At 35.1% G+C, this 72,089-nt stretch overlaps 4 protein-coding genes across 5 annotated transcripts; 2 read left to right on the forward strand and 2 right to left on the reverse strand.

Annotated features, from left to right (window-relative positions):
* Window positions 1–13,041: 13,041 nt before the first annotated feature.
* On the forward strand, window positions 13,042–17,465 carry LOC131609033 (protein PLASTID TRANSCRIPTIONALLY ACTIVE 14-like). Its single transcript, XM_058880663.1, has 13 exons — window positions 13,042–13,229; window positions 13,306–13,449; window positions 13,656–13,793; window positions 13,970–14,095; window positions 14,289–14,417; window positions 14,696–14,785; window positions 14,879–15,029; window positions 15,163–15,272; window positions 15,531–15,602; window positions 15,835–15,940; window positions 16,041–16,238; window positions 16,333–16,375; window positions 16,471–17,465. The coding sequence occupies exons 1-13, from the start codon at window positions 13,173–13,175 to the stop codon at window positions 16,547–16,549; spliced, it is 1,443 nt and encodes a 480-aa protein (XP_058736646.1). The 5' UTR covers window positions 13,042–13,172; the 3' UTR covers window positions 16,550–17,465.
* Window positions 17,466–19,509: 2,044 nt separating this feature from the next.
* On the forward strand, window positions 19,510–21,128 carry LOC131609036 (UPF0481 protein At3g47200-like). The gene is made up of 2 exons (XM_058880665.1): window positions 19,510–19,634; window positions 19,776–21,128. The coding sequence occupies exon 2, from the start codon at window positions 19,780–19,782 to the stop codon at window positions 21,067–21,069; it is 1,290 nt and encodes a 429-aa protein (XP_058736648.1). The 5' UTR covers window positions 19,510–19,634; window positions 19,776–19,779; the 3' UTR covers window positions 21,070–21,128.
* Window positions 21,129–21,281: 153 nt separating this feature from the next.
* On the reverse strand, window positions 21,282–24,263 carry LOC131609034 (pentatricopeptide repeat-containing protein At3g57430, chloroplastic-like). The gene has a single exon (XM_058880664.1). The coding sequence runs from the start codon at window positions 24,204–24,206 to the stop codon at window positions 21,564–21,566; it is 2,643 nt and encodes an 880-aa protein (XP_058736647.1). The 5' UTR covers window positions 24,207–24,263; the 3' UTR covers window positions 21,282–21,563.
* Window positions 24,264–53,712: 29,449 nt separating this feature from the next.
* LOC131609037 (vacuolar-sorting receptor 7-like) lies at window positions 53,713–57,902 on the reverse strand. 2 transcript variants are annotated; one of them, XM_058880667.1, is made up of 13 exons: window positions 57,389–57,902; window positions 56,303–56,995; window positions 56,131–56,219; window positions 55,966–56,035; window positions 55,757–55,840; window positions 55,572–55,651; window positions 55,371–55,452; window positions 55,107–55,189; window positions 54,687–54,750; window positions 54,455–54,583; window positions 54,264–54,367; window positions 54,058–54,172; window positions 53,713–53,959 (listed from the first exon to the last, which is right to left on the reverse strand). In XM_058880667.1, exons 1-12 carry the CDS (start codon window positions 57,672–57,674, stop codon window positions 54,062–54,064), a joined length of 1,875 nt encoding a protein of 624 aa, XP_058736650.1. In that variant the 5' UTR covers window positions 57,675–57,902; the 3' UTR covers window positions 53,713–53,959; window positions 54,058–54,061. The 2 variants fall into 2 exon arrangements, with proteins under 2 accessions (XP_058736650.1, XP_058736649.1); XM_058880666.1 differs by having other exon boundaries at window positions 54,264–54,370.
* Window positions 57,903–72,089: the final 14,187 nt, after the last annotated feature.

The raw sequence follows: 72,089 nt of genomic DNA on the forward strand, positions 1-72,089 counted from the left end.
GTATCTATAGTACTCTATAGGTTTCTTTATTTTGTTTTATTCCATTCTTGTTGTGGTGGAGGTTCTTGTGAAATAGGTGGGACCTAACGTGTTTGTTTGATTATGCTCGCAAAGATCATCGCGATCCTCTGCATACATATCCCTTAGAGGGAATCAGAGCATCTGTAGCTCGGGGTCTACGGGTGCTAAGGTTTGAATGGTTTTTTTTGTTTTGTTTTGCTCGCCAAGGATCGACCTTGTGCCTACGTATTCTCAAAGGGATGTTGAGAAAGTCAGAGCAATCGTAGTTCCCACTTATGCTAGTGGAAGCAAAGGAAAATAGACAAATGTCGTCTAAATGCTAGATGTATCTAATCTATATCATCACATACATCTGTTTGATTTTTTGTTTGTTTAACCAGCCTTGTGGCAAAAAAACTTTCAATGAAGTCAGCCTTGTGACAAAAAGTTTTGATTAATCAGCCAGCCTTGTGGCAAAAGTTTCAATGAAGTCAGCCTTGTGACAAAAACTTTGATTAATCAGCCAGTACGGTGGCAAAACGGTTTGATTGATTAGCCAGCCTTGTGGCAAAAGAAGATTGATTGATTAGCCAGACTTGTGGCAAAAAAGTTTGATTGATTGATTGTGATGATATATAAGAGATACTCCTAGCATAGAGATGAAAAATGTCTAATCTCCTAGGGTATTTGTTTTGGATATTGGGGATGCTTATAAGAAGCCCGTGGGTCCTTGTACGAAGCCCAAGAGGAGGCTATCCGAGGGTCCTTGCATTGTAAGCCCAAGAGGAGGCTATGGGAGGGACAATCGAGGGTCCTTGCATTGTAAGCCCAAGAGGAGGCTATGGGAGGGTCACTCGTTTGTACAAAGCCCAAGGGGAGGCATGGTGTAGTTGGTTTGAGCTCTTAGAGCGATTTCACCGGGAAACCATACTCTATTTCCTAACCTAAACTAGTGGAGATTCTTTGCACGAAGCCCAATAGGAGGCTATGGGGAACCTAGTGTTGTACTAAGTTGAATAAGCACACATATCACACATATGAACAAACATGAACAAGTATGAACAAACATGAACAGGTATGAACAATTATATGTATATGACAAAGTGTGTGTATATAATGGAGTTTATGAAGGAAATATACCTGTAAGCATGATCCATTTGTATACACAGGGTTCGGGACTTATACTCGAGGAGAGGTCCACTTGAATTTATTCAAAAGCTATGTAAACAGGTATTTACAAAGGGGCTTGGGACTTATACCTACATGGAGGCCCATGATATTTTTTTGGGAAGATTTTAAGAAACCTTCATTTTTGGTTTGTTATTCAAAGTTAAAAAACAGATTGAGATATGTACAAAAAGCGTACAATGAAATACCTAATTTCATGTACTTGAGTGGGTATGTACAAAAGGGCTTGGGACTTATACCTACATGGAGGCCCGTGGTATATTTTATGAAACATGGTTGATTATTTTTAACAGACGCGAGGTTTGAAAAACTGTTTGAAAGTTATTGTTTTGAAAAAGTTTTCTGTACAAAGAAAAACTGTAGAAAAAAAAGAAAAAAAGGAGTGGGTCTTATACTCTCTAATATTCGAGAGGCCCCACATCATTTTGAAAACCAATTGATCAATTAAAAGATTTAATCAAAAGTTTCAAAAAGAAATGGTTTATTGTTTTTGAAAAGAATCGCGATCGCTCGTTTTAAAACGATTTGAATTTTGAAAGAAGTCAATTTAATCAAAAGATCATCCTCAATTAACACTTAGATAATTAGGATTTGCTTCAAAAAATATTTACAAGTTACTAAGTTTGAAAATCAAATGAAAAATAGTATTTAAAAGTATTAAAATTACTTAAAAACAAGTCATTTTAAAACTATTTAAAAATGTATCAAATAAATATTTTTTGATGATTTTTTTTTGATATTTTTAAAATATATATATTAAATGAGAGGTGTGTAAAAAATGAATGAAAAATGAATTGATTTGGTTAGTTAAATAATTAATTGAAGTTTGTTAAAAAATGAAAGAAAAATAGTTGTAAAAAAAAAATGGTTTTGGTCCCTAGAGGTGTTGAACCCACGCCCTTGTGTTTACCAGCCAAAACACTTGCCAACCCAGCTGCGCGCGCAGCTTGTTATTATAACAACTTCGTTTAATTATATTTGAAAACTGATATTTGAAATTTATGAACAGAAAATGGCGCCAAGAACACCATCCCCATTTGATTTTGAAAATTCTTGAAACTGAACCAAATTGATCAAGTGAAGGGTCTATCTTGCTCGGTTTTGGACGAGGAACATGATGATAGCATTTAATTTCATTTATTTTCACTCTAAGACTATCAATTTTCTGATGAACACGAAGAACCCTAGAACTGAAATTCAATGTGAAATCGTGTATGATCATGTTATGATGCAATTGATTGAGGGTTAATGATCCTCATAGGTGCAGAAACAAGATGGTATGCTCATATTTCATTTATGATGCGTGCAAGTATGAGTTTGAAGTTCAAGTGCACTTACCTCAAAAACGGCCAAACTGAGAATTGGATTTTGATCTGGAGATGTTACAGATGCTTTGTATCAATCTGAATAGCTTCAATGATGATTATGGAAAGTGTCTGGATGCTTGGAACCATATGAATTCATCTGTGCTAAGCTGTGGTACCCGATCTGCATAACCTTGGAGTGTGAATCGAATCTGAAGATTATGAGGTTACAGATCATATGTGAGTGTTTGGATAGTTCATATGTGATATATGTGAGGTGTTAGAAGTGTTATTTTGGACAGAAATGATCTTGAATGGATTTTGGCATGATAAGGCTTAGATTATGCATATTTGAGAAGTGAGGTAGTGATTTTGAGTTTGAGATGTTTTTGGAGTGTGTGAGTGGATCAAACACATCCCATATGATGTTTGTGGTTTGTGGGAAGCATCACTTTGGTCAGAAATTCAAAGGTTTAGAGGTTGAGCATTTTACCTCTTTGAAACTTAAGAAACTTGCATTCTAAGAAAGAAAGAGAAAGCCTATAATTTGTGTGACTTTGGTGTGAATTGAAGAGTGGAAATGACCTCTATTTATAGGCCATGAGTTCTGAATGCAGATCTTTGCAACTTGCTCAAGAATTGGTGATTTGGCATTTGGAGATAAAGTGGAATCTTTACATTTAATGCAAATGGTTAAAGTAACTAAACCATGGTTATTTTGGCCAAGCTTCTTATCCTCTTCCATTCTGATCTCAAATCAGAAAATATCTCCCAATTATTGCTTCTATGCATCATTGCTTGGATTATAGGTCATGTAGTATAGAAACTTAGTGAAAAATGGTGCAAATCCAAGTGAAAATGATCACTAATGTCAAAATTCAAAACCATGGCTACACTCCATATTTTTTCATGCTCTTGGACATTTTGGAAAGATCATATTACACACTTCAAAACCCTAGTTGAAAGTTTCTTCAAGACCTTTAAGGAAATGGGTGAAAAAGATCCATGAACTTTGAAGAAAATGAAGTTTTAAGTGAAATTTTCAAAAGATACCAACTTTGAAGCTTCATATATCTTGAATGGTTGATCTTATGGAAAAAAATTATATGTGTCAAAGTTGTTTATTGGATCAAAATCTACAACTTTCATGTTGGAAGTTTTTTTCAGTTTGTAGGTGAAATTTTGAGTTATTCCCTTTCAAAGTTTGGAAAAAACCATGAAAAACACTTAGAAAAATTTTCTAAGTATGAAAGTCAAACTTTTGACTTTTTGATTCTTGATTGATTTTCTTGATTTTTCTTGATCAAATGACTTCTCATATCATATATTGATGATTTAAAACTTTAAAAGTCATGGTTGACCAAAATTCCCCAAAAGTCAATGGCAATCTTGTACAGTTGACTTTTTTCAGACGAATCGCGTTTCTGGAGATTTCAAATGAAACAGGCTATCCTCACCATATGAATGGTATGAATGGATCATATTGAAGCATTAGAGGATATTGAGCCATGGTTTAAGTTGTGGCACCATGTCCTGATTAAAAAGTCAATGGTTTAGTGAATTAGGTCAAAAACCCTAATTGTCGACCTGATGAAATTGATGACTGTGGATCTTGAATTGAGATGTAATTTCCATTGGATGTTGTCATAGGGATTATTTGAAGATGATTGAAACCTTTAATTGACTCCCTGGGGATTTTTAGGGTTTCCCAAATGTGATCCCTGATTTCAGTCCCTGATAGTTCAAAACCCTGATCTGAGGATTTGTCTGATCAATCTTTGTGTAGGAGATGTTATGAGCCAATGGATTAGGTCAAAATGATGCACTTGAGGTCTTGATATCATGTCCCAAGCCATTAGGTCAAATTCTGAGCAAAAGTCAGGAGTATGCTATCTTTAGTCAAAACCCTGATCTGGTTGATTCAAAGCTGTTGAGCTTGTTGAAATGAATCTCTGAGGACCAAATGTTGATTATTGATGAAGATGATTCATTTGAGATGAAGGGAGAACAAAACCCTAATTGAGTGTTATTTGCACTGATGAGTGATTTCCTGATTAAATCCTGCTGAGTCACAAGTAGCAAACACAAGCTATGCAATTTGTTAGAGATGCAAATGATGCATATGCAAATGATATGAGGTGGTATCTTAGGTCAAAAATTGGGGTATGACACCCGTGTACATAAACGGATCATCCTTGCAGGTATATTTCCTTCATAAACTCCATTGTACACACACACCTTGTCATATATAACTGTTCATACTTGTTCATATTTGTTCATGTACTTGTTCATATTTGTTCGTACTTGTTCATATTTGTGATCATGTTATATATACTTGTTCAACTCAGTACAACACTAAGTTCCCCATAGCCTCCTATTGGGCTTCGTGCAAAGAATCTCCCTAGTTTAGGTTAGGACATAGAGTATGGTTTCCCGTTGAAATCGCTCTAAGAGCTCAAACCAACTATACCATGCCTCCTCTTGGGCTTCGTACAAACGACTTGTCCCTCCCATAGCCTCCTCTTGGGCTTACAATGCAAGGACCCTCGATTGTCCCTCCCATAGCCTCTTCCTGGGCTTACAATGCAAGAACCCTCGGATAGCCTCCTCTTGGGCTTCGTACAAGGACCCACGGGCTTCTTAAAAGCGTCCCCATAATCCAAATAAAATACCCTAGGAGATTAGACACATATCATCTCTATGATAGGAGTATCTCTTCTATATCATCACAATCAATCAATCAAACTTCTTTTTTTGCCACAAGGCTGGCTAATCAATCAAACCTTTTGCCACAAGGCTGGCTGATTGATCAAAGTTTTTGCCACAAGGCTGGCTTATCAAAACTTTTGCCACAAGGCTGGCTGATTAATCAAAACTTTTTGTCATTAGGCTGACTTATCAAAAGTTTTTGCCACAAGGCTGGCTAATCAAACTTGTTTTTGCCACAAGGCTGGCTAAACAAAAATCATCTTTATCATTCTAAGCACCATAAGTGGCACAGCCCAGGGCTTATAATGAAAAGATTTCAAACAAACAGATGTATGTGATGATATAGATTAGATACATCGAGCATTAAGATGACATTTGTCTCTTATCCTTTGCTTCCACTAGCATAAGTGGGAACTACGATTGCTCTGACTTTCTCAACATCCCTTTGAGAATACGTAGGCACAAGGTCTTATTCCTTGGCGAGCAAAACTTTTATCTCCCTCAAACCACTCAAACCTTAGCACCCGTAGACCCCGAGCTACAGATGCTCTGATTCCCTCTAAGGGATATGTATGCAGAAGATTGCGATGATCTTTGCGAGCATAATCAAACAAACACCTTAGGTCCCACCTATCTCACAACAGAACCTCCTCAATAGCATAGAATGAAATACACAGACAAACATAACAAAGAAACCTATAGAGTACTATAGATACGTTGGGTGCTAATACCTTCCCTTCGTATAACCAACCCTCTTACCCAAGATCTCTCCCCCACTTTTGCATTGCTTTTAATTTTGTGTTATTTGCTTTGCATATCTTTTAAGGTTATTGCAACCTTTTTTCTTTTCCTACTTTGGAAATAATAAAAAGTTTGGTCGTGACAAAAAAACAAAAAATCATTTTCTTGAGCCCTCGAGCCCAAAGAAGGCATCAGGTGTCTCATCCCGATTTTTTTCACGCGACAGCCTAAATTAGAATTGCTATTGATTGAATCTGACTCATCAATTAACAACAATGCAGAATATTACTAACCAATATTATGCAATCATAGGTGGCGCATGAAAGATCTGGAAGAATCAAATCAGAATATGTTTGAATGAAGACTTTCTAATTTTGGAGATTTATTAGGAAGATTTGATTGAAGACCTATTTGGTAGGAGAATCTTTTGGAGATTTGTTACAGCATATTTGCTGTAATTAGAGGCCCAAGTTTAGTTGGGAATAGGTTATAAATAAAATCTTTTGTAACTTAGGTTTTTAAGTCAACCAATATGTAAAATTATAAGGATTGTGTTGGTAGGTGAAACCACCCGGTTTGTGGGATGGTCACCTTGTTCTCACTCAAATGCCTTTAGGTAATGAGTTGAGTATTGTTCTTGGAGGAAGCTTTTAAGCAACTCCTAGATGGTGTTCTTAGTCTATAGTCAAGGCTGAGTATGGAGGGAAGTGCGGCTTCCTTCCCGACATAGGAGTGTGTCTCCTCATCATGGAAGTGTGTCTCCTATTTTGTGAATACAGAATGTTGGTGATTAGGTCGTTGTTACAGATCCTGGGACTGGAAAACTGTACAACATCACAACGGTGATTGGAAGTGGGATGGAGATATTACATATCTAGGGAGGACCTAGGTGGAGATTGCATTGGGTAGGGATTAAGTGCGTAGGTGTAACCGGGTGTGGTTGCTGTGTAATCTACAAATTGATACTACTGATAGTGGATCTCATTCCTGGCTTGGTATGCCCCCAGAATAGGAGAGTTGCTCCGAACTAGGTGAACACTTATGTGTGTTTGTTTATATTTTCAGTACCTGTTTTGAATGTTAAACACCTTATACATGTTGTAGTTAGATCAAATGTCTCAACATCCTATTGGACATCTGAGTTCTGTCATACCAAAATTTTAGCGTGCTACACCAGAAAAACAGAACCAGTCCAGCATACTAAATTTTTCAGTGCAGCTTTCACTTAACACCTACACATCTCATTTACTGAAAAATAAAACAGAAAAATTTACAACCGTTGGGGTGCCTCCCAACAAGTGCTTATTTTATGTCGTTAGCTCGACGCCTTTATTGCGCACGGGTAGTAACTTCCTCCACGACACGCCAACACTTTCGCCTCAACGCAACCTAAAGAAAAGGTCCTAACAATACACTTGAATAAACGTTACGAAACACAAATATTTACAACAATACGTAAACAACAATATGTGCACATACTTGAACAATAAGAAAAAAAATACTTACAAAATCCTTAATTGGCTAAGCAAATTGAAAAGTGAAGATTTAGTATTTACGAACTATCCGAGTTCAATTTGTTTAGCCAACTTCACCTTGCTAAATAGCAAAAGTGGAGAGGAACAAAAACAAACACACAAATATGTACAAGTATGAAAAAATAAACATGTATCAATATACAAATGAAACTGTACAACATATACGATATAAACATATTTACGAAACTTAGAAAGCAAAACTATCGCGATGTAGTTAATATTAAACCAATCCCCCGTAACGGCTCCATTTTGTTGGAGCGGTAAAACGACAAGAAAAAATTAATAGGTATATTATTACCGGGTATTATAGGTTATATCGTATCGTCTCCACATGGATTAGTGAGAGGGAAAAACTACCGTTCAACAGTTTCAATCTTTTTAAGTTTATTTTTTGGTACGGAAAATAAAATATGGGAAAAGTAAATAAAGCAAATAAACAATTTATTGCAGCTCAAAAGAATTTATTCTGGAATCGTATTTCATTCAACCCGTCAAATACTTAAATCTGAAGATCTATCGCAACACACTCACAATACGCATCAAAATCACCAGGCATCGCTCGAGACATACCACATGAGTGCCCATTTCTACAACACCGACGAGAGTTCAACTATATTTCTCTTTCGACGATGTCTCAATGAATCAAACGACACAGAGGCATTAAACTCCGATACCCATAAATATTGTCATCCTTAAATCTATGTCTAGAGTTTAAAAACTAACAGATATCATCCCTAATCAAGATTCATGGTGTCTATTTCTACAACAACACAAATCCAAAGTATTTAAGTAAAAAGATCAAGAGCAACAATGATTTGTAAAGCAAATCTATATACGATCCCAATATCAACAAATGTACATACAAGAGAGGAAAAATATACATACAAACCCCACCATTAGAATGGGTCACAGGGAAGAAGAAGAACAAATGGAAACTTCTCGTGTTGTCGGCACAATCGGAGACCACTCGAGTTCAATCAACATGATGAGCCATCCAATAGTGTTGCTTGAACCTCGAAACTACAAAGAATAGATCAGAGCTCAACTTTGTCCAAGAAGAGATGATAAAACCTAACAAAATGTGATTTTATCTATTTATACAAAATCTGAAAAACGCAGAGCGCGCGATGCGCCCTTTCACTCATGTACCAAACCGCCACAGCGCGCGATGTGCCCTCAAGACTGCGCGACGCGCCCTCGAGACTGCCAGAATTTATTCTTTTGCTCCGAGCCCGCGCGATGCGCCCTCTATGCGCGCGATGCGCCCACACTAAAACATTATTTCTTCCAAAAATGCGCGTTTGAAGTCGTGTCATCGACACCTTATTGCTCATGCTCCAACTGCACAACAATACCTACAAAAGTACATTAAAACTATAAAACGATACATATTTACACGAAAATGTAACAAAACACAAAGTGTACAAATTTACATAAAAACGGGGAATTATTCAAACGATATTAACAAAAAGTATCGATAAGTGCCATAAATTACATACATAAAATAACTACTTTTTTGCACTTATCACTTGTAAACATGTCATGATTATGTATACCACAAATCACATTAAATGTCCATGTATTATTTTCATAAGATACTCACGCAACTTAAAAAAGACACTTACATATCCTTGAACCGGTGTCATCTCGTTTCAACTACCGAATAAGTTTTGTGTTCTTTCCATTTCTTTCGCATCTCAGTTTTACAAATGCATGTCCTTTATCATAACCATTATATGAGCTCTAGATTACAATGTCGCACCCGGATTTAGCAACTTATGTGCAGATCAATTGGAGCATATATTCACGAACAATGAATTTCAGTTGATTTGTAAATTCTTTACCAACATCAATAACCAGTTTAACATCCATATCTAAGGCCAATCATAACAGTTTTTTCATTCACCGAATTCAACATACAATAATACGAAAATACAATTACGTATTACATTCAACAATAATCCAAAAATATACTTTCGGACACAACATTTATTTTTTCATAGTGTAACGTCTCGGATTTCCATCCGAGATATGACTTAGAAATTATTAAAATACTTGTTTAAATCAAATAAAAGGTTATGAAATTAATCAAACTTTATGACCATCCAAATTCATAAGCGGAAAAATCATCGCATTTCTAGTTCTTTCAAAGGAAAGTAAATAAATAACTAATTTGAAATATAAAACAATCAAACTATAAAATACTACAATGTTTTTATTTTGAAAACCTATCCTTCCCCGCAATCACGCATCAAGCAAGCATCAATAACTTTGGAACTCCACATTCGTACCTAAAATGTTGTTGTAAGGGTCAGTCACTCATGTCAAACTAAACCAAACAAGAATTAAAAATCAGACAAATATAAATACATATGTCATGTTCAAGAAAATCATAACTATCAACCATCCACGTTATGTCGGTCATATGCAAAATATGAATGCTCTTAAACTATATGATCCGGATATTTCAGCCCGCCACTAAGGCACCACAAAGAATTCATCTCATATCAATGAGGAAAATAACCCGCCACTAAGGCACCACACAGAAATGCATATGTCATGCCATGTATAATGAAAAATATAATTACCCGCCACTAAGGCATCCACACAGAAATCTCTACCCGCCACTAAGGCAATCACATAAAACTCCGTCACTAAGACAACAGCAAAGATCAAAATAATTATTATTGTTCCTCACCTAAGTTTAGGAGACACAACCTCTTTAATTAATTTTAAATTTTAAAATTTAAATTATATTAATATACACAATAACCAAAATTCAACATGACCAAACAAGACTTACCAATAACCATTTAATTCCTTTCCTGTAATGTGGCTACATATTCCAACCAGAAACAAGACTACATATCCACAAAAGACTTAATAATACCCCTTTAATTTCTTTCCTATAACATGAGCTAGATAGGTTTAGATAGCTATCAGAATAAATATAAATGATTATAATTTTAAGGCTTGGCTTTTCCCTTTTCAACTTTGATATATTTTATGTGGCCTACACGTTGGGTACACATACCAGCATATATACATCAATAATCGATCATGACTTATTTTCACATCAACACCCATGTATCTTAAACAACATATATAATTAAAACAAAAAGAACTATGATTACCCAGAATTATAAATAAGTCTAACTATATTTTAATTTGAATTCTAAATTATTTACGTTAAAATATATTATCAAAGAGATCAATTTTTTCTTATTCCTCGAACACATTAAAATATGTATACAAATATTTACCCAATTTATAAATCAAGTCTAGGTTAGAATTACATGAATAAGAGCCCTTACCTCTAAGTGCTTTCCTTAATGATAATTCATATGAACACTCTCCCAAAAGACACTAGAATCAGATAGTCAGGTAGTTGATGATGGAGATTGAACAAGCAGGGATATTCTACCATAAAATATAAATTTATTTTTGTTCTGTAAAAACTTTGTGAGTGGAGTATGTGAGAGTTTAAAAGGTGAAGATTGAGTCAAAAGTGGAGGAAGTTATGGAATAAAAACTGATTTTGTTGACCCAATATCCCAATTGGCCACGTAAAGATTTCTTCCCCTATATTTTCTACCACCACTGCTTCTTCTTACTTTTACTGCTACTATTATTAAATCACTCTTATTAATAACAAATTGGTCAATCCACCTATATTATTATTATTATTATTATTATTATTATTATTATTATTATTATTATTATTATTATTATTATTAAATATAATAAATTCATTTATAAATTTAACAAAATATAAATAATGGAGAGTAAACTAAACACGTTAGTATTACTAATTTAGTAAAATAATTAGTCATAGGACATATAATTGAAATGTTAAAATATAATAATAGAAATAAATAATTAAAAGTTAACTATATACTTAACATAAATTAATTATCAAATAATATATAAAATAAATTTCATATAAGGGAGTATATTTAATGTATGTAAAAATACTGGGATGTTACACATAGTAAAGATCAAATTCTGGCAAATAATGAGGAAGAAAATACATGTACATAACCTTAAACTTCAGCTTCCTTTGATGTGAGAAAACATATCAATGTTGTTTTGAAGTAGAAAACTTGATTGAGTATGGAAGAAGGTTATGGTAGGGTTCGAAGAAGAAATGGTGGTATGATCATGAGCGAAGCATACATGCAAGTTGGTGTTTTATTCAATTTTCTGATTGATAAATTTGGAACTACACTTTCAAATTATCCACTAAGTTGTGAAGTGCATGCAAAGTGCTGTCTTTTTTAATTTTCCGCTTGACAAATTTAAAATTGCACTTCAGAATTATTCACCGAGTTGTGAAAGGGGTGTTCGCGGTGCGGTTTGGGCGATTTTGACTTAAAAAATCATCCGAACCGCAAGAGGAAAAAGTGTGCGATTCGGTTTGGTTCGGTTGGCTTTTAGAAATAAAACCAAACCAAACCAAACCAATGCGGTTTGGATTGGTTCAATTTTTTTTACAAAAATTTATTAAGTCATACATACACATATTGATGACAACATAACTTTGTATTTAGTCATTTATGCGTTATCAAATAACAACAAAATTCTTCATATTTGGATAACAACTTTCCATTTAATATACAAAAATAATATTAGATAAAAGTGGAATAAAAAACATAAAATAGTAGCATAAAATAATATCAAAAACATTATAATGAAATAGAAAAAAAAGAGGAGATGAAATATTAAAGATAAAAAAGAAATAGCAGAAGTGATGCGATTAGATAAGAAGATGAATATTAAAAACGTAATTGGAAGAGAGAACAGTAGAATAAAAATAATAAGATGAAAATAAAGAACTTAAGAGATGAAATACTAGAAAAGAATATGTGATATGTATTTGGAAAAGAAGATGAGAAGAAGGTGCAATACCGTTGGGAGAGATTTGAGAAGAGTTAAATTGAAACCTTAAGTATGAGGAAAAAAATCATTCGTAATCGTAAGGTTAAGACATAAGGCTAAGACATAATATGTTTGAGTTTGGGTTGGATATAAGTTAATTGAAGTTTGGGGGTTGTAACATAATGCGGTTTGGTTCAGTTTGTAAAGTACAAACGACAAACCGAACCAAACCGCACGGTTTGTTATAAAATGGCCCAAACACATCCGAATCAAATGCGGGTTTTTTCGCTTTCGGTTTGGTTTGGTTCGTTTTGCAGTTTTCTATTGGACCGATTTGGTTTTGAATACCCCCAGTGAAATACATGCAAGGCAGTGTCCTTTTTCTTAATTTTCCGCTTGATAAATTCGAAACTACACTTCTGAATTATTCACTGAATTGTAAAATACATATAAGGTGGTGTCTTTTTCAATTTTCCGCTTCACAAGTTATTCGAAATTACACAAGTGAGTTATTCACTGAAATCTTAAATAAACAAAATCATTAGATTGATTCTTCCCCAATGATGGTGGGAATAGCAACCTCAATTATTTCACAGAGAATTCAAAAGTAAATTTTAAAAATAGAAAAAAGTTAATATTTTATATCGATCAAAATAGAGGCTTAAAAGTGTGTTTAATTGCTATTTCCACCCCAAACATACAAAACACGCGAGTTCGCTCAGAGGAACATAAAATGGATAACGTTGTTGTCTATTCCATTCTCCACTCTCCACTCTCTTTCTGTTTCTAGTTTCACCAGACAACAACATATGCTTCAATGGCTTCTTCTTTACCTCTCTATCAACTAACGCCTTGTTTCTTCTCAAAAACCCAGGTTCATTTCATTTCTCTTTCCTTCTATTTTTAATCTCTACTTTTTTGTTACTAATGCTTGTTTAATTCCTAAACAGTTCCAAGGTTTGCACCATAGCTATTTGTGGCGACCTACGTTTGGCTCTTGTGTTCAAAACAAACTGCGACCTGTTAAAGCTTCGGTTAATGCTCCCCCATTTCCATTGTTTCAGCCTCCCACAGTTGAAGATCCATCTTCTCAGGTAACAATTAGGACTAAAGCCTTAAGAACTGTGTGTGTGCGCGCGTGCCCGCGTTTGTGTTTTTAACAAATGGAGTATTGTACTTAATTTTGAGATAAAGTGTCTTCTTTCCTAAATGTACTGCCTTTGGATGAATTGTTTAGAGGGTCTTCTGTTTTGATGAGAATGAGATATCTGGTTGTAATTTTATTTATTTGTTCCTCTAGTTGGAGCCTGTGGATCCGGATTTCTACAGGATAGGATATGTCCGAAGCATGCGAGCTTATGGAGTTGATTTTAAGGAAGGGCCAAATGGTTTTGGTGTGTATGCTTCTAAAGATGTTGAACCTCTTCGCCGACCAAGGGTGAGTAGCCTCGTTTAAGTGATGGTATGGTACTCCACTTACATTCTAAAAGTTATAAAGCTGATGTGTGGTTGGTGGCAGTGACACATGCGACATAATTGAACATATAATGTTTTTCTTGATTATATTGTTAGTATTTGTCCGTGGCTGTTTTGCGTAATGGTGTACTTGGACAGGTTATAATGGAAATTCCTCTTGAATTGATGCTAACAATAAGCAAGAAGCTTCCGTGGATGTTTTTCCCTGATATAATTCCGATTGGTCATCCAATATTTGATATTATCAACTCGACAGATCCAGAGGTAATTGCGGTTCTCCTCTAAAGTTATTAGTTCAAAATATGATATAAATGATTTCTTGATTGTTTTCATGATAAATATATGTATAGTCAAGTTGTCGCCCTTTATTTAACTGTTGTATATACTAAAAAAGTCGAAACCTTTGTTAGTTTTTTTAGTTATCTGCTTAATGTAATTGTGTAAATCTTTGTGGCAGACAGATTGGGATTTACGATTAGCCTGCCTTCTCTTGTTTTCATTCGACTGCAAGGACAACTTTTGGCAGTATTACGGTGATTTCTTACCAAGTGCAGATGAAAGTACTAGCTTACTTCTAGCTTCAGAGGTGCGTAATTTTATTTTATCATTACACCATTGGTTGATATTTAGCTTACATTAGATGTATCACTTTTACGAGATTATGATTATTGATAAAATCTCGTTAACAAAGGGACATCAAATACATAATAGATGCTTCAACGTCCACTTTACGAAATCTCATTTTTTTTATAGGACAAATGTTAGTAAGTTTATGGTTATATTAAGTCTTTGAGGATTGGACCCTGGATCTACTGCTTAGAACTCTTTCAATGTCCCTTATTTCATGTTGATTTGTGTATCTAGGAGGAACTTTTGGAGCTGCAGGATCCCGATCTTGCTTCTACAATTAGAATTGAGCAACGACGAGTTTTAGATTTCTGGGAGAAGCACTGGGTAAAGACCAATTTGTCCATGTTGAAATTGCTGGTATCCATTATGCACATCACCTAGTTTTTATTCTTAACAAATTGCGTTAATCATGTTTAGCATACTGGTGCGCCCCTAAAAGTGAAACGTCTTGCGCGTGATCCTAAAAGGTTCACTTGGGCAGTGGGAATTGCACAGTCAAGATGTATCAACATGCAAATGAGAATGTGTGCATTAACTCAGGATGCAAATATGCTGATTCCTTATGCCGGTAAGCTTTATTCACCTCAAATGGTCTAACTAACTCCGCCGTCATTTTCGTACTCGTGCATTGTAGCAGTTCTTTTTTTCTTTTTCTTCCCAATAGAACTGAGCTAACTGGTTAAGCTGGTCTTGCTTTTCAGATATGCTGAACCATTCATTTGAGCCAAACTGTTTTTTCCATTGGCGGTTTAAGGACAGGATGCTTGAGGTTCTTATAAATGCTGGACAAAAGATTAAAAAAGGAGACGAGGTAAATCATTTTTTATTTCCGTGAAGTATATTTTTCTTGATTCCTTCCTTGTATTACACATTGCTTAGAGCATATTTTATTTTTATTCTTATCAAAGTGACTTGGGAGTGTTATTGTTCATAAGCTTGAAAAGTATTAATTGGTTAATTTGTGCATGCTTTTTAGAGCACGGATACTTTTAGTGAAACCAAGTTTTTTCTTTGCATGCTTATTTACCCTTCATGGATATCCTGATTATGCTGTAAAATGTTGTAACAGATGACAGTTGATTACATGAGTGCACAGAAGAATGACATGTTAATGCAAAGATACGGATTTTCCTCGCCAGTGGTAATTTTCTCCTAAATCTTGATCAATGAAAGGTTCTGTATTTTTTTCATGTTGTTCGTGCTGAAAATTTGTCAGCTATTGTTTTTTGAATGCTAATTGTCACTATATTTGCATGTCCTTTTTAGAAGTATTATTATTATTCTTCAATGAATAACACATAAACTTATGCATGCTTTCTATTTTTTCCATTGAATTTTGAAAATATATTTCTCAAAGTCACTTATATTTGTAGAATCCTTGGGATGTAATCGAATTCTCGGGAAAGGCACAAATCCATTTGGATTCCTTCTTGTCAGTTTTCAACATATCAGGCCTTCCGGAAGAGTATTATCGTAACGGTACGAACAATATTATTTTTCGATTCTTGAATCTACTTCGTTGCATTTTTATCTATTCAGATTAGCATTATTTAGCACATCAATATGTAATTCTTAGCAGAAGTTCTATCGAATGCTGGAGATACTTTTGTTGATGGAGCGGTCATAGCTGCAGCGCGAACATTGCCAACATGGTCAGTTGGAGACATGCCTCCAATCCCAAGCAAAGAAAGGAAGGCTGCAAAGGCAATACAACTCGAGTGCAAACAAATGCTTGCAAAATTTGCTACCACCTCTAAGCAAGACAAAAAATTGTTAGGTAAATTCATTGTTCATATCTTGATATTACAATCAGCGCCATTTTAAGATAGAAAAACTAAAGCTAATCGCTATCTTATGCGTAATGACCACAGATTCTTCACCGGAAGCCACGAGAACGCTTGAAGCTGCAATAAAGTATGTCGAATTCACATATCTAAGTAAATTTTAATTCATTAGCATTATCTTAACCTTCTAGTAATTTTTTTTCTTTCTGTGAATGTGTCATACAGGTATAGATTGCACAGGAAACTGTTAATCGAAAAAGTTTTCCTTGCATTGGAGATCTATGTAGAGCAATTACTGTTCTGATTTTGATTCTACTAACTGTACAATAGCCATGAAAATTTTGTAACATTGTTGTGTACCTGTATCACTAGTTTAGGCAATGATTCTATTCTGTTATATTCATTTTGTTTTATCCTAATAGAAGTGTAGTAGTTATTTGATTACTATAAACCGGATTTCTGTGTGCTTATAATCTAGAGTTATGTGTGCCTTGACCAAGATAGACACACATAACCAGATTATAAGCTAGCTTGAGCTGTGATACATGAAAAATCCAGTGAGTTCTTGCAGTAGAAGGTAACTCTAGCTTATAAACAATTGTACCTAACTCTGAGTTCTTCCTCAGCTGCAGAATGTTTTCTATATTGTTGTAGCTTAACCAGCACTTCATCTCCCACTTGCATAGATACTTCTTGCCTGTTTTTTATCAGCATGGGCCTTCATCACATGTTGTGCTCTTGCCTAGTTGATCTTTAACTTAGCTAACAAGGCATCTATGTTTTCTAGTTGCTAACTTAGCTAAGAAGGTTATCTGTTGAGAGTAGGGGATCTCGCCCATATAGTGCTTTGAATGATGTCACCCTAAGCTAGTGTGGAAATCAATGTTGTACCGAAATTTGACCCAAGGTAAAGTTTTTACCCAACCTTTAGGATTCTCATACGTGAAGCATCGGAGGTACATTTGCAGGCAGTTGTTTAGAATTTCAGATTTACCATCTGATTGTGGATGATATGCTGAAGACATGGTCAATGTAGTACCTTGTGACTTGAATAAATTCTGCCTGAATGAGCTAGTAAACACGTTATCCCAATCAGACACAATTGATTTAGGTATTCCATGCAGCTTGACTATATTATAAAGGGTAAAAAAATGAGCATACTTAGGGAGTCTATCCACTACAACCATGATCTTTATGAAGCCATGCTTGTTGTTCAAGGGTTTGGAGTGACTGGTCCATTAAACTTTTCAGACTTCTTTGGTCAGTTCGGATAATGAACTTGTTTCCTAACAAGTAATGTATGAACTTAGCCAAAGCTTCAGTGATTGCAAATGACTCTAGTATAAGCTGATTGTTTTAGCATTCTAGGTGCTATTTTTTTTTTTTTATAAAAAAAATAGGCTATATGTGCATTATGTCCCAGTACTGCTACTACACCAATGCTAGATGCATCGGTCTCCAAAATGAATGGCTGGGTAAAATCGGGTAATGTTAATACTGGTGCTTCAGTCATAACTTTTTTAAGCCTCATAAAAGCTGCTTATGTCTCAGAATTCCACCTAAAATTGTCCTTCAAGAGACCCGTTAAAGGGCTAGCAATGTGTGCATTAGCTTTGATAAACCTTCTACAGTATCTTATTAAGCCTAGAAACCCTCTTAATTGCTTGACACTATCAGGAGTAGGTCACTCCAACACTGCATGTACCTCAGTATTTTCCATTTACACCCCCTTTCCCAGATACCTTGTGGCCTAAGTAATTTACTTCTGAAGCTCTAAATCAACACTTTGAGAATCTGGCGTAAAATTCATGTTGTTGCAATGTCAGCAACACTGCTTCCAAGTGTTTGATATGATCCTTCCAAAAAGAGATATATACCAATATATCATCAAAAAATACTAGAACAAATTTCTTAAGTGCACTCTGGAATATTTTGTTCATTGTGAGCTGGAAGGTTGCTGGTGCATTTGTTAGCCCAAATGGCATTACTAACTATTCATAATGACCATGGTGGGTTCTAAATGCCGTTTTAACTCGATCTTCTGGTTTTACCGATATCAGATGGTACCCTGACCTGAGGTCCAGCTTTGAAAAATATTTAACTCCATACAATTCTTCTAGCTCATCCAATGTTGGCATAGGGAAACTATGCTTCACAGTGATTACATCGAAGGCTCGATAATCAGTGAAAAATCCCTGTCTCCCATCTTTCTTTTTGACAATTAGAATTGAAGAAGAGAAAGGATTGTTGCCTGGTTGTATTCTATCTTGATCCAACATTTCTTGCACCATTTTTTCTATTTTCTCTTTCTATGTATGTCAATACCTATAACGTAGGACCTGACCCCTGTTGCACTAGTATGGCATGATCATGCTCTCTCTCTCTTAAGTGGTAAGGCTGATGGTACTTTGAATACTTGAGCATAAGGATGCAGTAATATGGCAATTTCAGGATCAATGTTTGTTAGTACTTCAAATAATGTATCTTCAGGTACCTTCTTCTGAAACCATTGTATTGCAAAACACTCTTCTATTGCATCTGTGTGATGCAATCTTCTTAAATGATTGAATTGAGCTGGACTTAGGTCCATATTCCCTTCACCTTGCAAAGTAATGAATTGACCATTCTGGAAGAACTTCAGTGTCAGTGTTGCATAGTCAGTAACACGTGGACCAATTGTTGCTAGCCAAGTCGATCCTAAAATCACATTTGCACCAGAGAATTGTAACAGATGCACATCAATATTGACTTCTTGACCTTGGATCTGCAATGGTCATTGTTGAATCAGGCCTTCTGCACTTATAGTTGTAGGCTAAGGTAACAACTTTGCTTACCGTTATAGGTTCCATCGCTTTCACATCTCTACTATTATCATCTTGTTATTCACTGAGAAAACAATCTATAATAATCAAAGAACTGATATGCCTTAAATATCCAATCCATTAGGTTTTTCTCATCAAATCTATGAAAATAAAGTTTGACATGTCTCACTTGAAATGGAGTATTCGGTGGTTCACTCTACTCCATTTCAGTATATTTCATTCCGGTTCATTCCGATCTAGTGATTCAATCAAACTGATGTTACATATATGTGAATATAAATAAGAAAACTGTTTGACACTGACACGTTCCTAATATATTCTAAAGAAATAAAAAATTACTTCTGTATGGCATGCCAGCTATTGGAGACTGGATTGACTTATCTATCCCATTTATTGATTGGTTAGCTCATAGCCACATGTTATATCTAACCCATTTTATCATGAAAATATAATACCATTCTACAAAATAAGACAAAACCATAAGGCAATACTGAGTGGAATATAGATCTGCTCCATGTTAACCAAAACTACTCAAGATTATTAATACTTCACTATTTCAGCATTCAGGTTATTTGTTTCTTCTTATCATTTTTTCTCTCTCTTTCAATTCTATATAAGAGTTATTGATAATTTAGATTCAATTTTTGAGTTTATTTGATGACATAAGTATTTGTAAGACTATCTGAAAGAATTTATACATAATTTTAGGGAAATGGAGGCAAAACCAGATGGTTGTGTGAGTGAACTGAAGAATGAACTGATTGAAATGCTTAAAGGAGTGGTTGTTCCAGAAATGTCTGGAATCCATGAACAATACATATACAAAGTACCACCAAGAATTCGCCAAGCTAATCCACAAGCTTATACACCTCAAGTCATTTCCATTGGTCCTTTTCACAGTCCATATGGTTCAAGTAGTGACAACATTTTGCACCAAATGGAACAACTCAAACTCAAATATCTCAAAGGGTTTCTAAATAGAACAAACCTATCTCTGGATGATTTAGTTTCCAAATTTCAAGAGTGGGAAAATAGAATCAGAAATTGTTATGCAGGGCTTTTTACCTTTAACAGCAAAGATTTCTTAAAAATCATTATAGTTGACGCATGCTTCATAATTGAACACTTTCTTAGGTTTTTTAGATACAAAAATTGGATGCAAAATGACCCTATATTACTAAAACCTTGGTTACTTGGTGACATTAAACGCGACTTAGTACTCCTTGAAAATCAGCTACCGTTTTTTGTTCTTGAAGATATATACAAATTAGCTAGTATACACCTTGAATTTCCTTCTTTTCTTACAACTACTATATATTATTTTCAACAATTCAACCAACAGAACATGAATTCAGGAAGAGTACAAAGTCCAAAACACTTCACAGATCTGTTAAGAACATTTTTGCTGCCGTCATCATTTGATTTTGTACAAGAAGAACCGGGAGATGCAATTGAACATGTATACAGTGTGAGTCAATTATCAGAAGCAGGATTAGTATTTGAAGCAAGTGAAAGTAAATGCTTACTTGACTTGAATTTTGATGACAAGGGTGTATTGAAAATGCCATGTTTTCATGTCCATGATACAACTGAGATATACATGAGGAATATATTAGCATTTGAAGAATGCCACATTTCAGATCAAGATTCATGTTACATTTCTCAGTACTTAAGTATCTTAGATTTTCTTATTAATACAGAAAAAGATGTGAGCATCTTGGTTGATAAGAAAATTATTGTGAATTGGATGGGTGATGCTAATGCAGTGGCTGCAATGGTTAACAATCTTTGCAAAAATGTTTCAATGCCTACACTGAATTCAAAATATATATCTATATGTTATAGGTTAAATGGTTTCTATGAAAACCCTAGCAATAAATATAAGGCTATATTTGTACATGAGTACTTCAACACTCCTTGGAAAATAGCATCTACTGTAACTGCTGTGTTGCTGCTTTTGTTTACTCTTATCCAGGCTGTATGTTCAATCTGCTCACTTTAATAATGTATTGATAACTCTTATTGTCTAACAAGTTACAAGTTGATACAAGATTGATGATTTTTGGCATACCTCTTTGTTTCAATTCACTTCATATTGTTCAATGTTTATCTCTTATAGACTAATTGATGGGAGCCTATGACCTTATCTACGTTATATCCAACCAAATTTGTTCATGTTGAACATTAAAATAGAGTTTAATCTCATAAATTTATTAGTTCCTTAATCAATTTAAACATAAGTCAAACTACTTATTTAAGTACATCAACAACCTACTCTGGCCACTATTGAGGTCCAACTAATTTGGCAAATTAATAGGGATTCAGTAAATACAAATATGAAATTCTATACAGGTTCTGAGTTATTCAAAATGTGCAATGGCACACTCCTCATCCATGAAGGAGAAGGGAATGGATAGAGAAATAGAGCAAGGGAGAGAGGAGGAGAGGGTTAGGTGAATTATTTAAAAATAATCCACTTCTTTTACAATTCAATTTTTACCAATAATCCCCACAAGAGCAAGTACCATTTCTGAAATGATGGAACCTTCTAACATCTCTAAGAATGATTTCTCTGTCCATAATCTTTGATATGAATTTAGTGGCAACATGGCAGTCATTGCAAACTCTAAGGTTTTTAGCAACTCTAATAGTAGTTCCATGAGAAGTATTTAAAAGGCCAAAAGCAATTGCCAATCTCTCACTATGCCCACAAAGCATAGTTTCCTTCTCTTCCTCACCAACATTGTGAAGTACACAAGAAGTATCAGGTACATATCCCTCCTTTTTCATTCTTTGTGACAGGGTTTCAAGATACTCATGAAGCTCTTTACTTTGTGGATGTGAAATATCCCCTGCCACAAACTTATGAACCTCATCACCATGCTCAATCCAACTACATCCAGGTTCTTTTCTTACTCCCATTTCCTTCATTTTCTTCCTAACATCCATAGCTTGGTCCCAAAGTCCGGCTGAAGAGTAAATGTTAGACAATAGAACATAGTGGCTAGCCACATTTGGCTCCAATACAAATAGTTGCTTTGCTGCAATTTCGCCAATTTCTAAATTCTGGTGGATCTTGCAAGCACCAAGCAAGCTACTCCAAGCATCTACTTTGTTCATACTGGATGGCATTGTCATGATCAGCTTATATGCCTCTTCGATCCGGCCTGACCGGCCAAGCAAGTCTACAAGACATGCATAATGGTCAGATGTGGGTTGAATTCCATGTTTAGCTTTCATTGTATGGAATAAATGAAGGCCTTCATCCACCATTCCAGAGTGACTAAGAGAAGCAAAAATAGCAATATAGGTCACTTCATTAGGCCTTATTTCCCCGTTATTGTCTCCTTCTGCAACCATTCTTTTAAAAAGCTCAAAAGCTTCTTCCCCTTTCCCATGCATCCCATAAGCCATGATAAGAACATTCCAAGTAATAACATTTCTTACAGACATTTGCTCAAATACTATCCTAGATAAGTTCAGGCAACCACATTTTGCATACATGTCAACTAGTGCACTTCCAACAGCAACATCCTTTGACAGCTTTTGTTTAATAGCATACGCATGAATCTCTTTCCCTTTCCCAAGTGCAGCCAAGGCAGCACAGCCAGGAAGCACAGTCATTAGAGTCACCGAATTCGGCTTAAGTGGAACACTTTCTTTATCTTCATCATCATCAAACGTGTTAATCCTATGTTCTCCTTGACCTCTCTGCATGTCATGCAGAAGATTAAGTGCATCGTCGTGGCGCCCACAAACAACATAACCAGTAATCATTGTATTCCATGACACTATATCTCTCCTATTCATGCTTCCAAATACACTCCTTGAAATCTCTATCCGTCCAATTCTTGAATACATGTCCATTAGTGCATTTTGCACATACTTATCTTTCTCAAAACCCCATTTCACTACACAACCATGGATTCCTTCTTTGTCCAAGAATTCTTCACACCGTACAGAAGCAGGCAAAACACTCGATAAAGTCACGGAATTCGGACTCAAACCCAACTCAAAAACCATCTCAACAAAGAGTTCGATAGCCTCATAATCAAACTCATTGCGTGCATAACCAGAAATCATAGCATTCCAAACTGCAACCGTCCTCCTAACAATCCCTTCAAAAACCAACCTACCCTTTTCAGCTTTCTTGCAATTACAATACATGTCAACCAAAGCACTGCCAACAAAAGAATTCTCAATCAAATGATTGTTCTTCAATACAAAGGAATGTATCTCCTTCCCCCAACTCAACATCTCTAAATGAGAACACGCAGGCAAAGCACTTGCAAAAGTAACCCCATCAGGCCAAATTCCCGTTTGAAGCATAGCATGTAAATACAACAATGCTTCCTCAAATCTATCATTCTGAGAAAGTGAACTAATAATAGTGTTCCATGATACCAAATCTTTGTCGTCAAAAACATCAAACAAAGCCTTTGCCTCATGAACTCTACCTAACTTAGCATACATTGTTACCAAAGCATTGTTAGTGAAAGTTCTCCAATCACCATTCCTCAACATAAAAGCGTGAACTTGCTTCCCAAGTAACAACCCGTTACGCAGATTAGAACACGCATGAGCTACACTGACTAACGTAAACGAAGTTGGTTCCACATTCTCCAACAACATTAACCGGAGGAGTTGAATTGACAGCTCCCACTCCTCGAACCGACCCGCAGCAGCAATCATGGAGTTCCAGGAGACGTCGTCTCGGTTGGCTATTCCGTCAAACACGCGGCGTGCGGCGTGGATGTCACCGCACTTGCCATACATGTTGACGAGGGAGTTGGGGACGGCGGCTACCGATGAAGGGAGGGCGTGACCGAATTTGAAGACATGGGCGTGTATTTGTTTGCCGAGGTTAAGGTCTTGGATGCCGGCAGTGGCTTTTAGGACGGCGGGGAATGCGAAGTTGTCTGGGGGTACGCCAGCGGTGACCATGTTGGCGTATGTGGAGATGGCTTGGTGAAAGGAGGAAGAGGATTGGGCTTGAGAGCGAAGGTGGTCGATCCATGCGGAAGGAGAACGGGGTTCTGTGGCGGTGGAGGGTGGAGGAAGGTGTTTGTTGGGAGTGAGGGAAGAAGGATAAGGGAGGAGTAACAGTTGTTGGTTGAGAGAGGACATTTCAACGACCATCCAAATTTGGGAAAATAATTATCTTACCCTCGCCTATATTTTCATTAAAATAAATTTTGCAATTTCTTTTCCATCTGTCTACTCTTAAACTCTTTGTAAGAATCTAAAATCGTCTATGTCTTCGAAATCATCTATTACTCGTTATACTTTATTTTAGATTATATATAATTTTAGTTCAGAGATATATCTCCGAACCCATCTATTATCCATTGTACTTAATTTTAATTTAAAAATTTATATTTTAAAATATCTCTGATGCTTTAAATAAAAATTGAAACAGAAACATTATGAATATCATTAGTTAAACGGAAATTTATAGTTGATTATTATAACTACTCGATATTAAATTAAAACATTCAACATTACATAGATAAATTGATAATTGAAAAAAATATCTCTGATGCTTTAAATAAAAATTGAAACAGAAACATTATGAATATCATTAGTTAAACGGAAATTTATAGTTGATTATTATAACTACTCGATATTAAATTAAAACATTCAACATTACATAGATAAATTGATAATTGAAAAATTAACATTACAAATCGTTATAAACGGGTAGTTCTGGACGTTACAACATGTTGATAATAATATCTTTAATGGATCTTATAATCTTCGCATCCACTTCAATTGGATCATTTGTTTCAAATCGACGAAAAATACTCCACATAACCTCTAAATTTGCACCTGCCTTCAGTTCGAAGTTGGTGAACTGTATCTTTACGTCCCTGTCAAACAAGGGTGAACGATACTCGAGCTTTACAACTCGTCGATTTTCTAAATGTCGTTTGTGCTTATTCAATTTGGTTATTAGATCGACACGAGTTATATCCTCGCAAATCCTAAACTGAAGTGGTGACATCTCACTATTGAAATACACAAATGCAAGGTTGGGATATGTATTCTTTTGTTGGTGTTTTGTAGAAAAGAATGGGATGAGAGTCACCCTATTTATACTTGGCCTATATTGTAACGCCCGAATTTAATTAATTATTTAATTATATTATTTGAGGATTTAATTATTGGAATTTAGTCGAAGTTTGGGAATTATCGGCGTAATTGGATTATTTAGTCGGTTAATTGAAAAATTATTAAAGTTGGATTTTTATCACTTCTGCTAGGTCGACCCACACATCAACTAGGTCGACCTAAACTGAAGAAATGTCCCAAAAACGCATTTGAAGAGAATTCTGGTCGACCTACTTCCCTAACAGGTCGACCTAACTAGGAGCAAATATCATTCAAAGCTAATGCACCTCTGCTAGGTCGACCTAAGCACCACAAGAGGTCGACCTAATTGATCAAAAACACCAAAATTCTGGTTTTCTCTGCTCCAACTGATAAGCTCTCATATATATTGTCCAAGGTTCATTATTGCTCATTAACACCAACAACTGAAAGATACACAAAGGCTTCTCATCTTCGTTCTTCATCATCTCCAACACAATTACACATAATCATTCTTGTGTTGAGGGTTAGTGATCGAGTTCGATAACGTCCATGGAACGGAATTGAAGATTCCTAGTGGGTGAAGATTTGTGGGGTTTTTGGTGAATAAAATCCGAGGGGTTTGTCCTCCAAGATAGGTGAATTTTGGGGGTTTTTATCAAGAAGCTTCATCAAGGATCCAGCTGAGTGTGAAGATTGAAGAACAAGTGTTCGAGCAATTCAAGACACTGCAGAAAGGGATCAAAGTGAATCTCTTGGAAGACCTTGATCTGGCTCAAGATTAAGGGGAAAGAAGATTCAAAGGATCGACAAATTTGGTTTATTGTTTATCGCTTTGTTATCTTCTTTGTATAAACTGCTTTCAACATTAATGAAAGATTTCCCAATTTCAGTTTGGAATTGGGGGCAGACGTAGTCGTAGCGAGGACGATCGACGAAATGCCTAAACAAATATCGTGTTCTTGTCGCTTTTATATTTTCATTTAAGTTCTGCTCATATTTGGTTATAATTGCAAATTGATCAACGATTCGAGTGTTAAAATTGTGAATTAAGAACTTGTATAAACATCACAATTCATCACACACTGAATTACTATCAATTTGATCATTATCACCAAGTGTTTGTGTTTTTGCTTCTTTCACTATTACTGCATTGCAAACATCGTTCATCATATAAGAAGTTAATCGATTTTCATTAGAGCGACATATTGATTCTATAGGGTATTCTCTTATCGTTTATCTCAAGCTATTTAGTGGTTTTAACACATATACAATCGTTTCAATAGTGGTCCGGAATAGACGCGAGTCGATTCAGAACCGCTTTCGCTTAAAGTTCAATTAACTCCAAAAAACTCTGTGAGATCTATTCACCCCCCCTCTAGATCCTTAGGCCAGCGTCTAACAAGTGGCATCAAGAGCTCTGGTTTATTCCGTGCTACATGAAACACTTATTGGAAAGATGGCTTCCGGACCTAAAGGGGCTCACAATAGAGCTCCAGTTTTCAACGGTGAAAACTATGGCTATTGGAAGGATTGTATGTGTGTCCACATCAATGCAATTGATAGGAACATCTGGACAGCTATTGTCAATGGTCCCTTTCAGATCACCATGACAAATGCAGCTGGTGCAGTTGTTCCAAAACCAGAAAATACTTGGGATGCTGAAGATGAAAAGAGATATGGATACGATTGGAAAGCGAGAAACATTCTAATCTCAGCTCTAGGAGTTGATGAATACTACCGCGTTTCCCATTGTAGATCCGCTAAAGCTATGTGGGACACATTGCAAGTTGCCCACGAGGGAACGGATGATGTCAAACTAGCTAGAATCAATACGTTAACTCAAGAATTTGAACTCTTCCACATGGAAGATGGTGAATCCATCGAAAACATGCAGAAGAGATTCGTTCACTTGAAAAATCGTTTAAATTCTCTTGATAGACCTGTTTCCAATGCAGTTGCTACTAACAAAATCTTAAGATGTTTGAACAGGGAATGGCAACCCAAGGTTACAGCAATAAAGGAAGCAAATGATCTAAACACCTTAGACATTACCACTCTCTTTGGTAAACTAGAGGAACATGAACAACACCTTAAATGCCTTGACATGCATGAGAAAAGGGCAAAGAAAGAGAAGAACATGGAGAAAGAGGTAGAGAAGAAGTCAATAGCTCTAAAGGCTTCAAGTTCCAAGACCTCAAGACAAGAGCTAGAGGATAGTGATACAAGTGATGACGAAGACTCCGATGATGAAGAAATGGGACTGTTTGTGCGAAGATACAACAAATATCTAAAGAAAAATGGAGCAAAGCATTCTGACAAAGGCTTGATCAACTATAGAAGGCAATCAAACAAGTTCAAACAAGATGACAACAACAAAGGAAAAATCAAAGGCCCTTGCTTTAATTGTGGGAAAGTCGGTCACTACAAACCGGATTGTCCATATCTTAAGAAGGAAAAAGAGAAGAACCAAAGCAAAGGTCACAACAAATCTAAAAGAGCCTACATAGCATGGGAAAGTGATTCATCTAGTGAAAGCTCATCAAGCGATGAAGAAGAATCAGCAAACTTATGCCTTATGGCTCATCAATACAAGAAAAAGAAAGCTGTAAGTCATCTTAAACCTGAACTCATAGATAAGGTATCTCATTCTCAACTAAAACTTGCTTTTGAAGAATTACATAGAGATGCAATTGAAGCTTTCAAACTTTTGGCCTCAAATAAGAAAATATTTTCATATCTTGAATCAAAAGTTGAGAAAACCGAAAAGGATATGGAAGCTTTAAAACAATCTATGCTAGACATTCAAAAGGATAAAGTTGAAATAGATCCTACATCATGGTTTGGTTGTGAGACATGTCACATTTGGCAAAAAGAAGTAAGAGATCTAAAAGCCAAATTAGACAAGGCTCTACAACCAAAAGTGACTTTTGCGGTTGATCCAAATAAGTTCAAAAGATCGTATACTCCTTTATATAGTAAATACACTTTTGTACCAAAAGTATCAACTAGCAAAACAGCATATTCTCATCATATTACCTGTCATTATTGTTGCAAAAAGGGTCATACCATTGAAAAATGCAAATTTAGGAGGATTTTAGTTCCTAAAGGAGTATTCTAATGGTTGCCCAAGTGCAACAAATTATGTACTCACTACCAAGGACCCAATGAAAATTGGGGACCTCCCTCTCTAAATTAATTTTGCAGGAAAAGTGTCTTGACATTGCCGAAAGGTTGTGGTTCCTTGATAGCGGATGTTCAAGACACATGACGGGAGACATATCTCTTTTCGTTGAGTTTCACGCAAAGAAAAAGGGGTATGTCACCTATGGAGATAACAATCGGGGAGCCATACTTGGTAAAGGAAGTGTAGGTCTTTTGTTTAATGGTGCAGGTCCATCCACTGAAGACATTGTCCAAGATAAGGAAGATGAGAATGAAAATATTGTAAAGAAAGATGCTGAGAGAGAGAAAGATGAGTCTCATGATGAAAATGAAAAGGAAAGCATCTCAAACAATGAAGAACTTCCTAAGGCCTGGACAAATGTGAAAGACCATCCAATTGACAACATAATAGGAGACATCTCAAAGGGCGTTACAACACGCTCAAAGATAAGTAACTTTTGTCATCATTTTGCTTTTGTTTCACAAGTTGAGCCGAAAAATGCTAAGGACGCATTACTTGATGAGCATTGGCTAATGGCCATGCAATAAGAATTAAACCAATTTAAACGGAATGATGTTTGGGACTTAGTCCCTCATTCGGGAGATCATCAAGTAATAGGCACTAGATGGGTTTTTCGTAACAAACTTGATGAAAACGGCGTTATTACTAGAAACAAAGCTAGATTAGTTGCCCAAGGTTATAATCAAGAGGAAGGTATTGATTATGAAGAGACATACGCTCCTGTAGCACGTCTCGAAGCTATTCGTCTCTTACTTGCCTATGCGTGTTCTAAAGACTTCAAACTATTCCAAATGGATGTTAAAAGTGCCTTTCTAAATGGCTATATAAATGAAGAAGTCTATGTTGCTCAGCCACCCGGCTTTGAGAATTACATGTATCCAACTCATGTTTATAAGCTGAAACGTGCTCTATACGGTCTTAAACAAGCCCCTCGGGCTTGGTACGAACGTTTGAGCAAATTTCTTCTTAGTCAAGGGTACTCTAGGGGTAAAGTTGACACTACTCTCTTTATTAAAAGAAAAGATAAAGATGTTCTCTTAGTCCAAGTTTATGTAGATGATATTATATTTGGATCTACTAATGCAAAACTCGTCAAAGATTTTTCTAAGCTTATGCAGAGTGAATTTGAGATGAGTCTCATGGGTGAGCTAAATTTCTTCCTTGGCCTACAAATCAAGCAACTCAGTCATGGAACGTTTGTAAGTCAAACTAAATACTGTACAGAGCTGCTCAAAAAATTTGGAATGAGTGAAGCGAAGGAGATTGACACACCTATGGCAACAAATACTAACCTAGACAAAGATGAGAAAGGTAAAGAGGTTGATGTGAAATTGTACCGAGGTATGATAGGTTCACTATTGTACCTTACTGCCTCAAGACCAGACATTATGTTTAGTGTGTGTATGTGTGCAAGATATCAATCTTGTCCAAAAGAATCTCACTTAAAAGCTGTCAAAAGAATTCTGCGATATTTACGTGGAACTACTACATATGGCCTATGGTATCCAAAGGGAAATGAGTGCTATTTGGTAGGATTCTCCGATTCAGATTTTGCTGGCTGCAAATCCGATAGAAAAAGCACCAGTGGAACATGTCATCTATTCTCAAATTCATTGATAAGTTGGCATAGCAAGAAACAAGTATCGGTTGCATTATCCACTGCTGAGACAGAATATGTAGCTGCTGGAAGCTGCTGTGCACAGATATTATGGCTCAAGCAACAACTTCTTGACTTTGGTATTAAGCTTGATCGGATACCTATCATGTGCGACAACACAAGTGCCATAAACCTGAGCAAAAATCCTGTCTTACACTCACGAACCAAGCATATTGAAATAAGGCATCACTTCCTAAGAGATCATGTAGAGAAAGGAGACGTTACATTTGAACATGTAGAAAGCAAGAAGCAACTAGCTGACATCTTCACCAAACCTCTAGCAACGGAGCAATACTTCAACATTCGTAGGTGTAGCGGTAAAAATGTGACTCGAGCGGAATCGCGCGCTCGAAGTGTCAACAGAGTCGCCACCGAACTTTATTTATTCGAAGAAGGAAAGGGAAAATATCGATAAAACCCACAGAGAGAAAAGAAAAGGATAAGATGGTCATCGCAACCAAATTTTAGGTTCGGGAGTCGGTTAAGCAAGGGGAAGGTATTAGCACCCCTCACTTCCATCGTACTCGATGGGACCCATTTAGTTAGTTTAGTGTTTGAGTGTTAGCGTAATGTTTGTGTTCTTTAGCTTAGTAATTGATAAAAGATAAAAGATTTTTTTTTTAGGGTTTTCTATTATTGTGAAGAAAAAGAAAAGGTTTTTTATTATTATGCTCGCCAAGACGTTTGTATCTTGTGCCTACGTATTCCCTAGTGCAATGGGAAAGTCAGAGCAATCGTAGTTCGGACTAAGAACCACGAAAAGTTTGTTGATTGATTTTAGCGAGAGGTACTCAATCGCTTTCAAATGGAAATACTACGCGCACATGGATATGAGATCACTACAAGAATGGATGACTAAATCAAGATAAGACATGATTTTGGCCATCATCGCATTCGAGTGGAAGATATTCGATCTTCACATGTGGAAGTATGTTCGTATTGAAAATCGGATAAGTGTCTCGTTTATGAAAAGAGTTTTAAAAGCCATAAGGCAAAAATGGTTGAATGAAATTGAGATTGTGTTTTAAATGGACATTTAGCAAAGGATTGAGCATAGGTGTTCACCTAGCGCGTCTTTACCCAAGGTATTGAACAGGAGCGAGCCCCATTGTCACTTGTTGTCCTTGTTAATTGATTTTGGTTCGAAAGATCAGGGTATTCAAGAGGTGTGCGCTTCTTGTCACAAGATCTTTCGGTTTGATTAATGTATTTTTATTCAAAAGATCAAGGTATTCAAGAGGTGTTCACCCCTTGTCACAGGATCTTTCGGTTTGATTAATGTATTTTTATTCAAAAGATCAAGGTATTCAAGAGGTGTTCACCCCTTGTCACAGGATCTTTCGGTTTGATTGATGTATTTTGATTCAAAGGATCAAGGTATTCAAGAGGTGTGCACTTCTTGTCACAGGATCACTTTGATTAATTAAAGAGTTTTGGTTCAAGAAAATCAAGGTATTCAAGAGGTGTGCACTTCTTGTCACTTGATTTCTCGATTTATTTAAGAAGGCAATTTATTGTTTGATTCAAAGGATCGAAGGTATTCAAGAGGTGTTCACCCCTTGTCACTTAATCACTTTGATTTAATTAATGAAAGGTTTTAAAAAAGTGTTAATCCAAAAGGATCGGGGTATTCAAGAGGTGTACACTTCTTGTCACACGATCTTTCGGTATAAGAAAAAATAATTTTGAAAAGGAGCTCGACGTTGGATCGAGAATTATTTTGTAACCACTTGGCGTTGGACCAAGATTTATTGATTTTTTGGATTGAGATTAATCTAATATTTTTTTGCATTTTTTATAATAAAAATAGAATTTAAATATATAAACATATTTTTGTATTTTTAAATAGGAAATTGAAACAATTATATAACTAAAATTGAAACAAGTAAAATAATATAATAAAATAGACTAAGAGCAAAGCAAAACATGGGGGTGTAAACAGAATGGGGGGCTATTCATGGTGGAATTTCGTTGATGCTGGTATAGTTAGGCCCTAAGTCACTTGAAGACTTAGTTCAAGGGTGCTGAGGATCAGAATAGGGGTGATGACATAGCAAGTCGAATTGGGCCTAAATACAACAAGCCCATATCACACTTAAACACAAAACCCTAATAACAACAAAAAGACATCCATCTCTTTCAACGCTCATCCCTCACCTCTCAGCCTCACGATCTCTGCTACTCAGTCAACGAAAACAAAAACAAAACGAAACTCTTCACTTTTCTCGATCTCTCGCGATATCTTGCTTCGTCGCGCTCTCACCTCTGTTTCGAAGCTCTCACGATCTCACACTCTCTCATTCAAAATCTCTCTGTGTTCATCTCAAACATTCAAGCATTCATACAAAAACAACAAATATAAATCGAAAGATTGATCCTGGTTTGAGGTTCACACGGAAGGAAATCACAACAACTACATATCAAGCATGGGATATAAGCATAAAAAATTTAAAGGATTCAAACCGATATGGAGCTCGTTGATTGAAGATGATGGAATGCCGCTCAATGCTCTTGTTGTTTCGATTTGTGATGCGATGTCAGTATTGGTTCTGAGTTGATGTCATAGAGCTGTCTCGGATCGGAGAGCGCTGAAGGTTTATTTGGTTCAGTGAGGTGAGAAGTTTCAGTGAGTTTATGGTTATTGGAGGATTCTGATGTGATTATGAAGTGAAAGTTGAATGGTGTGGAGAATGTATGTAGGCTATCTGTGTTCAGTGGAGGTTATGAGTGGTGAAGCTAAGCGTTTTTGTTTTTGGGAGTTAATGTTTGCGGCTCTGTGTGTTTTCGTTTGAGGAAGGATTTGAGTGATTATTGGAGCTTCTGTATGAGGTTTTGAAGGTTAGGACTTAGAGAGATTTCAGCAGAGTTTTCGTACCCCTCTCTTCCTCGAATCCCCCCTGTTTTTATATAGGAATCAATTGGCTTTTGGGGGGAAAAATGGAGCAAATTTTGAACATACTTGTTGCTCTGCTTCATGACTTTCTTGATGCAGGTCATGTTTAACCATTTGGGTGAAATATTTGGACCGTTGTGACCTAGCTTTGGAGCAGAGGTTTTGGACACTTTTCTTTTGGCTTGGAGCAGATTTTTGTTTGTTTTCTGCAGGGAGAATGCAGAGTTTTGCAGCATAGGAGAGTAGTGGGATGGTAACAATGAAAGGGATCTGTTGCTTATGGTCAACATAGTGGACTGACTCTTTTTCCTGTTTTGATGAAACAACCACAAAGACAATTTTTCTTCTTTTTTTTTTCTTTTGACATAAATAACAACAAGACACGTAACAATAACAATAGTAATAATAAAAAAAACTATAAAAGTGACTATAATAATTAATAATAACTAATTAATAATATAAATGACAATAAAAATAATAAAAAAACAAAATATACAATAGCCACAAGTAATCACATGGTGTTTCAAATGAATGAACTTAAAACTTGATAAAAAGATTACACAACGATGACATGAATTTTATTTTATTTTTATAAATGAAATATGAAAAGATGCAAATACAAATTATGACAACATTAAAAGTCCATTTCATTTCAAAAATATGCAGAATATGCGACAACTAAATTAAAGGAAATACAGATGTGATATGACTAAGACTGAAATACACGGGTCAAAAATTGGGATGCGACAGATGCCCCTATTTAAGTTTCTTCCATCGAAGATGTGAAGAGACTTAAATACAAAGTACACAATTTTTGTCCTTCATATGCAAATGGAATGCAATGCATGGACTCTTTTTTTGTTATTTTGAATGCAATATGATATGAGACATATGTTGAACTCTGTGGGGAACTAGGCGCCACAAGAGACAAACTACCAGTGGAATGTATAAAAGACTTAATGGAAGAGACAATTGGGGTAAATGGTGATGAGCACCAGAGATATTCAGAAAATCATTGAATAAACTCTGGAAAAAGACATTAAAGTCATCCAGAAAAACATTGAATGAACTTCGAGAACACAATCAAGTACATCCAGAATAACATTGAACGTACGAGAAACAAACACCGGAGATATCCAGAAAAGCGTTGAATAACCTCTAAAACACATCGTTAAAGACATTCAGAAGATCATTGAATAATCTTTGGAAAGCGCATCCAGAAAAGCATTAGATGTGGAAACCAGATGGAAAATCTGAGTAGTCATCCAGAGAAGCATTGAATGATACCACGGATCATGGAGAAAGCAGCCATGACATTCAGGAAATCATTGAATGTATGGAAACAAACTGAATATTCTAGAAAAGCATTAGAAAAATAGAGACATATTCGGAAAAGCATCGGGTTTGACAAAGACAAATTGAAACAAATGGATAGAATTATTTGATTGATGCCAAGTGAGTTGGACTTTGATCTCAAGGTAAAGATGTAAATGAGTATGAATTTTGTTTAGATGCATGATTTTTTTTTGAATTTTCTATGCATGATATGTGAATGATGAATGTAATGCAGTTGATTATGACAACTGAGGTAGACTCTTTTGTGAAGCAGAAAAGGACATTTGGTTCCTCAACACAAAGAACATTATCAATTCTATTATGTCACACTGATGATTCTTTTGGGGAGGACTGCTAAACTGCTTGGGGATGGTTGAAGAAGAATGCCCCTGACTGGCTGATCGTTACCTGATCGTTGCTTCATTCCTTGAAATGAAAGTTGGGAATGCTTGCCCCAACATAAATTTTGAACAACAGGATCTTGAAGTAACATGCCTCTGATAGGACCACTGATCAAGTTTCTCAACTGTTTGAATTTCCTTGAAAGATTAGTACTTGCGAATAAAATGTTCATTCAAAAACGGTAATTTTAATGCAACGCTCAAAGCATATTTTGAAATCAAAATCATTTATTGGAATGATATTATTGATGTAAAGAAAATGAATCAAAGGTCCAAACAAAATAGTCCAGACATTCAAAGTGACGGGTAAAGCAAAAGGTAAAACAAACGATTTGCAAAGATCTTTAGGAGTCAGGTTAACGCCACTTTGTTGTAGCATGCTTTCAGAATAAACCTTGCCTCAATTAGGTCTTTTGGAGGTTGTAACGTGGCTTGGTTCACGGTTTTAGAAACAAAGAGATATAGGCTCGAAGTGTATTTGTACCCACCCCATTCTTCGTGATGATCTCCAATCCTACGCTCAGTTAATTTAAACTATGCATTCAGGTTCCAAGAGGCTTTGGAATTGCACCTACGATAATGATGATGGTTTAAAGACCAAGGGAATCTTTGAGACGGCAGTCACTTCTTCTTTTTGCTAGTCACAACACTTTTGTTGTTGTTCAAGAATTTATTGACTTCTCTTTTTTCTTTTGATATCCCTAACTTTTGCCTGAACTGTTTCTTTTTAGGATTATAGTCAGCGGGATGCCCCAATTTTTCTTAAGTCTCCTTCGTAGGTTTTGACTTATCGGGCTTTTTTTGAAATATTTTTTTTTGACAATGGAGAGATAGTGACTGCCTTGATAATGATTAATGATAACCATCTTGGTCACTTTTGATTGAAACGCTTATTCAAAGGTATACTTAATGATTCTCTTGAATTTGGATGCACAAATAAATTAACTGAGAACTACCCTGCCCCAGGTTAAAATTGCGGTTTTTTCGTTTAAAAAAAAGAAACTCCAACTTCGAAGGCTCAGAGGGGTTGACAAGGGATTAACTTCCTTATTTCTCCAGTGTTTGGGATTGAAACAATGCCTTTACATCATCAGCAAAGTTTTATTTGAAAGCATATAATTCAATAATTTTGGGTATTTCGTTGTCATCATCCTCCCTCCAATCTTTGCATAAAGAAAAGCTTGATAAAGAAAGTGAACAAGAGATATATTTTTGTTTTTTTTTTTTAAGATAAAACATAAATAAGCACACAATGGATGTAAATGGATTGATTCAAATATGTAATGCTCATTTCATTAAAATTAACGATCAAGAACAAACAAAATTCAAATGCAGTACACAAGATAACATAAGGAAATTGCAAACAAAACGAAACAAGGCCTAGTGACTAATCAGTGACAAGGAGGAGCTATCCTCTCACGAAACACTTGGCTTTAGGGATATAACTTGGCTTTCTTTGTCCTCAGCCACTCTTGTCATTCTCGGGCAAAGGATTCTTGACAGCATTTGGAGCACGAGCTTTTAATTCTATCACCTTTCCTCTGACCAAGTCTTGCACTCTAGCCTTAAGTGCGTAACAGTGTTCTAAATCATGACCAGCGGCTCCCTGATGGAACTCACAGTGAAGATCAGATCTGAAATTATCTGGAAGAGGATTTGGAGGAGTCAAGGGTCTTGTAGTAATCAAACCTAGTTGAACCAAATGAGGATACAATTCAGTATAAGTTGTTGGGATAGGGTCAAACTGAGTCCTAGACCTTGCAGCGCGATTTTGATTTTGACCAGCATTTTGGTGAGGAGCTTGAACTGGTTGCATTTTGGCAACAGAAGCAACAGCAGCTATCTGAGATTGATCATAATCTTGAGTTCTCTGACGAGGTCCTTTGCCTTCATTTGAGACGGTGTTGGTTTCACCATCTTTCTTCTTATAGAAGTTTCCATAAGGTTTCTTTGCCCCATTAGAGGATTCAACAGCATTAGCAACCTTGCCATTCTTAACCCCTTCCTCTAGCCTTTGACCAATGGTCACCAAGTCTGTGAAGTTGGAGGACACGCTTCCAATCATTTTCTCCCAATAGAAAGGTGAGAGAGTATCCATGAACATTCCAGTTAATTCCTTTTCAGCCAAAGGAGGTTCTACTTGAGAAGCTAGTTCTCTCCATCTTTGAGCATACTCCTTGAAGGATTCCCTTTCCTTCTGAGACATGTTTTGCAGTTGACGACGATCAGGTGCCATGTCCAGATTGTACTTGTATTGCTTCATGAAAGCATCAGTCAGATCTTGGAAGCAATGGATACGACTCTTCTCAAGTCCCATATACCATTTCAGGGAAGCACCAGTCAGACTATCTTGAAAGCAATGAATCAGCAATTTGTCGTTCTTGGTATAAGCAGCCATCTTGCGGTAGTACATGGTCAAATGACTTCTTGGACAAGTGTATCCCTTGTACTTTTCAAACTCCGGAGTTTTGAACTTGGCAGGTATGACCAGGTCGGAAACCAAACACATGTTTTCAGCAGCAACCCCAAAGTAATCAGCACCTTCCATGGCTCTTAGTCTTTTCTCCAGTATTTGATATTAGTCTTTGACTTCATCAATGTCACCATCTCGGTACTCAAAGAGAGGATTTTCATAAGTGGTTTGGGCATCAGCGTGCACAATTGGCTGAGACTCAGTCATGATTGGTGCTTGGAACATTGGTCGTGAAGGTTGACCCAACATAGCAGCAGCGGCGTGAGGTGGAGAATAATCCGGAGGTAAACCAAACTCGGGCCATGTGGTGGCGGGCCTTTGAACAGGAATAGGGTCTTCAACATCGTCGGCGACCTCTTGAATGACAGTCCTTTGAGGTGGTTCTCCTCTAGCAATCAGAACTTGCAACATCTCGGTGAGCTTAGTCATTCCTGACTTCAGATCCTCAATCTCCATTCTAACTTCAGCATTGTGTTGTTCTTGGTCCGCCATTCTTCGTCTGACGTTGGCTCTAGTCTCGTACTCGTGTGGAGGAACCAGTTTGACAGATGACAGATAACTGAATGAAAGAGACAGTTGGAATGAGGTACTTGGACAACATGCATGATGCAAATGATATGCAATGCCATGCAATGCAAAGCATGATAACAAAACAACCTATAGGAAGGCTCCTTAAGTTAGGATAGTTCTAAGTTCTTTACCCAAAAATCCCCTCACAAGGTTAGCTCTAAGGTTTTTGATAGTAGAGATACCTACATCACCATAGATGGAACGGGTTCTAAAGGTCCTTGGAGTTAGCGACGAAATCAGATTTCCGCCATGCGATGGGTGAACCATCTTATGACAAATTTCATGACTAAGTCTCCTCCAAGTGGGGTTTTCGTATTAGCCATTCAAGGTGTTCACCTTGGGGACTAGCACTACACAACCACCTCCTAACTTATGTTTTTCTCTTGTTTTTCAAAGCTCGGGTTGAGAGCTTCACTCAAGTATTATTCCCATACCCACAAGTATATACAGAAATAAAATAAAAGCGATAAAGCAAGAGTAAAGAAACATAAATAATACAAGAATAAATATAAAGAACATAAGCATAAAAAACAAAAGAATAAACAAACAAAAGTAAACACTCAAACCTAACCAACTAAACTAGGGTTGACTCTCTTAGGATATCCCCAGCAGAGTCGCCACTTTCTGTAGCGGTAAAAATGTGACTCGAGCGGAATCGCGCGCTCGAAGTGTCAACAGAGTCGCCACCGAACTTTATTTATTCCAAGAAGGAAAGGGAAAATATCGATAAAACCCACAGAGAGAAAAGAAAAGGATAAGATGGTCATCGCAACCAAATTTTAGGTTCGGGAGTCGGTTAAGCAAGGGGAAGGTATTAGCACCCCTCACTTCCATCGTACTCGATGGGACCCATTTAGTTAGTTTAGTGTTTGAGTGTTAGCGTAATGTTTGTGTTCTTTAGCTTAGTAATTGATAAAAGATAAAAGAAATTTTTTTTAGGGTTTTCTATTATTGTGAAGAAAAAGAAAAGGTTTTTTATTATTATGCTCGCCAAGACGTTTGTATCTTGTGCCTACGTATTCCCTAGTGCAATGGGAAAGTCAGAGCAATCGTAGTTCGGACTAAGAACCACGAAAAGTTTGTTGATTGATTTTAGCGAGAGGTACTCAATCGCTTTCAAATGGAAATACTACGCGCACATGGATATGAGATCACTACAAGAATGGATGACTAAATCAAGATAAGACATGATTTTGGCCATCATCGCATTCGAGTGGAAGATATTCGATCTTCACATGTGGAAGTATGTTCGTATTGAAAATCGGATAAGTGTCTCGTTTATGAAAAGAGTTTTAAAAGCCATAAGGCAAAAATGGTTGAATGAAATTGAGATTGTGTTTTAAATGGACATTTAGCAAAGGATTGAGCATAGGTGTTCACCTAGCGCGTCTTTACCCAAGGTATTGAACAGGAGCGAGCCCCATTGTCACTTGTTGTCCTTGTTAATTGATTTTGGTTCGAAAGATCAGGGTATTCAAGAGGTGTGCGCTTCTTGTCACAAGATCTTTCGGTTTGATTAATGTATTTTTATTCAAAAGATCAAGGTATTCAAGAGGTGTTCACCCCTTGTCACAGGATCTTTCGGTTTGATTAATGTATTTTTATTCAAAAGATCAAGGTATTCAAGAGGTGTTCACCCCTTGTCACAGGATCTTTCGGTTTGATTGATGTATTTTGATTCAAAGGATCAAGGTATTCAAGAGGTGTGCACTTCTTGTCACAGGATCACTTTGATTAATTAAAGAGTTTTGGTTCAAGAAAATCAAGGTATTCAAGAGGTGTGCACTTCTTGTCACTTGATTTCTCGATTTATTTAAGAAAGCAATTTATTGTTTGATTCAAAGGATCGAAGGTATTCAAGAGGTGTTCACCCCTTGTCACTTAATCACTTTGATTTAATTAATGAAAGGTTTTAAAAAAGTGTTAATCCAAAAGGATCGGGGTATTCAAGAGGTGTACACTTCTTGTCACACGATCTTTCGGTATAAGAAAAAATAATTTTGAAAAGGAGCTCGACGTTGGATCGAGAATTATTTTGTAACCACTTGGCGTTGGACCAAGATTTATTGATTTTTTGGATTGAGATTAATCTAATATTTTTTTGCATTTTTTATAATAAAAATAGAATTTAAATATATAAACATATTTTTGTATTTTTAAATAGGAAATTGAAACAATTATATAACTAAAATTGAAACAAGTAAAATAATATAATAAAATAGACTAAGAGCAAAGCAAAACATGGGGGTGTAAACAGAATGGGGGGCTATTCATGGTGGAATTTCGTTGATGCTGGTATAGTTAGGCCCTAAGTCACTTGAAGACTTAGTTCAAGGGTGCTGAGGATCAGAATAGGGGTGATGACATAGCAAGTCGAATTGGGCCTAAATACAACAAGCCCATATCACACTTAAACACAAAACCCTAATAACAACAAAAAGACATCCATCTCTTTCAACGCTCATCCCTCACCTCTCAGCCTCACGATCTCTGCTACTCAGTCAACGAAAACAAAAACAAAACGAAACTCTTCACTTTTCTCGATCTCTCGCGATATCTTGCTTCGTCGCGCTCTCACCTCTGTTTCGAAGCTCTCACGATCTCACACTCTCTCATTCAAAATCTCTCTGTGTTCATCTCAAACATTCAAGCATTCACACAAAAACAACAAATATAAATCGAAAGATTGATCCTGGTTTGAGGTTCACACGGAAGGAAATCACAACAACTACATATCAAGCATGGGATATAAGCATAAAAAATTTAAAGGATTCAAACCGATATGGAGCTCGTTGATTGAAGATGATGGAATGCCGCTCAATGCTCTTGTTGTTTCGATTTGTGATGCGATGTCAGTATTGGTTCTGAGTTGATGTCATAGAGCTGTCTCGGATCGGAGAGCGCTGAAGGTTTATTTGGTTCAGTGAGGTGAGAAGTTTCAGTGAGTTTATGGTTATTGGAGGATTCTGATGTGATTATGAAGTGAAAGTTGAATGGTGTGGAGAATGTATGTAGGCTATCTGTGTTCAGTGGAGGTTATGAGTGGTGAAGCTAAGCGTTTTTGTTTTTGGGAGTTAATGTTTGCGGCTCTGTGTGTTTTCGTTTGAGGAAGGATTTGAGTGATTATTGGAGCTTCTGTATGAGGTTTTGAAGGTTAGGACTTAGAGAGATTTCAGCAGAGTTTTCGTACCCCTCTCTTCCTCGAATCCCCCCTGTTTTTATATAGGAATCAATTGGCTTTTGGGGGGAAAAATGGAGCAAATTTTGAACATACTTGTTGCTCTGCTTCATGACTTTCTTGATGTAGGTCATGTTTAACCATTTGGGTGAAATATTTGGACCGTTGTGACCTAGCTTTGGAGCAGAGGTTTTGGACACTTTTCTTTTGGCTTGGAGCAGATTTTTGTTTGTTTTCTGCAGGGAGAATGCAGAGTTTTGCAGCATAGGAGAGTAGTGGGATGGTAACAATGAAAGGGATCTGTTGCTTATGGTCAACATAGTGGACTGACTCTTTTTCCTGTTTTGATGAAACAACCACAAAGACAATTTTTCTTCTTTTTTTTTCTTTTGACATAAATAACAACAAGACACGTAACAATAACAATAGTAATAATAAAAAAAACTATAAAAGTGACTATAATAATTAATAATAACTAATTAATAATATAAATGACAATAAAAATAATAAAAAAAACAAAATATACAATAGCCACAAGTAATCACATGGTGTTTCAAATGAATGAACTTAAAACTTGATAAAAAGATTACACAACGATGACATGAATTTTATTTTATTTTTATAAATGAAATATGAAAAGATGCAAATACAAATTATGACAACATTAAAAGTCCATTTCATTTCAAAAATATGCAGAATATGCGACAACTAAATTAAAGGAAATACAGATGTGATATGACTAAGACTGAAATACACGGGTCAAAAATTGGGATGCGACAGTAGGGAATTAGGGATACTCGATATCTCTAATTTGGGCTAATTACATTTGTTTTCTCTTAAAGTTATTCCTTTACTTTATATCTATATATTGGTTATTCTCAAGCTAACATTTCTCTTAGTGTAAAGGTAGTTCATTATCAAGCCAGGCATCATTCAACAATGACTAAAGGCTTCCACTAAACGGTGACACCTACATATTGAGAAGGCGGTAACGTGATTGTTGTTCACTTCCAAAAATTTTATTGATACTATAATATGCTATCAATTAACATGCTTATAGTGACTTCATGTATGTTTATCCATATATCTCAATTACATATATGTGTCCATCATCTCCATTCATAACATATCATGTTTTGGGCATACAAGCAAGTAACTAAGCATAAATCCATCATATAGTAACATCCCTAAGGCATTTCAAACAATTGAAGCAACTTAGGTCGACCTACCTTGCATCTGAGTCGACCTACAGAAGAAATTTTTTAACAGAAACCAAAAATGCTCAGTTACGTCGACCTACCCATATTTTAGGTCGACCTAATTTGATGCTTTTTCTCACTGCTTCTGTTAGGTCGACCCAGCCTTCATTTAGGTCGACCCACTGCTGTAACAATTCCCAAAATTGGGTCTGTTGGTCGACCCGACCCATCCCCATACTAACTAATCTTTCCTCTTTCCATTTCCACTCATTCTCATATCATTGTGTACGGCCAACCCTAATTCCTCAAGTTCAAAGGTTGTCAAAAATCATCCCTCTCACACAAATCATCAGCAAAAATGCCTCCAAAATCAAGAAAGGGAAAGGAAATCGCATCTGGATCATCCTCTCAACCGGTAAGTGTTGTAGCCCTTGTTCATCCTGATTGCAAAGAAAATTTTGAAAAATGGCAAATGAAGAGGAAGGTAGTCAAGCAATATATCTTTAATCAACATGTTGCTAAGCATATGCACATTCCTGATGTTGTCAGTCTTGTTCAGCATCAAAATGTTCATCCCCTTTTGGAATGTGCCACACCGTACTGTGAGAATACTGTTAGGGCTTTCTATGCAGGGTTCACAAGAGAGGAACGTTGTAATTTTTGATTTAAGATGGGGTCGAGATCCCATATTGTTGACAAACGAGCCTAGATAAGTATCTTTGGTCTTACACTCTTGGGAGATGAAGTCCGTATAGAAGACGGTGACATTCCAGCCAACTATGATCATGTCGCCTACATGAAATCTATTCTCAAAGACCCTGCCGTCTTTGACAAGACAAATGAATCCATCACAGCGGTCACCTAAAAAGAGATCCTAGGCTCCTCAACTGGATTATCTCAAGAGTCATTCGACCACGAGCAGGCGGATTCTCAAGAATTGAACGAAATGAGGTTGTGTTAATGTACCTGATTCAAAACAGGACGCGTGTGCACTGGCCACACTTTCTAACTGCCAAGTTTCAAGAGGTACAGCAGAAGACTACTGCTCTATGTTATGGCTCGATCATTCAAACAATCGTGAACCATTTCGGCATGAAACTCGATGGTTTGTCCTACATTCACATGAAACAGAATCAAGACTTCTCCCAAACAACCTTAACCCTCATGGGATACCATTGGGATCCAAATAAGAAAACCTACTATCTCATTCAAAAGGGAACCGGAAAAATCATCTACAACTATGATGATCCTACGGAATTTGGTCACATTGCAGGTAATGAAGAAGAAGGACTTGATCAAGACAATGCAAATGATGATGATGATCACATGGAAGATGTTGCACAAGATACGGATGCAAATTGGAGATATGTTCCTCCACAACAAGATGACATCCCTTGGGGATACACGGCTCCGCCTCCGCCGGATCAAACCAACATCATTTCCATGTTAGAGAATATGCAACTCTTACAACAACAACACTTCGACACACAACAGCTCCAATTCCAACAAATGCAACAGCTCCAACAAGATCGCTATGACGAACAACAACGACAATATCAATCGTTGTACAGCTTGGTTCAAGACCACAAAAGCGATTTTGAGACTTTTGCCTCCAACTCGACTCTAAGACAGAATCAGTTTGAGGAAACGGCATTGCATCGTCATGCCAACATAAGCCAAAGCTTCAACACTCTCAATCTATCTGTGCTTGATTTGTTGGAACAAGTTGAAGAGGATCGTCCTCATACATTTCAAAGAGGAAGAGGAAGAAGGGGCAGGCGTTAGGATGCATTCTCCATCATATCATCATATTATTGCATTTCATTTCATTATCATTATGTTATATTCTTACATATTGTCGTACTGTGCCTTGTTTGTCAATCTCTTGGATTATCATGTATGTTAAAGTGTACCTTTAAACATGTTTGGCTCTCATGTTATCACTATCTACCTTTATCTATTATACTATGAATGCTAGCGTTTTATCTATGTTTCTCTCGTTACTCTCCTCTTCTGTTTTCTTGTATCTCTTTTGATGTTGTCAAAGGGGGAGATAGATGCTGAGTGTACGGGGGAGCTCAACTGAGTGAATAGATGCTGAGTGTACGGGGGAGCTTTTACCACTTATTGCCAAAGCTTCTACTACCGGTTTGCCATCATCAAAAAGGGGGAGTATGTGAATACAAGATCACACTCACAAAGATGTTTTTGATTCATGGCAAACTCAACAAGCATACAAGCAACAAGGCACAAGCAGAAGAACTCAAAGAAAAGCATGCATTGGTCACTTATGACAGAGCAGGTCGACCTACTATGCATATAGGTCGACTCAACACAAGAAAAACAAGAAAAATGCAGAAAAGCAGCAGATAGGTCGACCTACTGTCAACCCAGGTCGACCTAAAATGGAGAAAATTTCATACACTTCTGCTAGGTCGACCCACACATCAACTAGGTCGACCTAAACTGAAGAAATGTACCAAAAACGCATTTAAAGAGAATTCTGGTCGACCTACTTCCCTAACAGGTCGACCTAACTGGGAGCAAATATCATTCAAAGCTAATGCACCTCTGCTAGGTCGACCTAAGCACCACAAGAGGTCGACCTAATTGATCAAAAACACCAAAATTCTGGTTTTCTCTGCTCCAACTGATAAGCTCTCATATATATTGTCCAAGGTTCATTATTGTTCATTAACACCAACAACTGAAAGATACACAAAGGCTTCTCATCTTCGTTCTTCATCATCTCCAACACAATTACACATAATCATTCTTGTGTTGAGGGTTAGTGATCGAGTTCGATAACGTCCATGGAACGGAATTGAAGATTCCTAGTGGGTGAAGATTTGTGGGGTTTTTGGTGAATAAAATCCGAGGGTTTTGTCCTCCAAGATAGGTGAATTTTGGGGGTTTTTATCAAGAAGCTTCATCAAGGATCCAACTGAGTGTGAAGATTGAAGAACAAGTATTCGAGCAATTCAAGACACTGCAGAAAGGGATCAAAGTGAAGCTCTTGGAAGATCTTGATCTGGCTCAAGATTAAGGGGAAAGAAGATTCAAAGGATCGACAAATTTGGTTTATTGTTTATCGCTTTGTTATCTTCTTTGTATAAACTGCTTTCAACATTAATGAAAGATTTCCCAATTTCAGTTTGGAATTGGGGGCAGACGTAGTCGTAGCGAGGACGATCGACGAACTGCCTAAACAAATATCGTGTTCTTGTCGCTTTTATATTTTCATTTAAGTTCTGCTCATATTTGGTTATAATTGCAAATTGATCAACGATTCGAGTGTTAAAATTGTGAATTAAGAACTTGTATAAACATCACAATTCATCACACACTGAATTACTATCAATTTGATCATTATCACCAAGTGTTTGTGTTTTTGCTTCTTTCACTATTACTGCATTGCAAACATCGTTCATCATATAAGAAGTTAATCGATTTTCATTAGAGCGACATATTGATTCTATAGGGTAATCTCTTATCGTTTATCTCAAGCTATTTAGTGGTTTTAACACATATACAATCGTTTCAATAGTGGTCCGGAATAGACGCGAGTCGATTCAGAACCGCTTTCGCTTAAAGTTCAATTAACTCCGAAAAACTCTGTGAGATCTATTCACCCCCCCTCTAGATCCTTAGGTCAGCGTCTAACAGTCGTTAATTTCGGGAAAAAGGCAAAGGCTTGTACTCGATCGAATATTAGAGGCGATCTTCGTATACAAGGTAAGGGTGGGGTTCTTGCTCTATAAACGGAGATATGATGCACCGTATATGGGGTTTAGGGAATTTTAATATCTCATTGTGTGCGATTAATTGTTCTGTGAATTTGCTAAATTGATGTCTGGAATTTATATGAAATTATCATATGTGTAGATTGTTCTTGCTGTAAAAATTGATGTTTAGCTGATTTTGCTGATGTTAATTTTAAGTGATTTGATACATGCAATTTTGTACCGATATTCATACGGTTTTTGAATATATATACATATTAGTTCGTCATTATATATATATAAGTATTGTATGCCACTATAGCGGCATTATGAGTTAACTGGAATATATGCACTGTAGTGTGGTTATACTGCTTTGTCCATATTTTGAAAGAGATAACAATTAGATAGATATAAATAAGTTATACCTACTGTAGCGGTACTATGTATTAAATGACCATTGCCATATATTAATTGATATATAACAAGTGACAGTAGATGCTAATTTGGGATACTGTAGCGGTAGCTATATCAGTGATTATTAGTAAATTGGAAATCCATTTCAAGTTTATAATATATAATACTTACTAGTGAGTTATAGCAATAATAATTATAATAAAAATAATAATTTAATATCATCTTTTAGGAATTTTGAGTTAAGGATAATATTTGGATTATTCGGCCAACTTAAGTGATTTTCAATTCTGTTAGAGTTGTCAATAGGGTTGTCAGAGTTGTTTCCGAGATGTTTAGAGTTAAATCTAATGAACTGTAAAGATTAAAATTGAAGGTACTTGACCCTTTAGAGTTGTTTTATTATTACTTGAGTCAGACAATTAGTCAATTTGGTGCATAAGAGTTACCCTTATATGTAATAAGAATTGTCAGTAGGGTATTTTTGGGCACTTTAGAGTTGTATGAATTATTGTAGAGTTGTTTAGAGTCCCTTCGAAACTCTGACGAATTATAATTATATATTATTATAATTTTTATAAGTTAATAATATAGAATAATATTAGGAGTGTTCAAGAATAATTCGATAACCGTTGTGCTTGCGGTGTTTTTCATGATGTTGAGACGTGACATATTTTTGTGAGTTTTGTGAAGTATGGCGATGTTTGCGTGAATTATCTGTGATTAATTATTGTTGTTGAGTTGTCGTGTGATATATTGCGATGTTGCGATAAGTTTTTGTGAATTATTGCGAAGCGCAGGATTTAAGGTGACGATTGTTTATCAATAATTATAGATATATTTTGGCGATGTAGGCGAATGCCTTTGTGACGATGTTTGGCGACGTATTTGTGATTTGTTGCATTTCATTAGTGTCTCGTGATTTGCATGTTTTAGCGACGGCCTGGATTGGCAAACAGCGACGAAGGCTTATGCCTGTTTTGATGCCTCTATTTATTGGCAATTGGCGATGGGGGCTGAAGCCCTGGGTACCACATGCATGTGCATTTGTTAGACTTGCATTTCATTTGTGTGATTATGAGTTTATGTGTTGTGATGTGTGAACTTATGCGAATTGTTGTGGAACCTGAATATGAATTTAGGTGAGATTTCGTGATGTGTGTTGTTTTGATTTAAACAGGGAAGTGAATTAGACGGTAACGATTATACCGAAAAGTGATGATTATTATGACTTAAACCGTATATATACTGTTTATCATCACCCTGTTTATATTGTTTGATATCTCACCCCCTTTCTTTTGTTTCGCCGTTACCTTTATACTGGTAACGTGCAGGTGATAGCTTTGATGAAGATTTAGACGTTGTGAGTTGAGTCGGTGGTCGCTCTGATACGTAGCACTCGGGGGGATAAACGATTGTCTTAATTATTATTTGTTATGTTTGCTGAATTTTGGTGATGTTTTATTGTTGAATTGTAGCTTAAAGCTATTTTGCGAAGATGTTATGATTAAATTGAAAATTGTGAAGTTTTGTGAATTCCGCTGCGAGATAAAATAATTATTTTGATAAAGTAATTTTTAGTAATGATTTGACTATCGTTTTAAATTCATGTGCTATGTATCTATATGAAGGCAAGTAAGCCGTAAATGTTTTTGAGATGACGAATATGTGATACCTCAAATGAAATTGTTTGGAATTTATACTCTGATTTTTCCGTATAATTTATCGGGTAGATTTGGGGGGTTACATATATCACTTTGGACCTTAAAAACCTTATCATGTCCTCAGAGAACTTTTCAGAGATGCATATCCGGATAAACTCTATTATTTTACGAAAAAAAGATTTATTCGGAAATGAACATCCAAAAAGTTTCATGGTGTTTTTTTAAAAATAAAATGGGATTTATGCGAATATGCATATCCGGATTCTACCCTGAACCAAAAACGAACCAGAAACTTATAAAACATAAATAGAAGTTGTAAACTATAAATTGTGTAAATAGAAATGGTCGACATTTAGCCCATAATTATTGAATATATATTACTTATGCATTAAGTTGTATCAATAATAAATCGTATCAATATTATATCTTTGACGACAATACATTCATAAAAGTGTATCGATTACAATCTAAAATACATCAAAAGATGCATCACTGCATAAATCTACGATTGGTTCCTCCTTCGAACTTTCCTTATTTGACTCTCTTTCAAGCTCGCTCAATTTGGTGAACTTTTCAATCAGTTCCATAAATTGATTCGACCAAGTTTTTGTCTCTTTTATGGAATATGTAGTCCACTCCAGCGATGTACTTGGTACAAGACACTCCGATTTCAAATAAACCTCAACAAAATGTAGCGATTTTGAAAGTCACCCAAATGTGAAAATTCGACTATGTTAGTTGTTGTATTGCTGAGGTGTCTAACCTGATCGGTCAAAGCACAAACAATCTTCTCCATCACTTGATCCAAAATAGTACTTTCAAAGTATTTCAGGAAATTTATATATCTGACACAGACACACACACATACACTCCTACAATGCATTATAGAAGCAACATACAAGTCTTCTAAGGATGAATTTAATATATCAGTCCATGCATCCGTTATCTTTTTCAACACGACACCAAGTTTGACCATTTTTCCGTCTTCACGCTTGATTTGTTTGGTACCTACAGCAGGTTTGATAAGACTTCTCACATTTTTATGTGATATTGACAAAGTAATGCGTAAGATGTAGGAAACACCTCTGCAACCAAATTCATCAGTGCGGTGTCTCAATCTGTGACAATACATTCGGAATGTTTTCATGGTCCTTCAATAAGGTCTTGCACATTTTCAATGTCCGTGTAACTTTGTCCTCTTTGTCGGATTCCAAAAATGTGAGGGTTCATCAATCTAGTTTGATTACTAGATTGGGTAAACTATTGAGTCAATGGAAATCAACCAGGACCGGTCAAAACAAGTAAAAATCAGCGAATTGGTGGTTTTATAAAATTGACGGGTTAAATGTTTGTTTTTTTTCTTCGGACAAAACGACACCATTTTGAGAGCTGAAAAAATAAGTAGACTATGTTCAAAATTAATTTGAAGCAACTTTCCCACCTCATAAATAAATTTATTAGACATGTTATTTTGTTATTCAATTTTTTTGCAGTTAAATTTTGTTCAAAATTTATTTGAATTTCTATTTTATACTATTTTGGTGTATGTGATGACTATGTTTAGAATTTGAATTTAAAGAATGAACTTGTGATTGTGATATTTTGAATTTTTTAGGTGTAGTGATTTTTTTAGAGATCGAGCCACCTGGTTTGATCAATTTAATAACTATGTAATTTTATTATAGAGACTGGTTTATTCAAGCGAGTTATCAGATTTAATATGGTTTAGTCATGTGGTTCGACCAGTGATTCAGTGGTTCGACCAATGAACCAATGATCAAGTACCCTCATCAATTTGATGACCAGTTCAACTTTTAAAATATTACTCTCTCCGTTTCAAAATAATCGTCGTTTAAGATTTTCGCACACAAATTAAGGAATGTAATTATGTTGTCATAAGATATTGCACATTAATTAAATTAACCTTATAAATATATTAGAAATAGTGTACAAAATAATAACTGAAAGACATAATTAAAAAAGTAACAATCATTTCTACACTGAAAATTAAAAATGACATTCATTTTGAATCAAATATTATTTCCAAAATCAACAGTAATTTTGAAACTAACACAATATATAAAATAACATTTCATTATTATAAAAAGTCCATTATTATGACATACCATTTACACAATATATTTTAAAAATTTACATAATAATATTATTGTGTGTTTGATTAAAAAAGTCTCGAGCATTAAAAATATATTTTTTGTCTAAGAAAAATGCTATTTTGACACTTACACCATAAGTCATTGTTCACAAATATGGTAAACAATGACATTTTCAATTTTGAATTATATATATATATATATATATATATATATATATATATATATATATATATATATATAACAACTTTGGTTAATGATGATTGATGTGTATAAACTTGGTTAATATAATATATAGTTTGGTTAATATGTTCATTGACATTAAAAATAGTATTAAGTGGAAAAATAAAATTGGTTAATTGAGTGTTATAAGTTGATTAATATAGTTCATAGTTTGATTACGTGATAAATCAATTTGGTTAATGTTATATATAAGATTGGTTAATACAATTCATAATTTGGTTAATGAGTTCTCAAACTTTAAAAAAAAAACTTAAATAGTTAAATAAAGTTGGTTATCTAAGTATAAAGATTGGTTAATACATTTATAATTTTGTGTCAGAACATGTTTAGTTAATTTGAAAAGTACCATTCAACCAAATTTTCAATGTAACCAAGTAATACCAATATAATAAATATGGTTAGTTAATCGTGGTTCGGTTCGATAGTTTTAAGTTTAGTTAACTGTGATTCGATTATCGAACTGTTTGATAAATCATAGTTCAAATCATAAATCAGTGAGAATTTTTCGGTTATTTAACAACGACTCATAAATCAGATAGAACGAATCAGTTATTTAACAACATTTTTGTTTATGTGGTTTAGTTCGATTTTATGAATATTTTGAAAAGCCTTATATTTGCAAAAGGTATACTGATGGCGACACATGACTCATCAAAGGCAAGCAAAATGTACTCATCACCCAAAGAAGTATCTTAGTCGTTCTATGAGGGTTCATTTAACACAACGTGTGCTCATTCCCTAATTCTATCGTCTATTGTCGGAATCACTCGCTCATGTATGGAAATTGGAAAGCAACGTGTTCCCATATATAATAGCTTGGAAGAAAAAGTAAAAAAGTAAGTCACGTTCTTCATAATAATAAGAATAATAAGAGTAACTAACCATTTGTCATGTTCCAAAAAGGGAGAACGCCAATTCTGCTTCTTTGGAGACTAAGTATAGGTTTGGTTCCACTTTTACAAGTTTCAGAATCAATTTTCGAGATGTCAATTTTAAAGATGTGGAATTGATTCTGGGTAACTTTGATGTGTTTGGTATATCAAAAGTAGAATTGATCCTGCTTCGAGAATTGTTTCTACTTGAAGCTAGAATTTGTAGTTTCTGATTTCAGAATTTATTCTGGGTCATTTTTACACTGAAATTTATTGTTCAACTCACTTTTACATAAATGTATCCAAACATAAATCAATTATATTAAACTCAATTCAGCTAAAATCAATTATATCCAACGCCAATTTAAACATGCCCTAAGATTCAAGTCTAGAAGATACTTATACATATCACAAGCTTGAGGTTGAAAATGAGTTTCAGCTCTATTGCTCAAGCATCGTAACAATCTCTAACCCCCTTAACCATAAAGGGTTGTCACTTACTAACTTTTCTCAAGTACATTCTTGATAAATATATCATATCACACTTTGTATGGGTATGTCAATTCCTATGGTGTTTTGGCTGTTTGTTGGTTGAAGTGAGACTTGATTCCACCATAGACACAAACTAGGCTAGATCCTGGTTGATTTTGTAATGTGTGCTTTTGGCATCTCCGATTGATTCTAATGCTTGATTTTAGATGCACAATCTTCAGAGCGTAAATGTAAAATTTGAGGCAATGTCAAATTACTAAGTGGTACTAATGCCATAAACTACCTTCATTTGTATCTTGTTACATCTATGTAGGTAATTTAGCATCAGAGTAAGAATACAAAGTTTGTACCACATGGCAAATATTCAAAATTTTAAACTGCAATCAACAATGACATGAAAACCGCAACGCCACCTTTGTATACAATTTTTTACAATATTAAGACATCCACCTATCCAAAGTAACTTGTGAAGAATATAAAGACACGAAAGTCAATTGTGAGGTAAAGTGAATGTTTGTACTCTAAAACAAGATTTGTGCAAAACATAGTGTGATTTTGGTGTTTTCCAAAATCATCTGAAACTAAAAATGTAAAGAATCATGAATCATCATCTTGGTTATTTTTAGTACCTTCTAACAATTGAAAATATTAATTAACAATCAAAATTAAAAAGAAAAACAGTCATGCTAATTAATCTACACTGTCCAATCAGCGATTATGCGATCAAGCACGTGCAAGACCTTCACCCTCTCCTGGGGGTCACGTGCGAGAATCGAAAGAACATCATTGAGTTTCAAAGCTTGATTAACCCTAGTCTCAGCAAGCAACCCACGATACAACCACTTCCCACAATCGATGCAATCAACCGTTTCCATTTGGATCTCACTACCGACCATATCCCTAAAAGCACCAAGAGCATGAAGAACGAATCCATCACTGCGCAGAGCGGGAATAACAAGACGAAACACGGTAATATCAGAAGGTGAAGGAGAGCCGAGTCTCTGTAATCATTTGAAGAAGTTACACGCTTGGTTGGTGGAGCGGTTGTTGAAGTAAGAAGAGGTTTGGGTTGGAGGTCTTGGGGTGTTAAGGTTGGATGAGGTTTGTTTAGTGAATGGCAGAATGAAGAATTGAAAGGTGTTATAGGTAAAGGAAGTTTGGAAATGGTGGGTTTTGTTAGGTGGTGAAGATGGAGGAGTATGTGAGAAACCATTTTTGGATTTTCAGATATTCACTCAAGTTAGAATTTTGTTTTACGAATGTTAAAAAAGCTTCATTTTTTTTAAGAGTTTAATTTCTTTCCACCTTCTAAAGAATTTTATACTTTTACACAATAGTACGTTGGAGCACAATGGCTCTAAGCCTTGGAGTCATTTGGAAATAAGTTTAACATAACGATAGTGAGAACTCACGAAAAGAAAGAAAAAAAAAAAAAGAAATTGCACTAGCAACTTTAAGAGAACAAACTTTATTCAACTAAAAAAGAAAAAATATTCAAAACATGGAGTGATCAAAAAGTATATACACTCTCTATTGAAAGAATAAATACTTGTATTTGAATTAAATTTCTGTTTATTTATCTTTTATTATGATTATGTTTTTTCAAATGACTAAGTTACAGTCAAATTTTTTGAAGAAGATAAAGAAACTGAATTGTAACTAGAAGACACCTTATTAAAATTTTAAAATTAATTTTATTATCTTTTCTAATTCACTTTTGTAACTTCAAATTTTTACAAAAAAAATTCATAAAATCTTTCAAATCTTATTAATACATTGTACTTTAAAATGTTAAAACCCCCATTATAGATTCATTAAAATCTAAACTAAAACTTCTATCTATAAAGGTGTATTTTCAAATTTTCAATTCCTTGTCAAAATAGTGTTTTAAATTTGAAATCCAATACATTCCTAATACTTACTATATCATAAGGGTGATGAATTGGAAAAACTTCTACAATTGGTTTAGTGATATTCCTAAAACCCACCTACCTACCAAAGAGAAAGGCTTTTAGAGATTGGAAAATTCTCAACCACCCCCTAAAATCCACTCCAAAATTCATTTGGTAGTGTATTTCTGTCAAAAAAAAAAAAAATACACTACCTAATAAATTCTTTTGCAGATTTGACCATATATAGAAAGTGGATTGAGAAATATCACATTCATTAGCATAGATATGAACATATAGCATAGTCTCAAATGTTCATTTACTTCTATCTCAATATATCTATTTACAGTCTGTGAAAATTGGATATGATTCTGTAGAGGAACTTTCTATATGTGTACAATCGTTCACATGATTATCCTATAGTAAAAGTACTGAATTTTTTCCTTCGCGCCGCGAGATCGACTCAGCAAATATACATTCATTCTTGTTCTCGTGCTTATTATGTCTGCAGACAGAATATGCAGATAGTTACATAATAAGAACATTGATAAACATAAATGCAAAATCGTCGATAGTTGAAGAGATTCAAGAATAATTGAATACCTTCTTACACATTGCCTTGTCGTAAAGGCTCTGATTCAGCATGAACTACATTGTTTTGCTGGTCCAATGGCATGTATTGTGACATGATCGCCATGATCTCGGAGTCCATGTAAGACTAAAAATAGATATAGGTGATTAAATTATGATTCTAATATGTTATGCTAGTATCGTGTTGCGTAACGTATAGTTGAGAATAATAGGCTTACCCTGAGTCTATACTTGTAGAATACGTAACCAGCTAGACCAGCTATCGCAACAACTGCTATGACCACAAATGCGAGTACTTTTCCAAATTTTGATCCATTTCTTTCTGCTAATATTAAAACAAAAATTATTATCTTGGACTATCAACTATGATGTGAAATCTTTTGTTACAGTTAAGATATGAATGTCTTACCAATACAAATATCTTGTTCCTTGATGTAAAGAAGATTTCCTTTGCATTTACAATCGTAACCACCCCAAGTGTCCTTACAGCTGCAGCCATCGCACTGACAAGCACTTTTTTCCTTACATTCATCGATATCTGAATCAGATCAAAAGAGAATAACAAAAGTTATATTTTTTTTGCAAAATCGATCATATAAAGGCGATAGCGTGTTTGAGATTGTTGCAGAAACAAATGTTACCTTCACATGTAATACCATCTCCAACAAATCCTTCTGGGCAGTGACAGCCATTTACCTTGGATTCCTTTATTGAAAAAAAAAAGATAAACTGTTAGCCTTCAGCCCTGTCCGAGAATGTAGTACAATGAATATCTTATCGGAGGCAGCGTTTTTAATCCTTGTAATATAAACACTTTCTGATTTTAGTCGCTGCAATTTTTTGTCTATGCATTTAAGGATTACCTTAAATTTAGTTTCTGACACCATCTTTCCATCCAAGTTTGATTTTACATGTGGCTCTATTGGCCACATCATCAAACTTGGACAGAAAGAAGACGTCAATACTATAACTTCAACTACATGGATCAAAAGCTATATTTACAATCAAACAGGATGAAATAAAAGAAGAAAAGATGAAGATTTGGTTAAGCAGTACTGAACTGAACAAGCTGAGAAAGTAATTTTATTTCTAGTTTCTGACCAACAGCCTCCATTGTTTATAGAGCATCTTGCTGGTCCAAAAGCTGTCATATGGGAAGAGTAAACATATCATCAACAACATGGAAAATTGCTAATCGTTTTGATTACAGTAAACAAGCCGGTGACAGGTGACTGCAGTGAATCATGATCCGAGACCAGAATATATCTTTTCATATTCGAAAAATATAAAGAAGATGAAACTTTAATATATTCTAGAAGAAATACCTTCACATGTTGTATAACCATCACCCTTATATTGAACACCTTCCACAACAGGACACTCACAAACTCTTCCCCTGAAAGTATCCTGAAAAACAATAAAATGTTCAACTTGCAGCCAATCACAGAAACACTATGGACAGTTATATAGTCCATAGTACTTATATTTTGTAAGAAAAATCGGTAACAGAAATTCCTTATCTATACCTTGCAAGCAGTTACATTAGCACTTCTGTCTTGCCAGCATCCTCCATTTCTTCTTTCTAAACACTCATTAGTTTCAATATCTGATAAACCGAAATAAAGTTAAATTCACTCTCACAGTAGAAGTTTTGAACTAAAAGAATCAATCACTAGTTCGGTTCATATGATGAAATATTAAGCACACTAACCTCCACTTAAACAAACTTGAGGTTCAGTAGTCTCCTTAAATCCTGCACATATCGCCTTCAAAACAGATGTTCTCTCCAATTTTCCTTTCGACAAAACAAATAAAAATTTAGAATTCGGTATATCAAATATGTTCGTATAAAGGATAGTCAAATTTGAAGTTGAAATCGAAGTCGAAGAGGCAAAATCTGCGTCCATTTAAGTAACTAACCTCTATACTGGACATTGTTTAAAATCAATGTTGGCAAAATGGTTACATCGCCACGAGATCCTCCTCCAATCTTTATACCACAAATTGATCAACATCATATAAGTTATTCGACATACGCAATTGATTAATTTTCGCAAGTCATATAAGTAAGTATCAAATATTAACCTGTGCTGTTTGTTCGATCTTTAGAACTTCATTCTCCACATCAGCTTCAGGGTCACCAACACATTTCTTGATTTTCTCAATAGGAAGATCTGTAGTATTAAGATCAAACTCTTAGAACATAAACAAAAACAGGATAATCTAATTCGCAGAAGTATAAAAATTATGCATTTACCTAATGATTTCATGACAACTTCAGCACAATCTTTGCTGTATTTTTTCTCCTTCATAGAACACCTAACATGAAAATCTGTCACATAATCCCACCACACCCACGAACGGTTACTCTCGTTCGCTACTCTATGAACACAAAGCTGCCTCAGATTCTCATACACTACATCCTTCCCTTCATATCCTTCACCAAAATCCTTCTCAGGATCCGGCGCGCAATATCGTCCGTGGTTTATACATTGAGACTTACACTGGCTGCTTTCAACAAACGGCTTCGGACAAAACCATGTTATGTAATGTGGAGTAAACAACGTATACCCACCTCTCTCAAGAATCTGAGCATGACCCTTAAAATTCTTCACAAAATTCATCTGTTCATCACAACGAGGGCCGCATTCGTCGTTGCTGTTTGTCCAGAACTCATATTCGACCCGATTGTCTGGGTGAGGTACAGATTCCCTCCAGTCAATTCTTAGCAAAACTTCGTCTTTGTTACTTAGAGAATCCTTCAACGAATCGCCAAAGGATTTTTCAATTAGAACCGACGGAATTACAATCTTTTCTATGTATCCGTCCGCATCAGTGCTCTCCTCAGGCGAATCCATAGTTATCAGTGACTCATCAATACTGTCAGTAACTAACACCGCTGCAGCTCCAGCCAGCTGTGCATGCCATACCTTTAAGGCAAAATAACATTCTACAAATGCAAGTAACTTTATCAATAAGCATTATAAAACTTGGATTCAAAGAATCATAATCTTAAGATGGTTGAATTGAATCTTTTAATTGAAGGTATTCTTTCTCATTTTTTAGATCTAGTAAATGAATTAAATCCTATAGTCCAGTTAAGCCAGCTCAGTTGCTAGTTGTGCAAGAACATCAAATACCAGGACACGAGTTGAACCCGAGACATTCCGATTATTCACATAATTGAACCGAACAGGTAAATTTATGTAACAGTAAAAGAACAGAATTAAAGAGGCAAAACATTAAATTAGCAATAATAGATGATAAATGAAACATGAAGCACATGATAAACTTAAAAGGTCAACGGGTTTGACCAAAAAGAAGAAGAAAAAAAAATGAATACCTCCGCGATCAAGAAGAACAATAGTTGGACGATTAGACCGAAACTTGAAAGGCTTATCACCTTCAAAGACTTGACAACCATGAGAGACTTTATCAGGATAAACAAGTGATCCAAGAATATAGCCTCCATAATTTGGAATTCCAAAGTTTCCTATGGCACCATCTTTTTTACCTCGTAATTTATGTGGTGACAGAACCGTTATGCTGTTTTTCTCGACCACGAAACGACCTTGAACGTAGCTTAGAATGAAGAACAAAACAAAGATATGAAACATGGAGGGTTTCATTGTATAGGAAACAGAGGTAGAAGGAGGTGTTGTCTTGGTGTTTACGAGAGGAAAGTTTTACATAAAGATAGAGAGAGAGTAGAGAGAATAGAGAGAGAAGAGAGAGAAGAGAGTTTGGTTTTTTTTGAAGTTATTTGAATAAGGTGGAGAGGTTTGAGTTTCACAATCAAGCTGTGACGTAAAGAGAGGGAAAAGATAGGTAAAATGGAAGAGGGGATGGTGGAATGAGTCAGGGGATCTACTAGTACACATATAGAAACATACGTCTGATAATGACATTGTTATATTTATTGTTTCATAAATGTTTGTGATACAAAATAAGACATTAAAACAACATGTATTGGATAACATACTAAAGCTCTTTTCTACCTTAACTTGTGGTGCTGGTTTGAAACTAAATCTAAAATGGTTATTTTTTTATGAAGATTTTTTATTTATTATTATAATCTTTTTAATATAAAATATTGGTTTCGGTCCTGAAGTTTGTTTTAGGCCGCTCACAAGGTTCAAGACGAAAAACCCAACGGTAAAATAAATGTAGCAAGCGTGAAGAGGAGATATTCCTCTATTCTTCGTGAAGCAAATAATTCTACCTTCAAGAATACTATTAACCAAATCAATTAGAAAGTTGGCCGCGATCTATGCATCATTTTGCGCTTTCTATTTTAATTCGTTCCCATTATTTAAGAGGAAATATGCATTATTTTCGATATTTAAATTCATTATTACTGTCACATCACTTTTCATTCTCTTACTGACTTGGACGTTGGAATGCTAACCTTGTAGGTCAGCACCCTTTCCACCGAACCAAAAGCTTATGTCCACAGTAACAAGCACTAGTACATAATTCACCTAATGATTCTGGTTCCACCACGAAAGAGTGGCGCATTTTGATGCCATCGAAATTTGATTCCCGCATATTTCCACGTTTAGATCTCCTATGATCCATGGTTCCATATCTCCTCTCTTAGACGTTCATATCTCTATTTCTCAATTTTCTTCCTCAAAATTTCAACTTCCTTTTTCAACAGATCCTTCTGATTTATCAACCACATTGACATCCAAAGCCACTCGATCCACCTTTCTCTTTCTCAAATAGAGGGTGATTCAGTCTTAGTAATGTGTCATTCCAATCCTTCACAATAAGATTTTACTCCACTGAGAGTCGATCAAGGAGTATTTCAAACTCTTTCATTCTTCGGATTCACATTTCAATTTTGTCAAGGAGAATCTTTGCATCTACCTCCATCGCCATCTATTACCTGGACAATAAACGCTCCCCAACCTTCAACTGTTACAGGCTATCCTCGAAGTGAAAAGAGCTATTAATTTGTTGAACAATGTTTACAATTCGGTGCAACAACATAATTCACAACTCCTGGCACAAAGTCTGTTCATAATTGAATAGAGCCTATAAAACGTCAATTTAAAGAATAGTATTATGCGAGAGAGGACCTCCAAAAGAAATCAAGCTACCATTATTAAGTTGGCTTGTATCAGAGCAACAACGCCACGATGAGAAATCTAAAAGTCTTCTTTTTTTAGTCGTCACCAAAGACACATGACTCCTCCCCCCGATCTTGAAAAGGATGCGATAGCCATACTATCCCATAGGTTCGATGTCCTCAAATGAGAGAGAAGTATGACGAAGATGCTTCGTCCCCAAAGCAAAAAAAAGTAACCTTATATCCACTCGCATCTTTGATAGCAAGATTCCAAGGTCACTAGAGAAACCTCTAAATCTTCAAAGCTATTACGGAATCGGGAACCCATACAAACACGTTGAGTATGTGGAAAATCAATTAGACTATTATCACATCAATGTAAAGTAACACATATTACTATGGTCAGATATGTGCATATAACCAATCTAGGTGAAAGACGAAGTCAGTTATCATGTCCCTAGTGGTCAATAAGCAGTGGTTATGCCACTTCGTTAATTTTAAATTTAATCAATAAGTAAAGTTATTTATGATGCGCTATTATGATGTACAACGTTATTCCATCAAAAGAATAAATAAATTTTGACTAAACTCTTTTTTTCCTATGATCATACGTAGTGATGAACCAAGAGTGTTGTAATAAATATCATAGACGTATGACCTAAGTGATTAAAGCCTGGTCACAAAGACTCGAGAGAATTTTCTTAAACACCAGAGACGTATGACTAAAGCAATCAAATCCCCATAGTGCCAATCCACATATAAAGTTAACAGACCACAAAGTGGCAAATGACAGATATCCCCTTCTAGGTAGCTAGTCACTCTAAAGGCAGTTCATATTACGTCAATAAAATTTTGAGCACGATCTCGGAGGACAAGCTATATCCCAGAGAAACAAACTTTGGAATGATAACAATATCGTGTAAATAGGTAAAAACAGTAAAGTTTACTTATTCACTAATACACACATGCTGGGCACAAGCACGCCAAAAAAAAGGGGGGCATATAACAAATTAGACTTAGGACCTAATCGATAAGGTGAGTTAATTGTCCCACTGGTTGTTTTCTTTTTTAGCCAATTCTTCTTCTATATAAAGGAGGTGTCTCCTCTTTTCATCACACACCATAATTCATGATTTCTCTAATTTTTTGCAATTTATCTTTCTTCTCTCTCTAAATATTTTCTTTTCACCAAAGTTGCCTTAATGTCTTGCGAGTGAAAATTGTTTATGCACAAAGAGTTGCAACGATGATGTGTCATTGTTGATACTTTCAAAAATGTGATACTCTTGAGTAATATAGTTTGGTTCTTAAGATTAATTAGACTTAAAATCTCTATTTAGTTCTAGAACTTAACCTAGAAAAGTTTTGGTTTCAAGGTTCGAACCGTATACATAATATTAAAAACTAAATGATTAATATATTTCTCTCACATTGTATTAATGATATATTGAATACATCAATAAACAATAGGAATAATTTAGTAAAATCACAATTCTCTCGCTTTTATTTATTACATGTTTTTAATATGTGTGAAAAGTCAAATATGACACTTATTTTAAGACAAAAATAAAAATATTTTTTTATAGAGTTTGCTATTACGGATTACGTTTCTATTGGATTGCCAAAAGTCTATTTTTCTTGTTTTTTTTCTTTTTCGCTTTTTTACATGTTGGAATTGGAAAAAAATTTCTAATAGGAACTTTCCCAGCACGCCAAAAGAAAATTAGTTGAAGGTGCTATCGATGAATTCGATGATAAATTTTATCTACCGGTATTTCTCATTGGTCTAAGGAAAACTACACACATACACCATATAAATTACTTTTGATTTGATTCATTTTTTTTCTAATTTTAATTTGACTTAGTATGCCTTGACAATGAAGCATCTTGGATATTTCCAACATGTCCAAGAAAGACGGTAAAGAAAATTCCCATTAAACTTCCTTTTATTGTCCTTTTTATTTTGATGGAATCCTTTTAACTAGACAAGACAAATGACTCGTATTGGTTCACATATTGAAGATACTTTTCTAAAAAAAGTTTCATAAGAATTGATAATTTAATTATTATTTTAAAATATGTTTTTTAGAGGAGATATTTTAAATTTTTGTTAGGGTTTAAATTGCATAGAGCCATAAGAGTCATTGCCTAAAGTGAGTCAATGGAAAATATTGATAGTGATATTTTTGGTTTGGATTTTGGAGGTCCATCTGAAAGTCTTCTGAATATAGTCCATGGAAGACATTACAGCGCTGGATCAGCACCTTGCAAGGCACGTTGAGTGTTCCAAGGGCTAATGCTATTATATATATATATATATATATATATATATATATATATATATATATATATATATATATATATATATATATATATATATATATATATATATATATATATATATATATATATATATATATATATATATATATATATATATATATATATATATATATATTTATATATATATATATATATATATATATATATATATATATATATATGTATATATATATACTTCTATTATTATTATTATTTTTATTATTATTATTATTATTATTATTATTATTATTATTATTATAAATTATAAATACAAATTCGTTTTTTAATTATTGAATACTTTATATATCTTATCTATGCATAAATTAAATATCTAATAAATTAAATTTTATTTATTTATAATAGTCAAATGATAAAATATGAGGGAGTATGTATGGAGTATACCATCTACGCATATACAATCTTGAAAAGTTGTTTAATTATCGCCTTTGACTTATAACTTGAAATTTTTATTAATTAATTAACAACAAATGTGTCACAAAAGTATATAAAGATATAGGTGATTGGTTCTACGTTGAATACACTATTGAATTTGAGTGAATTAATTATATAAAACTAATTTTGATTAAAAGTGAATTGAAAATAAAATAAATTATATTTAAATAAATTTATGTAAATGTTATTTAAACAGAAAATTTTAATGTAAAAATTGTGTTTGGATTTAAGTTATAAATCGTACCTTCAAGTAAAATCAATTTTAGAAAGCATAATCAATTTTACTTAAAAGCAATCAAACATGTAAAAATCAATTCTACACGTCCAAAATCAATTATGGTCGCTTCAAACATGGAACCAAACTTACACTAAATGTGTGTTTGGTTCCGCGTTGACGAATAATTGATTTTGATTAAAACTGAATTGAAGATAAAGTGATTTATGTTTGGGTATAATCATATAAAAGTGAATTGAACAATAAAATCCAGTGTAAAAATCACATTTAAACTCATAAACTACAAATCCTAAATTCACGTAAAATCAATTCTAAAAATTGTAATCAATTCTACTTTAGAACAATCAATCTCATCAAAATCAATTATATACCTCTATTTTTTTTTTTTTGCATCTTATAAAATGAAAATTGTATCGGACTAATCCAAATGCCACATCCATTCAACGAGCAAACATGTCTATCGTCGCTAAGGAGTTTAACACTGGAGCAAGGTCACATTTTCATCTTTGGTGTCCATCCAACAACCTTTGACACATAGCATTGCATGCGTTGGAGACAATTCTATTTGTCTCATGTATACAAATGTGACTCTGCGTCACACTAAAGTATGATTTGTTACACACTTCTAAGTTCCACCTCCTGACTTTTAGGAGATGATGTTGTCTTTTTTAGAGGTTTTTGAAAAAGTTTGAATATGTTTGAATATCTTAGTTTTTATTAAGAAAAAGGTTTGAGATCCCTTGACAAAGTAAGGGTTTATTATGAAAGGTTTTAAGTTTGAAAACAAGAAGTTTTTAAAAAGTGAGAAGTTTTGAAAATTTAAGAACGGGAGGAGATGAAGAGGCTATCCTAATGCATAAAGTAAAAGATAGGTAAAGAAAGATCTAACCAAACAAGAAGCAAGCATTTGACAATAAGTCAAAATGAACATTCATTTTCCCTTAGATTGAATCATAAGTAAAGTACCAGATGAACTCAGGCCATAAGCAGATGAAAGTCCAAAACATCAAATAAACTCAAAGCATCAGACGAACAATCAAAGTTTCAAATGAAATCCAAACATCAGATGAATCTTAAAGTATAATATGGAACAACATGTATCAGATGAATCATAATGCCTCAGATGAGTTCCAATATATCAGATGAACAAAGGTGTCTCAGATAAACTTTGGTGTATCAGATGAAGCTTAAGGTGTCAGATGAACTATTCCAAGCATGGGATAGAAACCCTAGATCTAAGTACAATACTCCAAAATCACCAAGAATGGGATAATATCCAATAGTCCTCAAGAACACATGAAAGTTTTTTTTAGGATTTTGCCTTTATTAATGTCTTAAAAAGGAAACAAAAGCCCAAAGGGCAAAAGGAAAGGGGAATAATGATAAATTACAAGAAAGTGGAGTGCAAGGAATTTCAAAGACATAAATGATAAATGCTTGAAATGGAAATTACATAAAATAAAAGCAAGAATTAAAGTGGAAATAAATTAAAATGCATTAAAGTAAAGTTAGCACAATAATAATGTTAATATTAAGGTTAGAGTTAATAATTCGATTCGGGACAAATTTAACGTTATGTTAAGAAATCTTAAATGTACTTATGTAAAAGTAGCATCTATGAGGCTGGTCAATAACAATTTATGTACCATACTTGTTAGAGAAAGGATAGAGATCATTCTCCTAAAACAAGTAGCACTAGTCAAAACCAAAACAAAAAGGATCAAGCACAAGGCAAGGAGATGGGTCCATTACTTTAGTTAGTCTTTTATGATATCTTGAGACAAACTTAACATCAATCCAAAGCACCTCAAGTGGTCAAATGATCATTGTAAAGTACATTTGAAATGATGAAAATTCATCAAGAATCAATCCAAACCTAAATGAGCAAGATGGATCCATGATCATTCATTTGATTAAAACAAAAGAAAGAAGGAGATAAAGAGAGAAGCAACCAAATTGTATCACAATATTGATCTAAGTTATCATCAAGATCAATCACCTCTCTTGGTGCATCAATGTGACAAATCTATCACTAACTCAAAGTGCCAAAAATGAACAACATGAATCCATAATCATCCATTTGGTCGATATTTAATTTCTTATTATTATTATTTAATTCATTATATATTTTCATTGACTTAATACACAAATTATAGAAAGCAAACAACTATCTGTTACATGGTTTTGTAAGTGGCTCTGATACTAATGAAGGGAAATCGTGATATGAAGCTCATCGAAAAACAAAATTTCCATTTAGTTGATCCTTAAGAATAACACATGATCAGTGATAGAACGATTATCTCTTTTGGAGATTAACACCTTTGATGTCGAATTAAAGGAATGATCATGAGCGTTGAATAAAGGAAAACACATCTACTTAGTCAACACGAACATAATGCCTATAATATCACTGTTAGCTACAACGAATGAAGACTTTGAGAGAGAGAGAGAGAGAGAGAGAGAGACTAGGATTTCATAAACCAAATTCCATCAAGTGTGTAAACGCTTACACAAGATCTCTATTTATAGAACCACTTGTGTGGGATTCAAGCTAAAAAGCCCACTTAAGTGCATCGTATCTTATGGTGTACTATATCTCACTTAAACGCATCATACCTTACAATATTTTATATTCCACTTAAGTGAATTGTATCTTACGGTGTTTCGTAATTCTCTTAAGTACACCGTACCTTAAGATTTTCCATATTTCACTTATTTATTCTATCTCTCATCAATCTCTCATTATGTGTGTGACCCTGTAGGTTCTTGTGACGTTGACAATTATATTAAATTACATATTTAATATAATAAACAATACGCGGTATCTAGCATCACATCACTACTACTCTAGTCATGAAAATGTCATGTGATCTAACAAAACATTTTTGTGATAAAGCTTATGTGTACAATTACCCTTTTGCCCTCATATTTATATTGAAGATAAGGCATAAACTGTGTCACCCTTATCCAGTTCAATATTAGACCCTTAGACATTTATCCTATTACGCGGGATAGGAAAATTCTATCTAGGTCACTTATGTTTCTCAACATGATTTGTGGATCACCTATCAAGTGTCTTTATGGTCATCAATTTACAGACAATGTTTGATTAGCAATAAAGTACCCGACTCCACATCTAGACTCCATAATGGTTTTAATTTGAAGAGTCGTATACATCATTATCACCAATAAATTATGATGCTTTGATTAACATTCTATGTACTCTCATAGTCGGTCAATCCAGTATAAATATTACTCATAATATTCATACCTATGTGAAGGCTTGCTAACTCTTTATCCATGACCATGAGATGTAATCATCAGTCTATCCACATAATAGTCCCATTGCTTTAATGTTATACCATTTCACAATAAATGTCTACTACAGATAATTTAGAAATAATGTCCTTATATTTAATGAGATCTCATGATTAAGTCTCACTTAATATTTCATTAAACTAATTATCTATTCTAGGGACTTTATTAATTTGAAAAAACAAACATAATAAACAAATGTATTTTAATTATTAATAAATAATTCGATACAAGTATCAAATACTAAAAAAATTATTTCTCTAGGGCTTACACCAACACTCATATCAAACACCTCGGGTGAATCAACAGGGACACTTGTACGAGAAAGGGTACCTAGAGGATGTGGAACTCGTGGCATGTAAGATCAAGCGGGTCGTTATCGTCATTGTAAAAAGTATTCTCGTATGTAATTCGATTTGAATTAAGTATTATTGTTTTATTCATTTTCTAATTAATTAATTTTTTTAATTAAAAATTGTAACACTTAGGCGTCAAATGAATTGGCGCCTCCTCTCTTAACAACATTATACAGGCGCCAATTGGATTGGCTTAGCCTACAGGAAGCGCCAATTTAATTGGCTTGAGTGCTAATTTGTATAGTATATGCGCCAATTGGTTTGGCTTAAATACAATGCATGAAATTGTTTTGTTTAAAACATGGGTAGTTTGAAAATTAATGTAGAAACATGGTTATTTTGAAAAATTTGTTGGAAAACATGGTTATTTTGGGAAAAAATCATGATACGAGGCTTTTTATTATAATTTTATAATTTTTTGATTTTTTTTACCTGCAAAATTTGCTAGGAATTATAGGCAAATTCTTGCATTAAATATGTTACGTGTGAATTTTGGAATAGATGCATTTTATGCATTCACAGATTTTTTAAAAAAATTGATATATAATTTTATGCATTTTTACCACATTTTTCGAAATATCCAGTAATATATGTAGGGGTCTCATCGGATTTTTAAAACAAAAAAAAAAAAAACCAGTATTAAGCATTTTCTTAATTGTTTGATTTTTTACCTATGGGTTTTAACCAAATTTCAGCAGAAAAAAATGTCAGCTTGAGTTTTGAAATAGATATACTTTATGCATTTTTACATGATTTTTAAAAAGTATGTACTTAATGAAGGATAGAAAAACACTTAGAAAGGGGGGGGGGGGTTGAATAAGTGTGACTTCAAAAATTTGTAAGATAAAAACAATAAACACAATTATTTTTATCCTGGTTCGTTGTTAACGAAACTACTCCAGTCCACCCCCTTAGAGTGATTTACCTCAACTGAGGATTTAATCCACTAATCCAACTGATTACAATGGTTATCCACTTAGAAAACTTCTAAGCCTTCTAGAGTATGCAGATCACAACTTGATCACTCTAGGAAATCTTCACTTAGAAACCTTCTAAGTCTTCTAGAGTCTACAGATCACAACTTGATCACTCTAGGAACCTTTTACAAACAATGTAAAATAAAGTTTACAAGAGTAATATTGCTTCTAAAAAAGTTGTAGTCATAACAGTGATATTTCTCTTAAGTTCTAAGCTTAACACTCACTAAATATTACAAGAGTTTGTGAGGTTGAAGATGAAGTTCGTGAGATTTGAATTTGACAGCGTTTCAGTAATTTGCACAAGTGTTCTACTTTGCTTCTGATCAGAACTTCTATTTATAGGCGTTGAGAGGAAATGACCGTTGGGAGCATTTAATGCTTTTCGTGAATAATACAACTCTGCATTTAATGTTTCACACTTTTGTCAACTACCTTGAGCCTTGCTTTTCCTGCTTTTACTGACTTTGCCTTTTGTAGCTTCTAACGTTCCTTTTGTCAGTCAGAGATTAGACGTTTCAGCCTTTCATCTTGTACTTTCTACTGGACTCAGATTTTGTATATAACAACGTTTGAATATCAGAGTCAACAGCTTGGTGCAAAGCATCTTCTTGTCTTCTGACTTTGAAGAGCTTGAGCATGATACCAATCATAACTTCAGTGCTTCTGCTTCTGACTTCGTTCTGCTGATGCTTTCATTTCATGTTCTGATTCTACTTGATCATCTTCTGATGTCTTGCCAGAGCATGTTCTGATGAAGCCATCCAGAACTTCCAGAGTCAGTTGCTTCTGAGCGCTGATTTGTGCATACTCTTTATGTATTTCCTGAAATGGAAAATGCAAAGGATTAGAGTACCACATTATCTTATACAAAATTCATATATAATGTTATCATCAAAACACAGAATATTGATCAGAACAAATCTTATTCTAACAATCTCCACCTTTTTGATGATGACAAAAACATATATAAATGATATGAATTTGTATCCAGAATATCAGATGAACAAAGACAATTACACAGATATAGCAAAAGCATATAATCAGAGTGTGTGAATATGTCTCCCCCTGAGATTAACAATCTCCCCCTGAAATTAATACTAGAAGAATTTATAAATAAAAGACTTCCCTGAGTATTTTTCATTTCAGTTGAGACATTCACGTAGAATAGAACTTTAGAATATTCAGAGCTTCTCTTCAGAGCTTCCATTGGACAGCTGTTGAGCTTTGAATTTCCCTTTGTAATCAATTGAATCATAGCATACTTGATTTTATCAGAGCATTCTTAAATGTATCAGAACATTCTTCTTGCTTCTGATCTTGAGGCTTCAGAGCACTAAGCTTGCTTCAAATCTTTAAGAGTATGCTTCTTCTTAGAATTGCTTTTCCCCATGTATTTGCTTCTCATATTGAGCTTTGACCAGAATTTCTTATTCCTGCAAAACTATCAAAGACAGAGAAAAACTTGCAAATAATGTTAGGAAATGTTGAGACTTAATCCCAACAACTGATATTATAAACCAATTCAATTATCATATTTCTCCCCCTTTTTGTCATAACATCAAAAAGCATATAGATTCAGATAAACAAAACACACAGAGTGGAGAAGGAACAGATAATTTTTCATTGATTAATCATCAGAAGATAAGGGATACAAAAACATATGCAATTCAAGCAGATGCAAACAACAAAGAGAACAAACTAAGACACAAAGACAGACTACGACTGGTTAATCCTAGAAACTAAGACAGTCAGAAGGTTTTTAATCTCAGTAGTGTCATCAACTTGCTTCCTTGTAGCTTCCTTCTGATCCTGCATGAAGGATCTGAACTCAACATTTGTATCCTCTTGCTTGTCCAGATGCAGAGCTAAGGTAGCTTGATTCTGTTGGATCTCTTTCAGCACAGAAGCAAAGGGACCAGCAGAAGCAGCATCAAAGCTATTGTACATAGCAGGAGGATTGATTGCAGCATCAGCTTCGACCATGAGAACATCTCCTTGATTTTCCTCAACAGGAATTTCTGTGACAGGATGTTCTAAACCTTCAAGAATTGCAGCTAAATTCTGGGGAGGTGTTGGAGCAACAGGTTCTGGAGGGTATTCAACTTCTGGATATACCATATTTGGTGCTTTTTCAGAGGGATTCTCCCTTAACCAATTGAATATGAACTGAAAGTCTCCAGTCAGAACCTTGTATGGATGTGGCTCCCATACAACAATTGCCAGATGATTATCTTCTTCTACAAGTTCATCTACAAACTCCTTCTCTTCAAGAGGTTTCCAGCTGGTGATGGGATGGTAATATCTTCCATCATCATACTCCAGACGGAATCCAGAAGGTCCAGGAGCTGCAACAAGACACTCTTTCTGAAGATTCAGAAAGTCAGACTGAATCTCCCTTCGGAAAGCTCTCCAGAGCTTCCCAGCAGCTACATGATCCATCTTGGATTCATGAGCTACCTTCAAAGCATCTAACCCTGTCCGTAACTGATACTTAATTAATTCAAAAAGCATATCAACAGAGGGTTCAGGAGGATTGCTTCTAAAATGGGTGATAGGGGAATCTAGGTTAAGAACAAAGTATGGTGCAGGTTCTCTAGAACGCAGAACTGAGGTGGTAGAAGAGAAATGGGAGGATGAAGAATCTGCTGTGGAGGTGGTTGAAAGGTCATTTAAAGGTGAGATAGCAGAAGGAATGGAGGAGGTTGAGAAAATGTTTTTAGATGGAATTTGTGGAAAGACAGCATTTAGAGGTTGGGGGTCAAGAATTGGTTCAGAATGAAGTGGACGGTTTCTTTTAGAGGTGGTGGAAGAAGATGGAAGATCAGAAGGAGGTGGCCTTTTCTGAGGGGGAAGGGCAGAAGGAGATTGTGAGCTAGAAGAGTCTGCTTTGTTAATATCTTCTATAAGCTTCTGAAGCTGTTCAGAAGTTCTAGGTATTTTGAGAGACTCTGTTGATACACGTTCAGAATTAGTAACAGGTACAGAGTCAGAGATCACAATACCTGAAGGTTTCTTCTGCTTCTTGGCTTTCTTATCATCAAGGCCTTCTTCTGTGACCTTTCTCTTCAGCTTCTGCTATTTCTTCTTATTATCCTTTTTCCTTAACTCGTCCAAAGAAGGAAGAGTTCTTCCACGAATCCAAGCAGGATTAACAGTTGTTTGAGCTTTAACACAAGATTTCAGATAACGTTTGACTGATTTTGATAATTCTTCCTTATACATGTGATAGAAACCAGCAACAGGTGTTCTTCTGGTCAGAATATCTGGAAACACCTTTGGAGGAGTAGTCACCTTCTCAATCAACTGCATTTTTCTCAAGGACTGAGCAGACAGAATACTCCCACGAATGGCAGTCAGATGTTGAGAAGAGTCAGCTGCTCTTAGAGTATCTAACAGACCACTCTCAATCAGAATATCTGACATCATTCTTCCAAAAGGAATGGTATTCTTCTTAAGCTTGGGATTTTTCAGTAGTTCTTCGTCCCTTTATTCTTCAACATTAGCCTTCAGATGTTGAAACAGAATATGAGGTAGATTGACTCTCATACCTCTGCCAATGCAGAACAAGGTGAATTTCTGATCCTGATTGGTGTAGGTTGCAGAGTTAGTTGATTTCCTGTGATATAAAGATCCCAGAATGGTCTTTGCCCAAACTCTATATGAAGGCTTCAAGTCTGTGGTGTAAGGAGAGTTTTTTCCAGAAGTAAACAGTTCTGGATCAACCTTATCCCAATCAGTTCTACAAGGGATAGCACATGTGATTCCACCTATACCATCAAGATTGTACAATTTCCTTATCAGTTTCTCAGAGATAACCACTTCATGACCTAACACGAAGGAGATGATAGCAGTTGGAGTAACAGTGGCATGAGTCCAGAATTCCTTAACCAAAGTAGGGTAAACTGGTCCAATCAAGCGTTCAAAGAAATTTTCCCATCCTTGTACCAACATTCCAGTTTTGATTTTGAAATCATGAGCGAGAAGGTTTTCAAAATCCACCATAGTTTCACAAAGCACTTACAGTTCTTCGTAAGGAATCAAACAAGTCTTCAATGGAGTATTTGTAGATTTCTTTTGTTGTTCTTGTTTTGTAGACGAAACCATGCATTGAACATTTGATGAAGAAGCCATAGATTAACAACTGAGATTAATGGGTTTTGAAACTAGGGTTTATGAAAAGAGAGAGATAGAGACGAAAATGCACAGACAATGAACGATGAAGATGAATGGAAAGAGATGAAATGATATAGAGATGTGTTTATATAGGCACAGATTTGAAATGATATGCAATATATTCTGAATGACAAAGATTTCAGACAATGAATCAATTTGCATTTAATGTTGAGTGACGTTAGGGTAAAACGTGATATTTGAAATTATTTGCACAGTTACCTAGGGCGGCGTCTCATCAACTGCACGCATGCTTGTCCCTTCAAAATGAACACGTGTTCATCATCTGGAATAACTGGTGACAGCTGTTTTGCTTTAAAAGAGATTTTGCATCAACTTAGACATATGAAACGTTAGCCATAACAGAATCAGAATATCTAATTGATAAATAAATTCAGAACTTCTGATAAGAAAATAAATAATCATTTCAAATCTAATCCATATATCAGATCTTCTCATCCTTTTATTCTAGGCATAAATTCATACTGATATTCTTCAGAATGAACTTAAACCTATCTTCAGCAAGGGGTTTTGTGAAGATATCAGCCCACTGATGTTTTGTATCAACAAAGTTTAAAGAAAGAACACCCTTCTGAACATAGTCCCTAATGAAGTGATGTTTGATCTCAATATGTTTAGCTTTGGAATGTAAGATAGGATTCTTAGATAAACATATAGCAGAAGTATTATCACAAAAGATATGAATGTTACTCTCATATATCTGATAATCTTCTAGTTGACTCTTCATCTAGAGCATCTGTGTACTAAATCCAGCAGCAGCAACATATTCTGCTTCTGTTTTAGAGAGGGCAATTGTGGCTTGCTTTTTGCTGTACCAAGAGATTAGATGACTTCCTAGAAACTGACAGCTTCCAGAAGTACTTTTCCTTTCAACTCTATCTCCAGCGTAATCAGCATCACAAAATCCTACTAGGTTGTAATCTTCAGATCTTCTGTAGACTAAACCAACATTAGTAGTACCTTTCAGATACCTCAGAATTCTCTTAACAGCTGTTAAGTGAGATTCTCTAGGATCTGATTGGAATCTAGCACACAGACATACACTGAATAAAATATCAGGTCTAGAAGCAGTAAGATATAGAAGATATCCAATCATACCTCTTTAGAGCTTCTGATCT

The sequence above is a fragment of the Vicia villosa genome, linkage group LG6, assembly GCF_029867415.1.
Source record: "Vicia villosa cultivar HV-30 ecotype Madison, WI linkage group LG6, Vvil1.0, whole genome shotgun sequence".
NCBI lineage: Eukaryota > Viridiplantae > Streptophyta > Magnoliopsida > Fabales > Fabaceae > Vicia > Vicia villosa.

Coding starts and splice junctions, on each gene's coding strand:
- LOC131609033 (XM_058880663.1), top strand. CDS start 13,173: ATGGCTTCTTCTTTACCTCTCTATCAACTAACGCCTTGTTTCTTCTCA. Junction 15,603..15,834: donor ACGGATTTTCCTCGCCAGTG/GTAATTTTCTCC, acceptor TTATATTTGTAG/AATCCTTGGGATGTAATCGA. Junction 16,376..16,470: donor ACGCTTGAAGCTGCAATAAA/GTATGTCGAATT, acceptor TGTGTCATACAG/GTATAGATTGCACAGGAAAC.
- LOC131609037 (XM_058880666.1), bottom strand. CDS start 57,674: ATGAAACCCTCCATGTTTCATATCTTTGTTTTGTTCTTCATTCTAAGC. Junction 56,220..56,302: donor AGTTGTCATGAAATCATTAG/GTAAATGCATAA, acceptor TTAATACTACAG/ATCTTCCTATTGAGAAAATC. Junction 54,371..54,454: donor GGAACAAGATATTTGTATTG/GTAAGACATTCA, acceptor TTTTAATATTAG/CAGAAAGAAATGGATCAAAA.
- LOC131609034 (XM_058880664.1), bottom strand. CDS start 24,206: ATGGTCGTTGAAATGTCCTCTCTCAACCAACAACTGTTACTCCTCCCT.
- LOC131609036 (XM_058880665.1), top strand. CDS start 19,780: ATGGAGGCAAAACCAGATGGTTGTGTGAGTGAACTGAAGAATGAACTG.